General features: G+C 43.8%; 2 gene segments (V, D, J or C); both read right to left on the bottom strand.

The window, feature by feature from the left end:
• Positions 1-4954: 4954 nt before the first annotated feature.
• LOC136626697 (T cell receptor beta variable 19-like) lies at positions 4955-10048 on the bottom strand. The segment is given in 3 exon segments: positions 4955-5003; positions 8575-8938; positions 10000-10048. Coding segments are annotated over 3 exon segments (462 nt in total).
• A 19755-nt stretch (positions 10049-29803) lies between these two features.
• Positions 29804-30714, bottom strand: LOC136626699 (T cell receptor beta variable 19-like). The segment is given in 2 exon segments: positions 29804-30150; positions 30618-30714. Coding segments are annotated over 2 exon segments (444 nt in total).
• Between the last annotated feature and the right edge of the window lie 41375 nt (positions 30715-72089).

The raw sequence follows: 72089 nt of genomic DNA on the forward strand, positions 1-72089 counted from the left end.
TGTAGTTACCTCTGGCGCCACTTATCCAGCAGGGGGCAGTTTGGCCTCATAATAATTAAGCCCCTCGCTCTGTCATGGCAGATGCTGGGTTAGTTATTAACATGAGCTGAAGAGCGCAGCTGCCATGATGAGTTGGCCATGGAAGTTATCATATCACATGACCGCATGTTGGGACTGAGCCAAAAGCGGAAGTTTTAACACTTCAGCCCTCGGCAAAGGAAAAATGAAAGAGTTATGATTTTTGAAAGTGGGGAAGAAAAAACAAAAATGAAAAAAAAAGGGCAACATCATCAAGGGGTTAAGAGGCATAAGAGTACACCAGACTGGAATCTGGACCATCAACAAGCTGGCATAGGTTTCACCTAAATTATCGCCAATTTTTGGCATAAATTATAGTAAATCTGATTGCCCATGTGAAGCCACACCCCCTAACGCTCGCCCCTGACCACTTCTTAAAAAAAGTTGAAGACTGAAGTTTATGCTGCAGAAACTGCAACTTTTTGGCACCACAATTCTGCTGCAGGCCTAATGATATAATATGCTCCCCAAATCATCTGGATGCAAATGAGAATCCTCCCAATCATTGACAGCAAGCGGAGATCTTGATAACAGTGTAAGGAGGTAAAAATCAAGGTATATTAGGAGGTTGCAGACATTTTTATATGGCATTGATGAAGCTTCATAAGGACTGTACAGACCGGTTAGAATGACCTCGTAGGACGCAGTGGAACCCAAGCTGTGGAATTCCATATCAAAATCTGCAGGTCTAACTGTGGATTTTGATACAGAATTGCAGGCAGGTTTTACGCCATTTTCCATTCCGTATAAAAATTTGCAGATTTTGGTGCGGGATTTACCGCGGCTTGTGGTGCGTCGTGCAGCCTATTCCGTCCTGTGTGAAAGTTCACTCGTACAAAAAACTAGACTGGCCCTTTAAGAAAGTCCGTGGCCCCCAGTCAACTGCTATATAAAGAACTCTCCAAACTAATAAAGCAGCAAGTTATTAACCCTTACCTGCACTTACCTTGGAGAACCTCCAGTATCAGGATCAGGATAATCTGGGTATTCATAGTGTTGGACCTGTAAATGTTCTGTAAGAAGTTACTCCAGTTTCCTGACTCTCCTTTGAAGTCCGAGGACTTAGATGTGATGTCAGCTTTATATGCCCCTCGTTATCGTTACCAGCTGCTCACCCCTAATAGTTGTGGCTGCGGCTCTGTGTGTCGGATGAGTTATGAAACCACTTTATTTCCTGTTCCCTCCCACAAGAGTCATTCATCTAGGCAGCTGCTCACCGAGGTCGTGGAACAAACCGCCAAAATATCGGTACCGCATCACATGCCGCAACTTGGTGCAACTTAAAGCTCTTCAGTTCCAATAGAGTCTCCACATACCATGTGTCATATATAATACTGGGGTCTTCTTATGTGGCAGAGGAGTTTCGGACCCCCCTCAGGCACCAGGACTCGGCTATACTCCTGGATGCCATAACACTTATTCTCCCCTAGAAGCTTATGGTAGTCTATAGGAGAAAATGCCTCTGTAATACAGCTTGGACTGCAGAGAACCCTCATGCCACGTTATGTTCAGGCTCTGTGTACGCGGCTCTGCCATGTGAATGAATCCTCATACAGGGGTTATGATGCCATGGTAGCCCCCGCGATTTTTTTTTTAACAAGGAGCCCCCATTTCTAGCTGTTCTAAGCACATTAAGACCTGATTCTGCCGTGGATTTGCACATTAGCTGCAACACATCCGCACATGTCATGGAGTGTTATGGAGTGTTATGGAGTGTTATGGAGTGTTATGGCGCTTCTTTTTTACCTGCTATCATTTCAAGCTTTTTAATGCTGAATTTGCTACAAACTTGATGTTAAATCCACATGGAATCGGTGCTGATTCTGTGCGCATTCAAGGTCAAACCCACCGTGAAATCCATCAGATGAACAAGGACTAAGGTTGCTCTTTCTTCCTTCCTTCTTTCCTTCTTCTTTCTCTTTCTTCACTTATTTTTTTTTATTTCTCTCCCTCGTCCCACCTTGCTTCCATGCCTCCATCCCTGCTTCCCTTCCTTCTTTCTATCCTACATTGCTATCTTTATTTCCTTCCCTCCTTCCTTTCCACTGCTGCCTTCCTTTCTTGCTTCCTACTTTCCTTCCCAACTTTTTTATTTCCTTTCCTCACTTCTTTCTTCCCTGCTTTTCTCTCTGTCATTCCTTGTCTTCTTTCTTTCTTTCTTTTTCTTTCTTTCTTTCTCTTTCTTTCTTTCTTTCTTTCTTTCTTTCTTTCTTTCTTTCTCTTTCTTTCTTTCCCTCCTTCCTTCCTTCCTTCCTTCCTTCCTGTCTTTTTTTATTTCCTTTCCTCTCTCCTTCCTCCCCTCCCTTCCTGTCTTTCTTGCGTCCCTGCTTACCTTCTCTCTCCTTTCCTCCTCCCTCCATCCTCCGCTCTCTTCTTTCTTTGCCTTCCTTCCTTTGATTCTCCTTTTCTTCCTTATTTGCCTTCCTCTCTTCCTCTTTTGTTCCCTGAATTATGCAACCATAATAATAATAATAATTAACTAATAACTACTTCCCTTTGACATAAAAAGTATTACTTCCGCCATTTCTATCTTCCTCTTCCTTCCTTGTTTTTCACCTTTCTTTGCTTCCATATGATATTGAAAAAAGACCAACTAGATCCTCATAGGAATTTTTCCCAGAGCATCTGCTGAGCATAGCAGTAAATTGTGATGTGATTCTAGCCTTAGAGGGTGGGATAAGTAATGATCATGACATCCAATGGCTTATATGGGGCATTATCAATGATTGGGTGCCTGTGAGCAGCATTATTGAGTGGGGACCTATATGGAGCATTATTACCGAGTTGGGGCCTGTGAGCGGCATTACCGAGTGGAGGTCTATACAATGCATTATTACTGAGTGGGAGCCTATGTGGAGCCTTACTACTGAGTGCAGGCCTATTTTGGGCATTACTGAGTGAGGGCATAAGGGAAACATTAGTATTGAGTGGTGGCACTCTTACTGTGAGTAGGACATGAAAAGTGGCACTTACTATGTGGAGCTTACAGGGAACACAAAAAGTGGATACTATTACTTTGTGGCATTACTACTATCTGGGGCACTATGGATGGGGAGATTATGCAGAAGTTTAAAAATTGAAGCCAGGTCCATGGAAAATTGAGAAGTTAAAGATGTCTGTGTGTCAAGTTTTGCAGAGACAAGTTATGACTGGGAGAAGTCATCATGACGGTCTGGGTCGGGTGAAAAAAAAAGGAAAATGAATGACTCCAGAGGAGATGTCACATATGATCACTGGATAGAATGGTACAGTCATCATTTATACGGTCTGCAGGGTGCCTGTGTAGATGTAGTATGCACTGCTATATTATCACTGTATCGGGGGTAATATTGGTCTATGTATATTGTTTTTTCAGTAACACTATGGAGATATTTTGTGGTCACAGTCATCGGGTATTATCTGGCTCCCGTATAATGTTATTATTGGTAATATGTGATCATAGTGTGGCAGGATTATTTAAGCCTAATGCAATGTTACTATTGGTATTGTTGGTCTTGGCATAGTGATAGTTTGGCGCTAATAATACGGGGTGGTAATGATTACAGCGATACTGTGTGCAGGTTCTAAATCCACATGCAGACTTATGGCAGAGCAGGCACAACATTTTGCTGTGTTTCTCCAGGTAAATTCAGCGCAGACGTTTTCGCCGCAGAATCCACCGTGTGAACATGCCCCTGGGGTTCATCCACATATAGTGGATCTTGGTGTGGTTCCGCACCAAAAACTGCTTACAAATCTGCAACATTGGTGCAGATTCTGCTGCGGATCAACATTAAAATAAACATCAAATCTTAGGGACGATCATATTGGCATTATGAAGGTATTTTCAGAAACACAATGGGTTTGCGGCAAACATGGGGGGGCCCAAGTTGTGTGAACAACCCCAGGATGTTGGTCCCCTTAATCCACTACTGATGACATCTAAGGAGTAGAGATGAGCGAGCATTGTCATTAGTGAGTATCTCCCCGCTCGGGAGCAAAGGTTCGGCTGCCGGCACGGGTGACAGGTGAGTTTCGGCAGTGAGCAGGGGGGAGTGGGGGGAGAGAGAGAGATCTCCCCTCCGTTCCTCCCCGCTCTCCCCCGCCGGCAGCCGAATCTTTGTTCCCGAGCAGGCAGGTACTCGCTAAGGGCAATACTTGATCATGCGATTGCCCTTAGTGAGTATGCTCTTTCATCTCTACTAAGGAGTTAAAAACCTAGGTTTGGAGATTTCCTTTGATCTCAGCCATTACAGCCGGAGTGCTGCTGACATTCACCGCTCTTGTCCCCTCAGGTGATCCACTGACACAACTGCGGTGCTTGCAAAGTCACAATGATGTAACTGTACAGCATGGAGTGCTCAAACACTGCAGTAACATCATGGTGCACTAAAGGGTTAAGGAGCGATACTCCAATTCATGAAGTAGTATTATATGTTCTCTGTTATCATTTAGTTGGCTTTGTATGACCAAGAACCAAACTTGTATCCCATCATGTTCTGCATCTGGACCACGCACCATCTGAGATATTACTAGACTTTCACATGTGATTCTATAATGACATGGCGCCTCCTATGGGCACAATCTGGAATGCACTCTGCATGTATTATGTTCGCACCTGCATTGACTTATGTGACTGTGTTTGCTGGCTGCACAGAAGTACACAGCGGAGTGCTGGGCTGTAGACTGAGGCAGACTCAGGTTAGAGGAATTGGTTTCAGTTCTCTTGAAAGACCAAGTGTTGAATCCCGTTTCCATATTATCGACGCCGGCATCGGCACTGGGTGAGTAGACCATGAGCTTCAGGCCTTGCTGTGGCTTCTGTTGGTACCAACTCATAACATGGTAGGTGTTGTCATTATGCTGACAGTGAAGTTCTACAAGTTCTCTGGTCCTCCTAATTAACAGTTTTGGGCTCTGGGATATCTGGAATCCTTGGGATGAACCTGCAGAAAATCATAAAATATGTTTATTGTGTATTTCCCATATATTGAAAAGCAGCAACACAATGACTAGTAGATTATAGAATGGTAGGTGGCATCCGATAGCTGTAAAGGGGTGTTCATGGAAGGGAAGGTCCAATTAGGACCCTTCTGCCCCCCGGGTCAAAAGTCTTAGCTTCTAGCTATGAACAACAACTGGCGATGCGAGGGTGCTTCCACGGGGAACAGAAAATACTACCACAGAAAACCTGCACCAAAGTTCATGGATCCATGAATTTAATTCTGAGGAAAGCCACAGCAAAGCCATGTTAGACTTGCAGATCTTAGACTTAGGACTCTCAAATGGGTAAAGCCACATGCGGATTCCTCAGATGATTCCATGTCAGGTTGGCCCATCTCACCTCCCTTTTTCCCACCAGTGGGTTTTACATTCACACACCAAATATCAATATCATGCAGGATACGGCGGGTATTCTCATTCGAATGAAGAGGATAACGAGATGACAGACTTGGTGCGCAAATTCCATGTCAGATCGGCTGCAAACATCCTTAATCCTCATTGTCAGGAAACTTTGCATCTCCAATTTAGTTTCTTCTAAAGTTTAAGCTGTTCTGGCAGTCGTTCTCCCTGCGGCCGGCGTTACTACAGACAATCCTCAGAAGAAATATTCAAAAGAGGGGAAAAAGAAATCTTGTATGTTCCTCATCAGTCAAAACCAGCGTTATGGCTTATAATGATATAATAAGAACTGTAGCAACAAAACAATCAAATAGTGATAATAATGAGATAACGAATATAATACAAAGGGTTAATAAAAATAAATACCATTGAAATAAGATACAAAACAACAATAACATGGTCCATATAATAACAAATATAAAACAGAGTGAAACAAATAGTAACAAATAAAGAATAACAGCAACACAACCATAAACAGATACAATAATCCGCAGACACTGCAGACGGCATCACATCCATACATCGGCTCACCTGGCCTCACAGTCAGAGCCAGCAGGATCAGGATTCTGTACATTATCATGTTCTCGGTATTTTATAGATATTATATATAATTTAGTAATTATTGTAGTTGTGGGCAAAAAAAAAATTAAAAATGTGACAATCCTCCCCCCCGCCCCCGACCTCGGAGCGTGACTTCGCCTTTTGTTATAAGACTTTGCTCTTTAACTTGTTAGTTAGAGGATTGTATAATATTTCCTGTCTCCTCCCAGTGTAACCGTCTGCAGCTCCGCTGTGGCTCTCTGGTATCTGCCATTGTATCTCCAGCTGCAGATTTATTTTGTATCAGTCAAGAAGGTGAAAGGTTTGAGGGGGAAAATGTGAAACCCGCCATGTGTTATGGCACATATGACTTGTTTCTCCCCCCACTGCCCATTGCTTTCCCTTGTTTCTGTCCTTCCTCTGATGCTCTAGGTCAGTGATGGTGAACCTTTGAGAGTCTAAGTGCCCAAACTGCAACCCAAAACCCAATTATTTACCGCAAAGTGCCAACACGTTAGGGGCGGGGCTTATCACGATGTAAGATTTTACCCCTGTTGTTCTAAAAAAGACCATGCCACTTCAAAATAGACCGGGTGCAGATTCTGACTGCTTTTTGGATGCGGAAATACTGCAGAATGTTCTCAGTGGAAATTTCTGTGGAAAATTCTGCAGCATTTCCGCATCCAAAAAGCAGTCAGAATCTGCACCCGGTCTATTTTGAAACAGCCCTGTCCATTTCCACCACATGTAAACATACCCCAGCGGTAATAGTGACACCGCACAGCGGTAATAGTGACACCGCACAGCGGTAATAGTGACCCCTCCAGCAATAATAGTGACATCCCACAGCGGCCCCCAGTATATTAGTGACACCCCCCAGAGCGGCCCCCCAGCAGTAATATTAGTGACACCCTCCAGAGCAGCCCCCCAGCAGTAATATTAGTGACACCCCCCGGAGCGGCCCCCCAGCAGTAATATTAGTGACACCCTCCAGAGCAGCCCCCCAGCAGTAATATTAGTGACACCCTCCAGAGCGGCCCCCCAGCAGTAATATTAGTGACACCCTCCAGAGCAGCCCCCCAGCAGTAATATTAGTGACACCCTCCAGAGCGGCCCCCCAGTAGTAATATTAGTGATACCCCCAGAGCGGACCCCTAGCAGCAATAATAGTGACACCCCTCAGCAATAATAATAGTGACACCCCCCCAGCGGCCCCCAGTAGTAATAATAGTGACACCCCCCAGCAGTAATAAAAGTGACACCCCCCCAGCAGTAATAATAGTGACAGTTCCCCAGCAGTAATAATAATTACACCACCCCAAGCAGTAATAATAGTGACACTCCCCAGCGGCCCCCAGCAGTAATAATAGTGACACCCCCTAGCAGTAATAATAGTGACTCCCCCCCCCCCCAGCAGTAATAATAGTGACAGCCCCCAGCAATAATAATGCCCTCCCCAGCAGTAATAATGCCCCCCCAGCGATCCGCCCCAGCAGTGATAATGCCCCCCCCAGCGGTTCCCCAGCAGTGATAATGCCCCCCCCCCCAGCGGTCCCCCAGCAGTGATAATGACCGCCCCCCAGGACCCACACAATTACCTCTTCGGCATGTCACATACTGCAGTACTGGCTCTAGCCAGCAGGCAGCACCATTGTATAATGGCAGAAAGAGAAAGCCCCCTAGGAAACCCTGAATCCAAAATTGGATTGCAAAGGGTTAACAGGACTAAATCCACATGCAGATTCATGGCAGAGCAGTCACGGATTTCTGCTGTATTTCTCCAGCCAGATTCAGAAAAGTTCTGCAGCAGAATCCACCATGTGAAGGTGCCCTTAGGGTACATTGACATATAGCAGATTTTGAGCATTGAATGAGCATATGCGCCCCTCCCATAGACTTCTATAAGCATTTTTGGTGCACAAATGCACACAAAAGATAGAGCAGCTCGTTTTTGTCTGTGTGCGCATTTCTTGCACTCGCAAAATGAAGTACTGGAATTAATGGGTTTCCGCACAGATTTTGCACATGCAAATACGCGCGCAAATTCATCCATCTGAAGATGCCCTTGGGGTATTTTCACACCCACATTGGGTTTTCTATGGACATGAGGGGCCCAAGTTGTGTGAACAGCCCTGAGACTTTAGTCCACTGACGGCATCAAAAAGATTAAAAAGCCAAGTTTGGAGATTTCCTTTGATCTCAGCCATTACAGCCGGAGTGCTGCTGACATTCACCGCTCGTGTCCCCACAAGCGATCCACTGACACAACTGCGGTGCTTGCAAAGTCACAGTGATGTAACTGTACAGTAAGGAGTGCTCAAACACTGCAGTTACATCACGGTGCACTAAAGGGTTAAGGAGCGATACTCCAATTCATGAAGTAGTATTATATGTTCTCTGTTATCATTTAGTTTGCTTTGTATGACCAAGAACCAAACTTGCATCCCATCATGTTCTGTATCTGGACCGCGCACCATCTGAGATATTACTAGACTTTCACATGTGATTCTATAATGACATGGCGCCTCCTATGGGCACAATCTGGAATGCACACTGCATGTATTATGTTCGCACCTGCATTGACTTATGTGACTGTGTTTGCTGGCTGCACAGAAGTACACAGCGGAGTGCTGGGCTGTAGACTGAGGCAGACTCAGGTTAGAGGAAGTGGTTTCAGTTCTCTTGAGAGACCAAGTGCTGAAATCTGTTTCCATACTACCGGCACTGGCACCAGCACTGGCATCAGCACCAGCACTGGCATTGGCACTGGCACTGGGTGAGTAGACCATGAGCTTCAGGCCTTGCTGTGGCTTCTGTTGGTACCAATACATAGGAAAGTAGGTGTTGTCATTATGCTGACAGTGAAGTTCTACAAGTTCTCCGGTCCTCCTTATTAACAGTTTTGGGCTCTGGGATATCCGGAACCTTTGGGATGAACCTGCAGAAAATCATAAAATAAGTTTATTGTGTATTTCCCATATATTGAAAAACAGCAACATTATTAATAGTAGATTATAGAATGGTAGGTGGCATCCGATAGCTGAAAAGGGGTGTTGATGGAGGGTAAGGTCCGGTCAGGACCGCTCCTACCACATCAGGTTAAGAGTCTTAGCTCTCAGCTGCGGACAACAACTGGGGATGAAAGGGTGCTACCACGCAGAATGCAAAATTCAACCACAGAAGAATCTGCACCAAAATCCAACTGTCTACTGTGTGGATTTTTGTGTGATTTTGCAACAGAATTGCTGTGGATTTCATTCTTGCCAAATCCACAGCGATTCCGCAGCAAATCCACATTAGACATACAGATCTTGGACTAAGGCCGCTTACATGGGCAATGCCACATGCGGATCTCCCGACTGTGTTGAGAAGGGATGTATCACTTCTCTGTTTTCCCACAAGTGGATTTCAAATCCGCATGCGCCAAATATCAATATCATGGAGAGTACGCTGCGTATTCTCATTCATATGAATAGGACACTGAGATGACACAGATTTGGTGCAGGATTTGTGCAAATCTGTCAAATCTGCAGCAAAAATCCTTAATCTTCCTTGTCAGGAAAACTTTGCATCTCCAATTTAGTTTCTCCAAAAGTTAAAGCCGCTCCAGCAGCCGTTCTCCCTGCGGCCGGCGTTACTAGACGATCTTCAGAAGAAACATTCAAAAGAGGGGAAAGAGAAATCTTATATGTTCCTCATCAGTCAAAACCAGCTTTATGGTGTGTAATGATATAATAAGAACTGTAGCAACAAAACATGGAATACAAAACAATCAAATAGTGATAATAATGTGATAACAAATAAAATACAAAGGGTTAATAAAAATAAATACCATTGAAATAAGATACAAAACAACTATAAAATGGTACATATAATAACAAATATAAAACATAGAATGATCTACATAGTAACAAATAAAGAATAACAGCAACCAAACCATAAACAGATACAATAATCCGCAGACACTGCAGACGGCATCACATCCATACATCGGCTCACCTGGCCTCACGGTCAGAGCCAGCAGGATCAGGATTCTGTACATTATCATGTTCTTGGTATTTTATAGATATTATATATAATTTAGTAATTACTGTAGTTGTGTGCAAAAAAAATTTTAAAATGTGACCAGACCTCCCCCCCGCCCCCCGACCTCGGAGCGTGACTTCGCCTTTTGTTATAAGACTTTGCTCTTTAACTTGTTAGTTAGAGGATTGTATAATATTTCCTGTCTCCTCCCAGTGTAACCGTCTGCAGCTCCGCTGTGGCTCTCTGGTATCTGCCATTGTATCTCCAGCTGTAGATTTATTCTGTATCAGTCAAGAAGGTGAAAGATTTGAGGGGGGAAATGTGAAACCCTCCGTGTGTTATGGTACGCATGACTTGTTTAAGCTCTTTCCTCCACAATCCATTGCTTTCCCTTGTTTGTGTCCTTCCTCTGATGCTTTAGGTTATAGTTGTATCTTCCACAAAATCCTGTTGTGGGTCAGAATGTTTCTGGTTTTGGGTTATTTATGGCCCTATAGAGTGATGGACACTGTATACATGCATGGCCGACCTTAGCTACTTGTGACCTGAACGGTGTGAGCTGGGGGCAGAGCTTGGTTCTGGTGCTGTATTTGTTAAGTTTGTGAACCAAAGGTCACTGGAAAATTGAAGAGTTAAAGTTAAAGATGTCTGTGTGTCAAATTCTGCAAAGACTAGTTATGACCGAGAGAAGTCATCATGTCGGTCTGGGCCAGGTGAAGGAAAAGGGAAAGTGAATGACTCCAGTGGAGATATCACCCGTGATCATTATATATAATACTACTTTAATCATTTTTTTACAGTTTGCATGGTGCCTGGTGTAGATCTAGTATATACTGTTATATTGTCACTGTATGGGGGGGGGGGTAAAATTGGTCCTGGTATAGTCTTTTTATCAGTAGAATTGGTGGTATTATGTGGTCACAGTCTGGGGGTATTATGTGGTCACAGTCTAGGGGTATTATGTGGTCTGGGGGTATTATGTGGTCACAGTCTAGGTGTATTATGTGGTCACAGTCAGGGGGTATTATGTGGTCGCAGTCTGGGGGTATTATGTGGTCGCAGTCTGGGGGTATTATGTGGTCACAGTCTGGGGGTATTATGTGGTCACAGTCTGGTGGTATTATGTGGTCATAGTCTGGTGGTATTATGTGGTCCCAGTCTGGGGGTATTATGTGGCCACAGTCTAGGGGTATTATGTGGTCATAGTTTGGGGGTATTATGTGGTCACAGTCTGGGGATATTATGTGGTCCCAGTCTGGGGGTATTATGTGGTCACAGTCTGGGGGTATTATGTGGTCACAGTCTGGGGGTATTATGTGGTCACAGTCTGGTGGTATTATGTGGTCACAGTCTGGGAGTATTATGTGCTAACAGTCTGGGGGTATTATGTGGTCACAGTCTGGGTGTATTATCTGGTCACAGTCTGGGGGTATTATGTGGTCCCAGTCTGGGGGTATTATGTGGTCCCAGTCTGGGGGTATTATGTGGTCCCAGTCTGGGGGTATTATGTGGTCCCAGTCTGGGGGTATTATGTGGTCACAGTCTGGGGGTATTATGTGGTCATAGTCTGGGGGTATTATCTGGCTCTTATATAATGTTATTATTGGTAATATTGATCGTTGTAGTGTTTTTTACTCAGTGCCAGTCAGTTGGTATTAATCCCTATGTGGTGGTAATATGTTATCATGGTCAGGCGGTATTATTAGCCACGTATATAGCGTTACTATTGATAAAGCCAGCCTTTGCTAAGTGGGTTTTGTTGAGTGGCAGCATGAAGCTAATTATACGGCTCATGATTACACTGACACTGTGTGTGCTTTATTTTTAGCCCATTAACAGGGTAAACCCGCGTCTGTATCCATGGCAGAGCAGTCACGGATTTCTGCCGCGTTCCTCCAGGCAGATACAGGAAAGTTCAGCAGTAGAATCCACCATACGGATGTGCCCTTAGGGTACATTCACATTTAGCGGATTTTAATGGGGTTCACACCAAAAACTTCAGCAAAATCTGCCCTATTGGTACAAATTGTGATGCAGATCTGTTCTCCGTCAACATTTAGTTGGATTTGTATGACCAAGAACAAAACTTGCATCCCATCATGTTCTGTATCTGAACCGCTCACCATCTGAGATATTACTAGACTTTCACATGTGATTCTATAATGACATGGCGCCTCCTATGGGCACAATCTGGAATGCACACTGCATGTATTATGTTCGCGCCTGCATTGACTTATGTGACTGTGTTTGCTGGCTGCACAGAAGTACACAGCGGAGTGCTGGGCTGTAGACCGAGGCAGACTCAGGTTAGAGGAAGTGGTTTCAGTTCTCTTAAAAGACCAAGTGCTGAAATCCGTTTCCATACTACCGGCACTGGCACCAGCACTGGCATCAGCACTGGCACTGGGTGAATAGACCATGAGCTTCAGGCCTTGCTGCGGCTTCTGTTGGTACCAATACATAGGAAAGTAGGTGTTGTCATTATGCTGACAGTGAAGTTCTACAAGTTCTCCGGTCCTCCTTATTAACAGTTTTGGGCTCTGGATATCTGGAACCCTTGGGATGAACCTGCAGAAAATCATAAAATATGTTTATTGCGCAATTCCTCATATACTGAAAAACAGCAACACAATGACTAGTAGATTATAGAATAGTAGGTGACATCCGATAGCTGGAAAGGGGTATTCATGGAGGGTAAGGTCCATTTAGAACCCTTTCTGCCCCCCGGGTCAAGAGTCCTAGCTCTCAGCTGCGGACAACAACTGGCGATGAAAGGGTGCTTCCACGCAGAACGGAAAATTCCATCACAGAAAAACCTGCACCAAAATCCAAATATCTTAATCTTCCTTGTCAGCAAAACTTTGCATCTCTGATTTAGTTTCTCCAAAAGTTAAAAGCCGCTCCAGCAGCCGTTCTCCCTGCGGCCGGCGTTACCACAGGCTATCTATTGAAGAAACATTCAAAAGAGGGGAAAGAGAAGTCTTATATGTTCCTCATCAGTCAAAACCAGAGTTATGGCTTATAATGATATAATAACAACTATAGCAACAAAACATGGAATACAAAACAATCAAATAGTGATAATAATGAGATAACGAATAAAATACAAAGTATCAATAAAAATAGTAAATAACATCAAAATAAGAAACAAAACAATCATAAAATAGTAACAAAAAGAAGAAATGAAACAAAAATATTAACACAAATAGTAACAAATAATAATAACAGCAACACAACCATAAACAGATACAATAATCCGCAGACACTGCAGACGGCATCACATCCATACATCGGCTCACCTGGCCTCACAGTCAGAGCCAGCAGGATCAGGATTCTGTACATTATCATGTTCTTGGTATTGTTATAGATATTATGTATTATTTAGTAATTACTGTAGTTGTGGGCAAAAAAAAATTTTTAAATGTGACCAGACCTCCCCCCCGCCCCCGACCTCGGAGCGTGACTTCGCCTTTTGTTATAAGACTTTGCTCTTTAACTTGTTAGTTAGAGGATTGTATAATATTTCCTGTCTCCTCCCAGTGTAACCGTCTGCAGCTCCGCTGTGGCTCTCTGATATCTGCCATTGTATCTCCGGCTGCACATTTATTCTGTATCAGTCAAGAAGGGGAAAATGTGAAACCCTGCATGTGTTGTGGCACATATGACTTGTTTCACTTCTCCACCCCCCACCCCCACCCCCACCCTTCCCCCCTCCCCACTGCCCATTGCTCTCCCTTGTTTCTGTTCTTCCTCTGATGCTTTAGCTTATGGTTGCATCTACCAGAAAATCCTATCATGATTCAGTTTCTGGTTTTGGGTTAGTTATGACCCCGAAGAGAGATGGATACTGTATACATGCATGGCCGGCCTTAGCTACATGCGATCTGTGCAATCACACCGGGCACCAGCTTGTGGGGCAAAGGGGGTTACCAGGCAGATGTTGGTTGGGTGTCATTGCCTCCTTAGGCCCACCCAGGCATATGATCTTCTTTCTCTGTGTAGCAGTGTCTATATGGAAGTACATGAATCATCCTCCTTCTGTCTCTGTATCATCTCTTCTAGGAGCTTGGTTCTGGTGCTGTATTTATGTACTGAGCCATGTTCTGGTGCTGTGTTAATTTCCTGAGCTTTTCTGGTGTGTGTATGCTGCTATCTTGCTGCTTTCTGCCCAAGCAGAATACATACAGATTGTCTGTTAATGCAGTATATATGATTGGGAGTGCCAAAGTAATTCTGCATAGGGTGCCATCTAACTCATGAGCAGCACTACTTACCACACCGAGTGAGTCTGATGCATAGAGGGACAGACTTTTGGATTTGTGCTGCCCCATTAACAATATGGTTGTATTTAGATGGTACCTAGGGTTAAAGCTTAGGCCTAGGGACATCTACTTAGTTCCAATGCTGGGGAAGGACTGTGCATCTGGTCTTGTGGGTTATGCTGCTCCTACAGGTAGGTCTGAGTAAGTGCACACATTTTTGCAGTACATCCTGCAGCTTTTGGTTGGGTTGTGCCGTAGTTCTTTCTTACTGTGATACTGGATGCACAGTAATACACCGCCGAGTCCTGAAGCTCCGCTCTGTCTTTTCTCAGTGATGAGTTCTTGGCTTCTTGTTTGGACATAATCCAATTCTTCTCAAAGTCCTTCTCCATCGTTGGGCTGTTTAACCCTATCGCCATGGCTATAAGATTCAAGCCTAGTCCTGCTCTCCACTGATACCAATACATATAGTATGTGCCGCTGGTGTCATCGTGTTCACAGGAGAGCTCCACCGGGCTCCCGGCATGGGTTACCAAGATCTTCTGCCCTTGAGTGACCTCCACCGCCCGGCACCGACCTGCCGGAGGTAAAAGCAAGTAAGGTCTATGGCTTTCTAGGTTGCATCCTTTACATGCTTCCTTTGTTAGACATTGTAATATTGTAACATTTTTGTAACTAGTAGTATAATGTGGTTATTATTACACTAAATGTAACCAATAGGATTAGAGATAAACTTACAGATTATAAACTGCAGAGTCAGCAGAATAATCATTGATCTCATTATATCATTAGCGACGTTCACACAACTAAGTCATCTGGTTGGTTGGTAAAGGAAAACTACACATAAAATACACTAAGAAAAAGAAATCCACCCAGCTCCTCCCTCCGTTTTTTTCTCCGCCTCCTCTGTGAAAAATACAGGGCGAGGCAAAAGTCTGGACACACCTCCCTTAACATCCCAGAGTATACATTTATGCCTTGGGTATGCTGGGTTTATATGGAGTGGGATCACTAGCTGGTCCAGCTCCATTACTGACAGATTACGCAGGAACCCCGATCTCACAATCGATGTCTCAGCAATGAGATTCCCACCAATCAGCAAGTTATACCCTATTCTGTGGACAGGGGATAACTTGTAAACTTGATACAACTTATACAACTTGATACTTTCAAAGGGGTTGTGCCAAGAAGTACTGTGGATTGGTGCTAAAAGTCTAATCAGTTGGGGTTTTCACAGCTGACACCCCCACTGATCCCAAGAATGGGAGTTCTGAGTCCCCCTCTCCCCACTGCAGGGTCACTGCATCCCCCGGCTCGAAGAGCAGATTGAATGGAGGAGTAGTTGTGCATGCTTAGTGCTGCTCCAGTCATTGTCAGTGGCATTGCCAGAGTTAGTTGAGGGCTTACATGTGGCTTTTTCTGTCAGCCCATTGAAATGAATGGAGTAGCACTACGCATGTGCAGCGCCGCTCCATTCAATCCAACGTCACTGCGTGTGGGTGCAAGAAGCCCGCAGTAAGAGAAGAGGAGGACACAGGACCCATTGTCTCCCGGTCAGTGGGGGTCTCACCAATCAGATTTTTATCATCTATCCTGTGGATAGGTGATAAAAGTTGTTCTTGCAACAACCCCTTTAAATTACAAAACCCTATAACAAAGTTACACTGAAGTGATATCATTGTAGTGGAACGTAGGAACCTAAAGGGCTGAGTTTAGGAAACATATCAGAAACAAGTGTTTCCACTTAATTACGTAAACACAGCGCCCCCTAGAGGTCCTCGCTCCCTGCTCTTTCCTACAGTATAGTATAGTGCAGGTTTTATGTTGGCTGCAACTCAACTTTTTGTGGCTGTGTTCTCTTGAGGCACAGAAATACACGGCCGAGTCCCCAGAGGTTGCTTTATCACGCTTGAGGACAGATGCTTTAACCTCAGAGCGCTCCAGACTCCACTTGAAGTCACTGAACTTCTTTTCCATGTTACTGTCTTTCACGGCAGTAGACATGGCCATGAGCTCCAGACCCTTCCCCGATATTTGTTGGTACCAGAGCATTGTGAAGGTTCCAGTTTCATCACTGTGTTTACAGTTGAGATTTATGGATTCTCCCACTTTCAGTACTAGGAGCTTTTCATCTTGGGTCACCGTCACCTGCTGTCCTAGACCTGTGAGGAGAAACAAAGAAGATACCCATGAAAGAGATCAAGACATACCATAAGAGTAAGTCTTCCAGCTGTGTTACAATGTATCTCAACTGCCTTGAGCTCTACAATAACATTCTTGTCCGTCCTCTGTAGACATTTTCTGTCTTTTTCATAAAAATGTTAAATAAAAGTTCTCACATGTAAGAAAGTTCAAGACGAGGAGAAGGAGGATTTGTCTCATTGTTGAGTCTTCACAATGTGTCTTCCTTGGGTGATGGAAGCAGAAGTATCACATCTCTGTCTGAACTCTATCGGAGGGTTTTCTCATCTTTGTACTTTCAAAAAGTTGCTTAACTTTTCAGAACTTCTTTCTGAAGCCCATCGTAGTCATTTCCTCCTGAGAAATTCCACCCCTATAGATGTTTTGTTGTCCTTCAGACGTGATCATAGAAGATGTGGGCATGGCTGGAGGTGGGAAGTCTGTGGTTTTAAAACACAACCTTATACTATCAGTAAGGGTCCTTTAACATGGAGCAATTAATTAATTTTTGGAACGAGCAAACAAACAGGTTTACAAGTTATTTGATTTAAATGATGTCTGTTTACATGCGCAGATAATTGTTTACATTTTTTCTCCATTTTTCAGCATATCTCGTTCAGTCCATTGCTGGTCTGTCAAGGAAGTCTTGAAATGCCCAGGAAGGGTTTGCGAACAACTGGCACACAACAGACAATGTGTTATATGCCTGTATAAAATGAATGATGAATGATAATCAAATGACTTATCGTTCATCATTCAGTTGTTGGTCGTGTTTATGTAATAGGGAAATTAAGGGGTGAAATCCCTTCTTGATATGACTATACATGGGTGATTGGACATTCAGAGACAGCGGTCACATGATTGTGAATCACTAATCCTAAAAGTCACTAGGACAAGCTCTGCATGCTGGGGTTGTGCATGAGGACTAAATTCCGTCCCCAGGTGATGTCACGGTGGGCATCTTGGCCCATAGATTTGAGTGGTGTGTGTAGCCGCAGCAGGAGCTGCTTCACAGAGACAGAGACAGACTCCAGACCAGTGTGTTGGCAGCAGCAGTGCGAGAGCTGCATGTAGTGCTGTGAAGGACATGTTGAATTCTCATTCAGATAATCTGAATGATTTATTGGCCCGTGTAAAAGGGCCCTTAGACTGGGCAGTCTAAGTAAACTGTGCACCCAGCTGCCAGCATCAAATGTACTGTCTAGTGTACAGAAGTAGCAAAGTTTACTTGTTACGGGCTTGTTCAGACGAGCATGGTTTTACATGCTGGCACAGCGGCGTGTAAACCACGCTTCCATAGCAACCAATAGGTTGCTATGGAAGCGCTCGTACAGACAATTTTTAGAAGCACAGAATCTGCACTTCTAAAAAAAACAGACAGCGACTGATGACTCACCTGTCAGCTTAGTGGTGTGCGCTGTCCAGGGTGCTTACCATAGGGTCCTATGGGAGCCATGGAAGCAGGCTGCCCGCAACATGAACGTGTGAATGGGCTGCTCTGCAAAGCTAGGGGCAGCCCGTTCATGCACAGAATTTCCGGTATGTCAGCAGCGTGGTTTGCATGTTGCTTAGCAGCGTGTAAACCACGCTCATCTGAACGAGCTCTAAATAAGCTTGAAGCACAGAACATTTTTGATACCATGTTGCAGTAAACTATCAGAGTTGGGTTAAATTTTGCCACATCTATTACTTTACAGTGTTAACTATTAGGCTCATTCACACAACAGGGATTTCAGTGCGTATTACGGCCACGATGCACAGCTACATTACACGTAGTGAATGGATTCAATGAAAGTAATGATCCGTTCACATGAGAGTGTAGACACTGCGTGTAGATACGTGCGATAAATAGATCCCAGCATGCTCTATCTCTCTGCGTTCCACACAGCATGACCCCTATACTTTTCTATGGACAGCGTATGCAATGCTGTCCATATGTAATACATTGCGTATGGGCAGCGATTTATACGCAACCCCACTATGAGACAGAGTGGAAAATTTAGAGAAAAAAAGAAAGTCAAACTGCGCCTGTCCGTGTGCGTGTGATACACAGTCATGTGCAGTGCATTCGCTGCCACACATGATCTCTGCTCTCTGCCGGCTCTGCTGGCATCACACAGGCTGATAAAACCGTGTTGGACTCCCACAGCGTTTTACGGATATGGTCATGTGAATGAGCCCTAAGACAGTGTGGCAGGCACAACCGCAGGGGAATAGATAACAGTCTGAACAGTGGCGGTGACTCCACTGCTCCCCACACAGACGGCACTACCGACAGTAATATATATGTGGCACTTTGGACTACCCAGAGGTTGAGTAGGACAGGATGGTATTAAGGTTTTTTCAAGTTTGTGATACCAGTCTATATACAGGCCAAGAAAATAATAATAAAAATGGGAAAAAATTTAAGGGAAATTGTCCTTTTCCCTGGAGTTTAGTGCGGTACCTCAGTACAGATGGTGGTGAGAAGGGACTCCAGGAGGCAGGATTTAAACTTTAAATCAGTGAAACAATTTATTCAGGAGAAGAGTTTTCAGTAAGTCCATACATTTTGCATTACTTCTTTGCTTGAGATAGATACACATTTCTATTCATATGCAGGCATTAAAAGGGTTCTGTCATTAAAAAAAAAAATTCTATACTTACCTATTCCTCCTCCATCAGTCTACTTACCTGATCTTCACCTCCCCTATCTTCTCCTGTCTCCTGCAGTCTGGGGAGGTCACCTCACCCCCAGCTGCCGTATTTTTCTCCTTCCTGTGAGGTTACGTACATTGGTTGGCAGTCTTCTGCCTGCCACTCAATGTACATTATGTCACAGCTCACAGGCCAGCAGGGGGATTGCTGATCTTCAGAGATTGCTCATGCAAGCTGACTCTGAAATAGATTACAATTCCTTCCTAGGCAGTGAACACTACAGCAGAGGGATGTGACCTTCACTGACCCAGCAGGAAGGAAGGTGAGGAATGCCAGCTTCACAACAAGATGTTTATTGTGCAGTGAGGTGACCCGGGACACTGGAGAAGTTCAGTCATGAAAAGATGTGTAGAAGAAGTAATAGGTGAGTTTAGAATTTTTTTTTTATGACAAAACCCCTTTAAGTACAGAGACTCATGCATACACTCATCTGTATATTAGGGCACTCTACTAAGTGAAAAGAACAGGAATCTTTTTCTATCCTCTATGCTTTGCCCTCCTGGTTCTCTTTCTTTCTATTATGTTTCTCTTCTGTTTCTTTAGGCATAAATCTCTTCTTCTCTGCAATTACAGTTTTCTGAATCTGTTCCAGTCTTCTGCTCTAACACTCTTCTCCTAATCCTGCTTAAACACATTACTTTGGTTTGTACTCACACTTTCCTCCTTCCCACCGTCTCCCCTTTTTTGCTCTTGCCTCTTCTGGACTATAGGCCCAACTCCAACTATTACTCTGCCACTCCCCTCTCCTTCTTATACCAACTACTCTCAACCAATTACAGGATGCCTATCTCCTGGCTACCTGACCCATAGGTAGAACATAGGTCTTAAGCATAGAATGCGTGCCAAACACATATCTTAGGAAGTAACCACACTGCTTTTATGGCGTGTACAAATCTAGTACACTACAACAGGATCAGCAACTCTTTCTCAATATTTTTTCTGTAGGATTACGTGGAACGATTATCTTATATTATCAAGCCTACATTCTGTTTCTTGCACCACACTTTAACCCCTTTGCTTTAACTTTGGTGGATGATTTTGGTGTCATTAGCTGAGGTACATGCTCACCACCACCATAAAATCATTAAACTTGAGTTTAATAGATTCAGTGAGCAGTCAGGCAAGTTTAAAGTTACAAAGTTATGTCTATGGTGGCGCTGCTGTGTCAGCGCCGCTTAAGAGAATGAAGCGTTGCATTGCTAAGCAATGTTCATAGGAAGCCATAGAAAGGCAAACAGTGAGGCTGAATGTGAGGGGAGAAACACGGCAACACAGCAAGCAGTGAGGCTTAATGCTCACTAAGAGAAACGGCAAGCAGTGAGGCACTGCAAACAGTGAAGAGAGAGGAAGGGGGAGGGAAGGACTCAGCTCTGCTACACACATTCAGCTCTGCTACACACACTCAGCTCTGCTACACACACTCAGCACTGCTACACGCAGCTACACACTCAGCTCTGTAACATGCAGCTACACACTCAGCTCTGTAACATGCAGCTACACACACTCTACTCTCCTACATACTACTATCCACACTCAGTTCTGCTACATGCAGCTACATATACTCAGCTTTGTTACAGGCAGGTATACACACTCAGGACTGCTACACAAAGGTATACACACTCAGCTCTGCTACACACAGCTATACACACTCAGCTCTGCTACACGCAGGTAAACACACTCAGCTCTGCTTTATTTTTTAGATATTAGAATAAACATTCTGACAGTGAGGGTGATCAATGAGTGGAACAGGTTACCATGGGAAATGGTGAGTTCTCCTTCAATAGAAGTCTTCAAACAAAGGCTGGACAAATATCTGTCTGGGATGATTCAGTGAATCCTGCACTGAGCAGGGGGTGGGACTCGATGACCCTGGAGGTCCCTTCCAACTCTACCATTCTATGATTTTTATGATTTGATACATGCAGCTATACACACTGCTCTTATAGTAAAGAACCCCCTTCTGTACTGGCGATGAAACCTGCTTTCCTCTAGACGTAGAGGATTCCCTCTTGTTACCGTCACAGTCCTGGGTATAAACAGATTATGGGAGAGATCCTTGTATTGTCCCCTCATGTATTTATACATAGTTATTTGGTCGCCCCTTAGCCGTCTTTTCTCTATGGTGAATAATCCCAATTTTGATGCCTCTCTGGGTATTCCAGTCCCTTCATTCCATGTATTAGTTTAGTTGCCCTTCTTTGAACCCCCTCCAGCACTGTAACATCTTTCCTGAGCACCGGTGACCAGAACTGTACGCAGTATTCCATGTAGGGCCTGACAAGTGCCTTGTATAGTGGAAGAATCATGTTCTCGTCCCTCACCCCCTGTACCTCTTTTAATGCACCCTAAAACTTTATTAGCTTTTGCAGCAGCTGACTGGCATTGATTGCTCCAGTTAAATCTACAATCCACTAGTACCCCCAGTTCTCTTTCCATCTCACTTTTCCCTAGCAGTACCCCATTTAGTGTATATTGGTGACATCCGTTTCTCTTACCCATGTGCAGAACCTTACATTTATCAATGCAGTACTTCATTTGCCATTTTTCTACACAAGCCCCCGGCTTATCTAGGTCCGTTTGTAGCCGCACATTGGCCTCCGTTGTATTAATTATCTCGTATAATTTTGTATCATCTGCAAATATTGATATTTTACTGTGCAGTCCCTCTATCAGGTCACTGATAAATATATTGAACAGAATGAGGCCTAATACTGCCCCCTGTGGCCCCCCACTAGCAATGGTGGCCCAATCAGAGTACGAACCATTTATTATCACGCTTTGCTTTCTATCTTTGAGCCAATTGTTTACCCAGATACACAAGTTTTCACGCAGACCGAGCTGTCTCATTTTATATATCAGCCTATTATGTGGCACAGTGTCAAATGCTTTAGAAAAAAAACAGATATACGAGATCAATAGACTCTCCCAGGTCCAGCTTAGAACTTACTTTATCGTAGAAGCTGATCAAATTAGTCTGACATGATTGACCCCTCTCGAACCCATGCTGATGAGGAGTTGTTTTCCTTGAGTTATTCTAGGATGGCATCTCTCAGAAACCCCTTAAATATTTTTCCAATTATTGAAGTGAGACTTACTGGCCTGTAGTTACCAGGCTCCATTCTTGACCCCTTTTTGTACATTGGAACCACATTGGCAATGCATCAATTCAGTGGCACAACCTCAGTCTCAATAGAGTCTCTAGATATAAGAAATAGCGGCCTGTCTATCAAGTCACTTAGTTCCCTTAGAACTTGGGTGTATTCTATCTGGAGCCAGCGATTTGTCAATTTTAATCTTTTATAACTGGCTCTGCACTTCCTCTTAAGTTGGGCAGGTGATATTTGGGGGTAGGGGGTCATTTCATCCCTTTGCATCTTGTGTGATATTTCTTTTTCTCTCATTAATATATTTGAGAAAAAACTATTTAATAGATTTGCCTTCCTCACCATCATTTTCCATGGTTTCTCCTGTCTTATTTGTTAAAGAGCCAGTGCCTTCAGTGCAAAACCTTTTATCATTATATAATTGAAAAATAGTTTAGGATTAGTTTTGCTCTCTTTGGCGATCAGTCTTTCTGCCTCATCCTTGGCAGTTTTTATCATTTTCTTGCATAAACCCTTCTTCACTGCCTCCTTGTTTTAATAATTTAAACGCTTTCTTTTTTTCACTTATTGCCCCCCTTACAGTTTTGTTGAGCCACATTGGTTTCTTTTGACTTGTAGTTCTTTTATTTTTGAAGGGTAGGAACTGCTCACATGAGGTATTTAGGATGTTTTTAAACTTCTCAAACCATCTGTCGCTTGTACTGCTATTTTTGAGGGCATTTTCCCAATTATTGTTGCCAATAGTAGTTCTGAGCTGATCAAAGTATGCTTTACTAAAGTTTAGTTTCACTCCCTGATAAAGCTGCCTATTGAATGACAGCTGGAAATTAATTATATTGTGGTCACTATTTCCCAAGTGTCCCTGCACCTGCACCCCCGTGATTCTGTCCGGTCTGTTGGTTAATAATAGGTTCAGAGTGGCCCTCCCTCTAGCTGCCTCCTGCACAAGTTGGGTAAGGTAGTTATCTTTAATTGTTCTCAAGAACTTATTGCCCTTGTGAGATCCACAGGTTTCATCTTCCCATATTATATCCCTCTTACAAAAGAAAAGAAAATAGTTGCTGGGTTAATGTAGTATGTCATTTCCGTACTAGATATCAACTATGAACCAGAAACTAGAAAGTTTCTTGAAGGTACAGTGAGTATTTTGCCCGCTGCTGCAAGTTTTTGTGATTGCAAATACAGTGTGTATTTGCACGTGCAAAAAAGTGCACAAAAGGACACGTGTATTTTCTGTGCAAATATGCATATTTGCACCGGCCTATTCACTTCAATGACTTATTGCTGTGTGATATGCACTAAAATAAGACATGCTACATATTTTTTCATGCGAATGCTCATTATTTGAAAAAATATGCTCATGTGAACGAACCCATTGAAATCAGCTGGTTCTATTCACTGTACATTACACATACAAAGATTGCGCGTGTAATATGTGGCACAAAAATGCTTAAGTGAACGAGCTGTAATAGTTAAACTCTGTGTATGTGTAACTGTGAACTGACAGCGCCCCCTAGAGGTCCTCTCTCTAATGTGCGATGCTGGTTTTATGTTGGTGTCAGCTCAGCTTTTTGTGGCTGTGAGTACTCACTCCACAGAAATACACGGCCGACTCCTCTGAGGTCGGTTTTTTGCAGTTGATAGAGGACTTTGTAGCTGCAGATCTTGTGATGTTCCAGGAGTCAATAAACTTCGTTTCCACTGTTCGGTCATCCTCAGAATAAGAGTACGCCATCAGCTCCAGCCGCTTCCCAGCTTTGTGCTGATACCAGAAAACATTATAGGTCGATGATGTTCCTCTCCATTCACAATGAAGTTGTATGGGATTCCCCACAGAGATTACAAGCAACTTTTTGTCTTGAGTGACGGTCACCTCCTGTCCCAGACCTGTGCGGAGAAGCAAAAGAGAAACCCATGAGGGTGGTTAACGTGATACAAGACTGAGGCTCCCTAGTGTGTTATGAGCTCCCTTAATGTCTTTCAGCCTCCACATGAAAGGTCAGATGGAAGATCTCTGACGCTGATTCTTACTGCAAGTTCTTACATGGAAGAACGTTCAAGATGAAAATCAAGAAGAGTTGCCTCATTGCATCGTCTGACTCTGATCTACATAAATATAGGAAGCTCGACCACGGCTGACTTGGACGGTTCTTCTCATTTATTCACTCTGTTCCTCTCACTTCCTGTTGAGAAATTCCACCCACGTTGGATCTCAGTCAAGAAGGTAACTAACGATAATCACCTAAACATGCTATAAGAAATATTGTATCCTTGGCTTTCAAAACAAACCTTGTGAAGTTTACTTACCGACTGCCTCCTCTTTATCTGCTCTCTTGCTTTTTTGAAGATCAAACATCAATGAATCAATGCCCCTTGGCTTAAAGGGATGGACTGATGTATTAAAGGGGTATTCCCATCCAGGGCAAGTTATCCCCTGTCCACAGAATATGGGGTGGAGGTCCTCTATTTATCCCGAAATTTTGAAATTGGTAGTCATGCATGTGCGTCACCTTACCATTCACTTCAATGGGACTAGTGGCGTCCTGTATTTCCTGTATGTACCACAAAATTCCATGATATAGTGAAAAACTCTGTGAAAACAGAATTATTTATGGTCTATCTAAAATACGCGATGCACTGAAGCTGCAATCATTGAACCGCGATATAACCGGGGATCACTGTATTCCAGTGATATCAAGTTACACCCTCTCCAAAATATAAGAGATAACTCCCTGATCCGTGGGGGTTTGACTGCTTGGACTCCAAATGCCCCCAAGAATGTGGGTCTCTTGTCCCCCCGTGTGACTGGCAATACATGGGCTGCTAATGGGCATGCTTGGTCACCCCTTCATTCATTTCAATGGGACATTTGGAATAGTTCCGTTGAATTGCTTGGCTATCTCCAGCAGTTCCACTGAAATGAATGGAGCCATAGCTAAGCTTGCCCACTTCTCGCTACCAGGTACACAGGAGAACACAGGACCCTTGTTTTGGTGGTAGGAGGGGATTCTAACAGTAAGCCTACCATCTATTCAGTGTATGGTTGATAACTTGCTATTATGTGAGGGTCTACCTGCTGAGACCCCCGCCAATCTCAAGAACTGAGGTCCGTATCCTGCTCTGCCTGTTATAAAGAGTTGCTTCTCCCATTGTGGTTACATCAATGTGAATGGAGTGCTGGCTGAGCATGCATGATCAGCGCTCCATTCATTTCAAAGGGGCTGACGGAAATAACTGAGCGGGTGCCGCTTGACTATATCCACGGTCCCATTGAAAGTGATTGGAGTCCTAGTGTGCTTGCGTGATCAGCACTCCATTTAGTCTCCTAATCCCTTCGAGGGGTAGAGTAGCCCCACAGTGAGGAGGTCGGATCCCAGTTCTCCAGATCAGTAGGGTTCTTAGCAGTGAGACCCCCGCTGATCTGCAAGTTATCCCCTATCTGGTGGATATCTTGTCAATAGGGACTACTTGCAATTTTGTTACAACTCCTTTAAATGCTTGTCACATATTAGTAGGATCATCTGATACACAACACCCAAGCCACGGGTTCTCAGAATGGTTACTACTATACATTGGTTAGCAGGTGCTTCCTCTGCAAAAAAAATAAATAAAAGCGTGGCGCCCTCTAGGGGTTCCTTTCTCTTAACTTCCCCAATAAGCTGCTATCTGATGCAGGTTTTATGTTGGCCGCAGCTCAACCTTTTATGGCTGTGGTAACTCGCTGCACAGAAATACACGGCCGAGTCATTAGAAGAGGGTTTATTACACTCAAGAAAGGACTTTGTATCTTCAGGGCGCTTCATTGTCCACGAGGCTTTAAAAGTATCCTCTGCTGTGAAATCTTTTGCTTCCGTAGACCAAGCCATGAGCTGGAGCGCCTTCCCTGACTTCTGTTGATACCAGGACATCGTATACGTCCCTGATGCACCTTTGTATTCACAAGGAAGACTAATGGCGTCCCCTTCACGGACGACTACAAATGTTTTGTCTTGAGTGACCGTCACCTTCTGGCAAAGACCTGTCAATGGAAGCAAAGAAAGTCCCTATAAAGGAGGTCGGGACACAACAGGGGTTTTACAAGTATCTCAACTGCCTTCAAGCACAATGGATGAGATCACTTGTCTTGTCTTTAGACTTTACTGCCTCCTTCAAAAGTTTCTTAGTACAAGTTCTTACATGTAAGAAAGTTCAAGGTGAAGATCAGGATCCTCAGTCCCATCATTTAGTCTCTTCTGATGTATCCACAGTAAATGCAGATACCTCATCTCCATCCTTCTTGGTTTTTAGGTTTCGCTTCTCATTGATGTTCCTTTTATGTCATTTCCTGTAAAGAAGTTCCACCCATAGGCCAAAGCAATGAACGGTCAGATTCCGGCTGCGAGATCTCAAAGTGGAATCCAACCCTGTTCACCGGCGGTGACCCCCGGGTACCTGTCCGGTGTCTTAGTGTGCTGACGCGAATCCCATGACACTTCTGCAGTGCTCACTGCAGAAGGGCTGCGGGACAGACGGCTTCCATTGACTGCAATGGTAGTCGTCCGTGCGAGGATCGCACTAGAATAGAGCCTGCTGCGATTTCCCCCCCGCAAGCGGAAAATGGCAGTTGATTTCTGCTTGTGGGCAATGAAAAGCGTTTTGCAAAGCATGCCTATGGGCAGTATTTGCTGTGGGATCCGGAGGTGAACACCCATGTGCATTGGGCCATAAAGTCAGACACAGACAAGCAAGTGACATCACATGTGGATGCTTATTAACTAATACTGGGACTTATTAACTAATACTGTCTAGGGCTCGTTCACACTGGCATATGCATATTTCAGTCCGTGACTTGCATAGTGTCTTTACGACATGTATATTTTGCATATGGTTCTTTTTGCGTGCGTATTCACTGCGTTTTTCTTCACACATGCAAAAAAAAAAAAAAAAGTTCCATTTACTTTCACTATTTTTGTAACCACTTATTCCTGCCCTCATGTGTAAAACTGCAGTGACTGTACATGCAACTGTGTAATTATTGCGTTTTTCACAATGCGATAGACATTAATGGGTAATTTTGGTCTGTAATAATGGACAATAATTGGACAGGCTGCGACTTTCTTTCACGAGATGTCGCTTTAAAAAATGTACTCATTTAAATAGATCAGTACAAATCAAGGGGGTTTACTGGATGATGAATCTGTTGAACTGTAAGGCTGTCTAGTCCACCTATGAGTTAGATTAGTTTACACAAAAAATTGTTCCGAAATTTTAGCACTGTGTGATGCGATTTTTGGCGCAATTTAGGCCACGCCCTTTTTTTGCAGGCAAGTTGAAAAAACTGTCCAAAAGTATTTAAAATTACATAGTAGATGTGGTGCAAAGTATCGATTCTGAAAAATAGAAAAACTCCGTTGTAGTTTGTGATCGCAGTATTTTAGGCTACATTGCATTAACTTTTATTATTTTGGGGGGGGGGGGAGAGGAGGAATGGAAAAAACTACAATTTGTCGGCTGCTTTTTATGCGTGTTTGTTTTTTCTCTTTATTGTGCGGTACAAAATAAAGTATTAATGTTAATCTGTAGAACGTTACGATTCTGATGACACCAAATATGTATATATTGTAGCAATAGTTATATAATAACATGTTACTTTTCATGTAATCCAATATATTGTAATATTATGTGCCCCCAAAACGTTAGTGCACCCCAAAAATAGGTGCTTCCTGAAGAGTATATGTAAGCCTGCGAGGTATATGCCACCTCTAAACAGTATGGACCCCCATTAAGAAAAGTATGCCACCCCCCAAAAAAGTCTGTTTCTCTTTTCCTGAAAAGTATTTGCCCTCATAAAAATATATGCGATCCTCAAGAAAGGAATGTGCCCCTGGAAAAGAAGTAGAAATCCCCCAAAAAAACTGAGCTTCCAAAAATTGTGTACCCAAAAAGTATCTGTGTCCCCTCAAAAGTATGTGCCCCTGATGAAAAATACATATGACCCCCCAAAAATATGAGCTCCATAAAAAGTGTGTGCTGCCAAAAATGGAAATGCCCCCCAAAATATGTGCTGCCCTGAAAACCTGAAAAATACAACCACTTTAAATGTATGTGCCCCTCCAAAAAGATGGGTGACCCAAAAAGTATGTGCCACTAATAAATATATGCCCCCCCAAAAAAGTAATGCCGCCAAAAGCATGTGTCCCCTAAAAGTATGTCTCCCTTAGAAAACTATAAGTTTCCTCAAAGGATGTTAAATGTAAGATTGTCCCTAGCCCAGAGCGGGACAAATTACTTCTCGATTCTGAAAAAATCTTTACAAAAAACATTCTATACAAAGAAATCTCTCCCTTGAAGTAAAGGGATTTTAACCCATGTGGCCGTTTAACTGTCCTATTTTTTTTCCTTCAGCTACCAAAATTATTTTTGCTGCATTTTTTTCTGTGACAAATAGGGCTATTGTTTTAATATCTTTTTCACTGACTTTTTTTTACAGTTTTTTAGTTTTATTGGGGGTAAAAAGCTAAAAAAATTAATTTTTTTAAACATTTATAGTTATTTTTGTTAATTAGTATATTTACACTAAAATACGGGTTCCTCATTTTGTTTCAGCGTTTTGATATATAATATGTATGGTTTGGGATTACAGGGCGCATACGGCGACGATTTGGTTGGCTTGAGAAAGACTTTCTGCAGTTGAAACGTTGCCTGTATTTTATACTATGGAAGAATAAAAGCTGATTTTATTTTAAATTCACCATCTGATGCTGCTACTATCTTTAATCTTCGGGATGATTTGGTGGGCGTCAGCTTTGGGTTATTTTCTTTTTTATGTATGTATTTTTATTTTATTCTGTATTTTTTTTTTTACTTATTTATGTAATTGTTTTTTACCATCTATGTCCCCCAAGACGTCATATAAGACCCCTGAGGGACGATCACATGTTTTTGGCTTTTTTTTTTTAATTTGACACTTTCCCACTGTAGCTGGGGCATCCATAGGAGCCCCAGTTACAAGGAAAACATTCCATGTAGGGACATTAGTCACTGGCAGAGATGATCAGGGTCTGCTACAACCCTGCAGCTCTGCTGTAGCAGGGGATCCCAGCTGTCAAGTGACTGCTGACTCTTGTAGTGGAAGTTACACTTCCACTTTCACTTTTTAGTACATAGCGCTCATTGAGAGCTGTGTACTAAAGAAAGGAGGAGGCAGAAAGGGTTGAAAACCGCTCCTACCTTTTCTTTCGGGTTATCAGCTGTGACAACCCGACATGCTTCTGATTTATTACAGAAGCACGGGCTTTAAACCCCCGCTATTTTTTTTTACTATCGTCTAGGTTTAAAGCCCAGGACCAAGCGCAGTAAATTTACAGTGCTTGGTCCTTAATGGGTTAATCATTGTTTCATGAAAAATCGAAGAAACAACCAACAGCAGTTTTCTAAAGACCGCAGGATTTGCTTTGCAGAAAAGGCTTTAGCGCTCCTCAAAATAGAATATTTCAGAAATTGTCATCAGTAGAAGGAGAGAGCTCCCCCTGTGGGTGAAAATTGGACGCTCTCTCAGAAATCTTGGTTTTTGTCCGACTCTCCACCTGTTGTGTGTAACTGTGCACTAGATGCACAGAAGTACACAGCCGAGTCCTGAACTGCAGCTTTGGTTATTGTCAAGCTGGATTTCAAAATATCTGGTCGTTGCAAAACCAATTTCTTTGCATTATCTTCGATATTAGAATCATCTTTCCCACTGGAGTAAGCGATGAGCTTCATCCCTCTTCCCTTCTTCTGTTGGTACCAAAGCATAGTTACGTAGTTCTGATCATTGTGACTGCAGGACATGGTCACGTTTTCTCCAACCAGGGAACTTAGGAACTTCTCCTTCTGCAATACTTCAATTCCCAGACATAGACCTGTGAAGTAACCAAAACCAGAGAGGTTCAGTGTGTCATCACTTCATTGTTGGTCTTCTGTTCCTTATACCTTAACCTTCTCAGAAGGCTTCATGAAGCCTCTTTAGATCTGTAAAGTGACCTTCTCTATAGCATGCCTAGCACAAAATGTTAATGCAACACAACACAAAACGTGCTAATACTATTAGACCTTCACTATCCTTCAATAAGCCAAGGGCTTCCAGATCATATAAGATCCCAGTAGACCGAATCCACTGCATGACCTATAAGTCAAAGATTAGACCGCTACTGTCCATTATAGGGACGTTCAGTGACATATAAATACCCAGGACATCGGGATCACTGAGGTGGTGGTCAACCGGCTGGCCCAATCATTGTAGTGAAGCTATGATTCCCTTTGTTTAGAGTCTCGCATCTCCTGGGGAGGCTCTGGCTGTAGACCACTGACCACCAATTGTGTTGCTTACAGAGGAAAAGGTTTCCGACCAAAAGGAACTCCAGCTTTGTCTTCATTGCATCCATGTGTTCGGAGGTCTGTGTACTTGCATGTGTTTCCTGCCCCATGTGTCTCTCTCGCTTGTTCTGCTCCACTTGATCATGTGTTGGCTCCTGGTTTCCTGCTCCCACCTTCCACAGGAAGCATCTTCTCTATTTCTCACCTTCATCTTTCAACGTGCGTTGATGTATGACCTCGGTTCACAAACCCAAATCTCCGTACACCGGTTTATTTTGCACCTTAATGATCAGGCAATTTTTTTTCGTTTTTACATCTTTATGTTCCAAGAGCCATAACATTTAAGTTTGTAGTCGACATACGAGGCCTTGTTTTTTGCGGGACGAGTTGTTACTTCTGATGACACCACTTTGGGGTACATATCATGTTTTGTTTAGCTTTTTTTCCTTTTTTTGGAGGGAGGGGGGAAAAAAAGAAATTCCGACATTCCCAACCCTTTTAAGGTTTTCTTTTACGCGGTTTGCCGTACGGTATAAATGAAATGTTACTTTTATTCTGCAGGCTAGTACGATTACAGCAACACCAAATTTGTATAGTTTTTTTATGTGTTACTGTTAGAGATGAGCGAGCGAACTCTTTAAGGCAAGTTACTCGAGCCACTATCGCCATTTTCGAATAAATTTTTTTAATGCTAAATGGGGCTCATAGCACAAAACGTTTTTTTTTTATAAACTTTATTCAACATATTGTTTGTACATCAAAGGGACTAGAACATTTGATCGCTGGTACACTACACTACTTGTGTATTGCAGTGTAGTGTACTTTTCACCAATGAGCAATCAGACTGTGCTGGGGTAAGGGTCTGGTAGGATAGCATGCTTTGCAGATCTGGAGGCTTTATTGAGGTCTCTGGCTGCTGTGGGATTCCATCAGCACCCTGTGATTGTATTATAAAGGGAAGGGGGGAGATGATGGATGACAGGAGGAACTACCTCCCCCTGTCACCCACTTACATGTCGTGATCGCTATTGATTGTGGCATGTAAGGGGTTAAACAGTTGGAAACTGAGGTTTCTGCGCTCCTGTCACCCAACAGCCGGGACCCAGCTCTTCCCGGAACAGGATACCAGTGCCGACCTTAGATTAGGCTGCCATCAAATTCAGCGGGCTAGCCTAGGTCCCTTTAGTGACTGCCGTAAAAACCCATATGGCCGGTCATTAAGAGCGTCAATCACAATATGATCTTATTTAGCAGAGCTGACTTTGTCATTGACATGATAAATTATTAGACACTTAGCTGAAGGGCTTTTCCCAACTAGACCGCTCCGTCTATGAACCCTACTGGGACATATGGACATTATGTAAAGGTGATCCCCAACTACGAATTCCCCCTATTGGTCAAAGAAGAGAATTCATACAAAACCACTCTTGCTTTGCTATGTTTTCCATGGTTGCTCACTTCTTTAGTCATCCACAGCTTTCCTTGCCGTTATTAGCTCACAATCAGGAGTTTGAGCAACATGACCCAATTATGTACTTTTAAGAATATTTTATCACCTATGAATAGGTGCTGAATAGAGATGAGCGAGCGTACTCGGTAAGGACAGATACTTGAGCGAGTATTGTCCTTAGCGAGTACTTGCCTGCTCGCCCGCAAAGATGCCGGTGTGGGTGAGCGCTTTGTTGCGGGAGTGAGCAGGAGGGAGCGGGGGGAAGAGAGAGAGATCTTCCTTCCATTACCCCCCCCCCCCCCCCCCGCTCTCCCCCGCCAGCACCCAAATCTTTGCGGGCGAGCAGGCAGGTACTCGGTAAGGACGATACTTGTACGCTCACTCATCTCTAGTGCTAAAAGTTGTTCTTGCCACAACCTCTTTAAATTATAAAAGCCCTATAAAGAAGTTACATTGATGTGATATCATTACAGTAGAACGTAGGAACCTAAAGGGCTGAGTGTAGGAAACATATTAGAGACAAGTTTCTCCACTTAATTACGTAAACACAGCGCCCCCTAGAGGTCTCCACTCCCCGCTCTTTCCTTTGCCATAAATACAGTATAGTGAGGGTTTTATGTTGGCTGCGACTCAACTTTTTGTGGCTGTGATCCCTTGAGGCACAGAAATACACGGCCGAGTCCCCAGAGGTTGCTTTATCACGCTTGAGGACAGATGCTTTAACCTCAGAGCGCTCCAGACTCCACTTCAATTCATTGAACTTATTTTCCATGTTACTGTCTTTCACGGCAGTAGACATGGCCATGAGCTCCAGACCCTTCCCTGATTTTTGTTGGTACCAGAACATTGTGAAGGTTCCAGTTTTATCACTGTGTTCACAGTTGAGATTTATGGATTCTCCCACTTTCAGTACCAGGAGCTTTTCATCTTGGGTCACCGTCACCTGCTGTCCTAGACCTGTGAGGAGAAACAAAGAAGATACCCATGAAAGAGATCAAGACATACCATAAGAGTAAGTCTTCCAGCTGTGTTACAATGTATCTCAACTGCCTTAACCTCTAAAGTATCATTCTTGTCCGTCCTCTGTAGATGTTTTCTGTCTTCTTCAGGAAAATGTTAAGTAAAAGTTCTTACATGTAAGAAAGTTCAAGAGGAGGAGAAGGAGGATTTGTCTCATTGTTGAGTCTTCCCAATATGTCTTCTTTGGGTGATGGCAGCAGAAGTATCACATCTCTGACTGAACTCTATCAGAGGTTCTTCTTGTCTTTGCACTTTGCAAGTTGTTGAACTTTTCAAAAGTCCCTCATGATCCAAAGTAGTCATTTCCTCTTTAAAAATTCAACCCCTATAGACGTTTTGTCATCCTTCAGAAGTGATCATAGAAGATGTGGGCATGGCTGGAGGTGGGAGGTCTGTGGCTTCAAAACACAACCTCATACTATAAGTAAGGGCTCTTTCCCACGAGCGTATATCGGCCACCATGTTAATGTCCGATATATGCTACGATCTGATACCTTGGATTCCAATGCATCAGATCACATGGCAGTATTCCTACGGCGTGAAAGTGCCCGGCCAGGCCAATATAGCGTCGGGCACTTTCACGCCGGCCCAGAAAAATAGTCCTGGAACTATCTTTTGGGCCGGAATACATCGGCCGCTGCATAGGCTTCTATGGGAGACAATGACAGGGGCCGGAGAGGAGAGGGGGGAGGGAGTTTAGCAGCGTGACTGCAAAACTCCCTTCCTCTTCTTTCCTCCTCTCTCCTCCCCTCTAGCTGTTTGCAATGTGAGGGGGAGGGGTGGAGCTTAGATCTGCACCCATCCTGCGCCCTCCCATTGCTCGCTGTGGAAAAGGGGCGGGTGCTTAGCCCCACCTTGCCCCCTTCCATTGCAAATAGCCGGACTGGCGGAGAGAGAAGGTGAGCCAGCGAGGGGGAGGGATGGGAGGTCCAACGGCATTGCGGCCTCAGCGTATATGCGCCGGAGCTGTGCTTACTGAATGGGTTAGATTTGAGCGCCCATTCACACGTTTTTACGGTGCCGGCGGGCGCACCTAAAAACGTCTATGGCCATGTGAAAGAGGCCTAAGGGTCCTTTTACATGTAGCAATTAATAAATTGTTGTAATGAGCAAATTAATTGTTTACATTTTTCTTCATTTTTTACCATAGCTCGTTCAGTCCATTGATGATCTGCCAGGGAAGTCTGGAAATGCCCAGAAATGGTTTGTGAACAACTTGCACACAACAAACAATGATTTATATGTCTGTGTAAAAGGAATGTCGAACAATAAGCAAGTGACTTATCGTTCATTGTTCAGTCGTTGGCCGTGTTTATGTAAGGGGGGAATGTAGGAGCTAAAATCCCTTTTTGATATGCCTAACTATACATGGATAGAAGGATCTTTACAGACAAAGGTCACATCATCATGAATCATTAAGATCCTGAAAGTCACTAGGACAAGCTCTGTGTGCTGGGGCTGTGAATGAGGACTAATCTCTACCCCGAGGTGATGTCATGGTGGCCATCATAGCCCATAGATTTGAGTGGTGTGTGTAGCCGCAGCAGGAGCTGCTTCACAGAGGCAGAGACAGACTCCAGACCAGTGTGTGGGCAGCAGCAGTGCAGAGCTGCATGTAGAGCTGTGAAGGACGTGGTGAATTCTCATTTGTCGTTCAGTCGGGGTGTGCATTTACAGGGAACCAGCTGAACAACTTATCGCTTCATATAAAACTGTGCCGCAGTGCAGGAAAAAAGACAATTACGTAATTCAGCTCTGCTACATCAGCGCTAGACTAGGTTTTGTACAAACTGGGGCTCCTTTTACAAACAGGCTGCACGAAGAAACAAGCCAACAAGCCATCATTAACTCATGCAAAAAAAAGCGTTCACAAACGTGTTCGCAATTGCGATTGCATATCGTTCAGTCGTTTAGGGCAGCTTCAGACGAGTGTTAGCGCAAATACGCTCGTCGCAGTGCAGCTTATTTGTACATGAATAATATTTAAAGGGCCAGGAGATCAGGATGTTGCACGCGTGTCAGTAATTACCACTGCGCTTTTTGAGCAAGCAGGGACAGTTGACACACGCGTGTGACACTGACTTCCATGGAATTAATTGGCTATTTTCCGGAGTTTTGCGCTGTGGCACACCCTTGCTCTTGCGTAATTTCATCCCTGCTATAGATTTCCATGGCAGTTTCGCTGCTTAAATGCTGGAAAATAGAGGAGGTCCTCTTTTTTGGTGCCCGCGCACATTTGTGTCACATGTGGGTATCGGCACATTTTACTGTAGTTTTTTTTGCACACAGGGCATGCTCACGTTGGCGCAGGGCAACAAGGTTTTCGGTATAATCTACACAGTTTCTGGCGCAGACTGTAGTAAATGCGGCGGTCTGCGTTCTGATCAGCCCCCTGAAGTCGGACCCTGCCCACTTTTTATAGAAGTGGCAAGGTGTAGCATAAATACCAAAAAAACTCTCAGTTTTGGAGCGCGTGCCAAAACTGCGAATTTTGGATGGCAGAATTTTGGCATCTAAGTCATAATAAATAAGCCCCGTTGCCACCAACAGAAACCGAAAACGTAAAGACAACATTTCTGTAAAAAGGCATTAGAAACAACCCTAAATGTCATGAAGAAAATGCCACAAAAATTATTTTGGTGACCCAACCAATAGAAAAAAAATGTGGGCACCTAAACCAGCATGTGCGCAAAATATCTAAGAAGTATCTGGTCACTAAAGGCCAACACATTCTAGTTGTTAAGCCTTACCAAACCACTGTCTGACGTCTGAAGACAATGTGATTTAAGGCTGTACAGCTCCGATGTCGGAAGACGTCCGTCGGGGTTCTCTTACTGTATATTGCCAGCCTCCCTGCTGTCGGAGCCTATCCAACGTGTCACCTCATGCAGTACTGGCTTTAGTCAGCAGATAGCGCCGTTGTATAACAGCAGAAAGCCCCCTAGGAAACCAGAATACAAATTGGATTGGAAAGGATTAAAGGGTTAAGGGTACTTGCAACTTTCATCATACTGTATTAGGCCTAGCTCTCACGAGGGTATTTGAACTGTGTATTACGTGCTTATATGTACATGCTTATAATACGCAAGACATTGCGCAAATTCAAAAACATAAATTTTTTTCTGTTCCACTCGCACTAGCGTGTATTCATTACGTATAATACGCGGGTATAAAAGAACGCAGCATGTCCTATTTTATCGCGCATTACTCCCGATAGAGCCCTATTGTTCTCTTTAGCTGCGTATATAAAACTCCGTACGTATGCAATTATATTGCGTAGGTGTGGTAATTGTACGCAGCGTCACTGAGCGGCAAAGTGGGGGGGGGGAAAATGAAACCAGGAAGCCCGTGCATGACAGCGTGCAAAAGATATGCTGCCATGCGCAGATAAAAATCACTGCCATACACTGTCCACACCGGTTATATACGCAGCGGTTCACCACACGCTCGTGTGAGCCCGGCCCAAGGAATCAGGTTCAGTTCATCATGTGAGCATTTACAATGATCTGTAAGGGCGCCCACCCACTGGCGATTTTTTTTCCCTGCGAAATTCGCAGCATTTTTTTCTCTGCAGGGGTCTATGGGACTTGTAATGTTAAAATCGCGATCGCGCAAAATCGCGATTTCGCGGTAAATTGCGATTTTGCGCGATCGCGATTTTAACATTGCAAGTCCCATAGACCCCAGCAGAGAAAAAAATGCTGCGAATTTCGGAGGGAAAAAAAATCGCCAGTGGGTGGGCGCCCTAAGGGACATTTTACGCCGCAGGGCGCTGCCAATTCTGCAGCTGGGGAATTCCACATCAAAATCTGTAGGGTGGCGTATTCCGTCCCGTGTGAAAATTCGCTAAGGGCTCATTCACACGGGCATAAATGCATTTCGGTCTCTTAGATACAGCGTGTATTTGCACGTGCAAAAAAGTACCCAGAAGGGCTCATGTATTTCCTGCACCAAAAGGCTGTGAATTTACAGGTTTCTTGCATATTTGCGCCAGCGTATTCACTTCAATGGCTTATTGATGCCCGTAATATGCACTATAATAGGACGCATATTTTTTCGCGTAAACGAACATTCCATGAAAAAATACGCTCATGTGAACGGATCCATTAAAATCAGCTGGTTCTATTCACTGCATATTACACGTACAAAAATTGCGTGCGTTATATGTGGCACAAATATGCCTAAGTGAACGAGCTGTAATAGTTGAACTCTGTCTAAGTGTAACTGTGAACTGACAGCGCCCCCTAGAGGTCCTCTATCTAATGTGCGGTGCTGGTTTTATGTTGGTGTCAGCTCAGCTTTTTGTGGCTGTGAGAACTCGCTGCACAGAAATACACGGCCGACTCCTTCGAGGTCGGTTTTGTGCAGTTGATAGAGGACTTTGTAGCTGCAGATCTTGTGATGTTCCAGGAGTTAATAAACTTCGTTTCCACTGTTCGGTCATTCTCAGAAAAAGAGTATGCCATGAGCTCCAGCCCCTTCCCGGCTTTGTGCTGGTACCAGAAGACTCTATAGGTTGCTGTTGTTCCTCTCCATTCACAATGAAGTTGTATGGGATTCCCCGCATGGATTACCACCAACTTTTTGTCTTGAGTGACGGTCACCTCCTGTCCCAGACCTGTGCGGAAGGCAAAAGAGAAACCCATGAGGGTGGTCAACGTGATACAAGACTGAGGCTTCCTAGTGTGTTATGAGGTCCCTCAACGTCTTTCAGCCTCCACATGAGAGGTCAGATGGAAGATCTCTGCAAGGTCTTACATGGTAGAACGTTCATGATGAAAATCAAGAAGAGTTGCCTCATTGCGTCGTCTGACTCTGATCTACATAAATATAGGAAGCTCGACCACGGCTGACTTGGACGGTTCTTCTTGTCTCTTTGCTGCAAGGTCTTCACATTCTGCCCTCTTCTCATTTATTCACTCTGTTCCTCTCACTTCCTGTTGAGAAATTCCACCCACGTTGGATCTCAGTCAAGAAGGTAACTAACGATAATCACCTAAACATGCTATAAGAAATATTGTATCCTTGACTTTCAAAACAAACCTTGTGAAGTTTACTTACCGACTGCCTCCTCTTTATCTGCTCTCTTGCTTTTCTGAAGATCAAACATCAGTGAATCAATGCCCCTTCTCTTAAAGGGACTGACTGATGTATTAAAGGTATGTTTCTACGTCAGCAAGTTAAGTCCTGTCCAAAGAATATTGGAAACGCTTTCCAATCAGTGGGGTTCCAACCGCTGGGATCCCCGCCTATTGAGAGAAATCGTCAGGGTGTGTCCCAAAATTTTGACAGTGGTGGTTGCACATGTGCGCAGCTGAACCATTCATTTGAATAGGACTGAGAGAGCCGAGTTCATGCACTTGTCGATGTCTGGTCCCATTGAAATGAATGGGGCTACCAGAGATTCCTGAGCACTTGAACTCAATTATCTCCAGTAGTTCCCACTGAAGTAAATGGTGGGGTGATGCGCATGCACAGCCACTACTGTCAAATTTCTGGGATGCGGCGAGGGGTGATATCTCTGAATTAGTGGGGTTCCCAGTGTAGTGGCCCGGAGTTAATGGGGTCCCCTCCAGAATGTTCTTTATCTTGTCAGTGTCTTGTTTGTGGAGTGCATTAGATTTATGTGTATATTGGAAGTTTTGCAGTACTGAAAGGGTTAATGTCTGGTATGTTTTGCCCTGTCTGGAAAATGTTTCCTTTTGTATGTATCATTTCTGAGCACATGATGATGCTTGATATATGTGTTTGCAGAAAGGAAAGATGGTTAGTTGGAGTTGAGGAGAGAGGCTCTCAGCTTGGCCTGTGTGTGTGGAGGATGGAGGAGGATTGCCTGCTGCTTCGCGTGGGCCAGTTCAACTCAGGAATCCTCTGTACTACTGCTGAGTACTGAGAGAAAGAAACCGCTTATTAGCAAGGAGAGAAGAAAGCAAGTGTGAGTGTTTTTGCCAGTGGAGAAAGTGACTGCCGGGAGTGAAAGAACCTGCAGATAACTTGGCCTGTGGATTGTTCCAATCCCCCGTGAGCTCCACCAAGAAATAATTCTGGTATGCTGTGATCTCTGCAACTGTTATTGACTTTATTAAGAAGTTTAAGCAAATGGACAAGATCGACCGTTCCTGGTTTTGTTCCAAAATATACTCTTCTGGTATTGGACTATTTTATTCATCTACAAGATCTGCTGCAGGAGAAGGAACGATGGCGTCACGAGTGACAACTGGACTTAAGGTAACCTTCGGTTACTATGTGCAAGCATCCCCAGCTAGTGAGGTAGCATGCCTTAGCTTCCCTACGGGAAGGAAATGGTAGAGCCCCGTGACAAGGTTAACATCTCTACCCCGCTGTCTCCTTGGCTGAGAGCCTGTTCCTTGGACACTGCATCAGCAGTTGAGCCCATACTGATCAGCAAGTTATTTTCTTTCCTGTGGACTAAAAACAATATTTATCCCTATTGACAGGATAAGTGCTAAAAGTCTGATTGGTGAGAGTCCCACTAATGAGACCCCTAGCAATCCTGAGAATGAGGGTCCACTTCTGCTCCTCGTTGCACACACTCACAGTGATGTCAGACTGAATGGAGTGGTGGTCGCACATGTGCAGTGCCTCACCATTCATTTCAATGGGGCTAAATGAAAAGGCTGAGTACAAGCACTAAGCTATTTCCACTAGTTTATTTGAAACTTAATGGAGCTGCACATGCAAGACTGCCTCTCCATTCAATCTCCTCATTGCAGGGTTTGCAGTGGGGAGGAGGTGGGACACGGGACCCTCATTCTCATTCTCATTCTCAGTGAGGCTTTTAGTTGTAAGACTTCCACCAGTCTGACTTATCCATGGGATAGGTGATGAGTTGTTTTTTGTACATCCCCTTTAACCCCTTCCCACTCCAGGGTATAAGATTATGTCCTGGGGATAGCGCAAGATCATAAGTGATCTCGCGCTATCCCGCAGCGGGAGTCGGCTGTCAGTCACAGCCGGCCTCCCGCTGCAACAGCAGGGGTGCATCAGAGATGCACCCCCCGCTGTTAACCCCTTCCCTGCCACGATGTATGTAGTTGCGGGCTCTCGCTATATAATCGCAGGGAGCCCGGTTAGTTGCCATGACAACAGGACGCCAGATACTGGCATCCTGTATTGCCATAGCCTGTGATGCTGTATAAGTGATAAGGCACGGCAGGGCAAGTCCTCCAGAGGGACACAAATTGTGTAAAAAAAGATAATAAAAATGAACAAAAAAGAAAAAAATGTAAAAAAAAAGTTTAAACTATTTTTTTGTGCATTTTCTCATATTAGCATAAAAAAAGGTTAAAAAAATTAAAATCCCACATATTTGGTATTCTCGCGTCCGTAACAATGCATACTACAAGTTGCACATACTTTTGACTGTGCACAGAAAAATGAATTTTAAAAAACACTAAAAAACTGAGGCAAAATGCTAATTTTTAGCTTTTTGCCTCCCTAAAAATGCAATAAAAGTGATCAAAAAAGCCGTAGTACAGCTCGTCTCACAAAAGATAAGCCCTCACAGAGCTCCGTCCATGGAAAAATAAAAACGTTACAGAACTTTGAATGCAGCAATTTAGAAAAAAAAAGGATTTCCAAAAAAAGGTTTTTTTATTGCAGTAAAGTGGAAAAAACCTTTAAAAAATGTAAGAATTTTGGTATCGTTGTAACCGTACCGACCCGCAGGAAAAATGAATTGCGTCATTTATGCTGCATGACGCATAACGCTGTAAAAAAAAAAAATCCATGGCAGAATTGATGCGTTTTCTCTCCCTGCTATCATAAAAAAATAATAAAAGTTTTACAATATAGTCTATGTACCCAAAAGTGGCACCGATAAAAACTACAGTTCGCCACGCAAAAAACAAGCCCTTACACGGCCGCGCCGACGGAAAAGTAAAAAAGTTATGGCTTTTAAAAAATGGAGATGAAAATCCGCCAAAAATCGTTGCGTCCTTAAGCCCAAAATAGGCCATGTCATTAAGGGGTTAAAGGACTTACTTATTAATGGCCCATCCTCAGGATGGCGGTTTGATTGCTGGGCCTCCAATTGACCCAAAGATTGTGGGTCTCTTGCCCCCCTATGTGACTGGCAATAAATGGGCAGGTAATGGGCATGCTCGGTCCCTCTCCATTCATTACAATTGGACATTTGGAAATAGCTCAGTTGGCACACTTGGCTCCAACAGTCCCACTTAAATGCATGGAGCCATAGCCAAGCATGCCCACTTCCACACTTCTCTGCCCTTCACGGACGACTGGAAAATGTTTTGTCTTGGGTGACCATCACCTTCTGCCAAAGTCGGGACACAATGGCCAAAAATAGAGCACGTTGTGTATTTTTGCCGCCTGCAGAACATTGCACAAAAAATTGGCCAATGTGAGCATACCCATTAAAACCTACGGGTTTTAATGGTTGCGGTTCCCACAGCCGAATTTCTGCATGCAAATTTGCATACAAAAGCGCTCATGAAGGAGGCCAACTAGGCCATTATGGTCCGTAATTATGGACAATAATAGGACATGTTGTGCTTTGTTTTTTTCATGCGACTGAAAGTTGCGTGAAAAAGAAACTCCTCTGAATACATCGATACAAATCAATTGGGTTAAAGGGGTTGTCCCGCGCCGAAACGGGTTTTTTTTTTTTTCAACCCCCCCCCCGTTCGGCGCGAGACAACCCCGATGCAGGGAAGTAAAGAAAGTTTACCGGAGCGCTTACCTTAATCCCCGCGCTCCGGTGACTTCAATACTTACCGCTGAAGATGGCCGCCGGGATCCTCTGTCTTCGTGGACCGCAGCTCTTCTGTGCGGTCCACTGCCGATTCCAGCCTCCTGATTGGCTGGAATCGGCACGTGACGGGGCGGAGCTACACGGAGCCGCTCTCTGGCACGAGCGGCTCCATAGAAGACTGCTGAAGACCCGGACTGCGCAAGCGCGGCTAATTTGGCCATCGGAGGCCAAAAATTAGTCGGCACCATGGAGACGAGGACGCCAGCAACGGAGCAGGTAAGTAAAAAACTTTTTATAACTTCTGTATGGCTCATAATTAATGCACAATGTACATTACAAAGTGCATTATTATGGCCATACAGAAGTGTATAGACCCACTTGCTGCCTCGGGACAACCCCTTTAATGAATGATAAATCTGTTGAATTGTAAGACTGTCCGGCCCACCTATGAGTTAGCTTAGTTTACACAAAAAATTGCCCCGAAATAGTAGCACATTTTTGGCGCAATTTGGACCACGCCCAAAACATGGATTTTAAGTAAAAAATAAGCCCCATCCTTTTTTTTGGCTTCCATGGTTGTGATTTGTGATTGCAGTATTTTAGGGTACATTGTATTAACTTTTTGTATTTTTGAGGAGGAATGGAAAAAAGTACAATGTTTTTCATGGTTTTTTTAAACTCTTTAGGGTTGTCAGATGAGCGTTTTTTTGCGCACAGCTATGTGCACAAAAAACCCCGCGCCTGATAGAACAATTGGTTCCCAATGATGTGTTCACATGTCCGTTTTTACAGGCTCAAAATCTTTGCACCTGTAAAAGATAGGACATTCGTGCACCGGCGAGGTCTGTGCTGCGCATAAAGATTCCCCGCGAGGAGTCCCCTCACCACTGAACACTGTGACAGCACAGTCATAGTGTCCAGTGATGATAGGACTCCCCGCAGGGACGAAAGAATCACCTGCCACAGCTGTAGCAGAGGATCGCGGTGTTCTCCCGTTGCTTTTAATGGGGCCGGCGCTACAGCCGGCCCCATTGAAAGCAATAGGATGCAGGAAATCCACTCAGTGATTTTTGGGGAAGGGCTTGAAACATAAGCCCTTCCCTGAAAATCATCCCTAACTGCTGTAAAAAAAAATAAAATATATATATATATATATATATATATATACATCACCTTCCGCTGCTGTGCAGCTCCAGCCCATCTTCTCACTGGCTTCCCCGGCACTGTTCTGAAGCTCTTTCTCCTGCCAGGGATTTAAAAATCCCCACCACCTGAAAGAGCTGGGTCTGATTGGTTGAGCCCTCAGCCAATCACAGGCAGCGCTCAGCCATTCATTGAATTCATTTCAAGTCCTTCCCCGAAAATCACTGCGGGGGTTGCCTGCATCCCATTACTTTTCAATGGAGTCAGCTGCAGTAGTGTCGGCCCCATTGAAAGCAATGGGCACGGAGCTTCAGTCACGCGCATTTTAACATGCATGGAGCGCATTCTTTTTTTGCTCTCATCTGATGTATATATGTATATATTGTAGTAATAATGTTTTATATACTAACATGTTAATATTATAATATATTGGATTACATAAAAATTATGTGCCCCCAAATAAGTAAGTGCACCCCAAAAATATGTGCCTCCTGAAAAGTATGTGTAATTCTGTGTATATGCCACAGAGGTATATGCCACCTCTAAAGAGTATGGACCCCTATCAGAAAAGTATGCCATCCCTCAAAAAGTATGTTATTCTTCTCATGAAAGGTATTTGCCCCTATATAAAAGGATGCCATTGCACCACCCCAGAAGGGCACCCCAGACACTTGACATACGTGGGGAGCTGGGAGGGTTAAGTGATGGCTTGTCATGGCGGCACTTACCAGGCTCCTTTCCTGGAGGGTTGACACACACCCAAGGCCAGAGTATGTCTGCAGGCCACCAAAGACACCCCTAGGATAGGGAATGCCAATAAACAGGATGATGGTGGTAGTAGTTGTCACGGGTGATGCCACTGTTCCTACACACCGGTATGCTACACAATGGAGAATAATCACAGACACAGGTTTTCTAGTACCTCGGGTCCCTAGGAACGGTTAGGGCCCGGTATGAACTTTACTTGAAATAACAATTATTATACGGCCAATTAGGTACAATCTTCACAGTGCAGATAGGAAGAAAGATCAGAGGTCAGGAAGGATACACAGGATGAAACAAGTCGTGCAGTCCACGTTATCTGCTAGGCACTGCTTCTGGACAGGAAGCACTCCGGAGGAGGAAGGGGGTAGCGTCACTACACAGACACTCTGGCAGCAGTTATTTGACTCCTAGTATTTGCACCCCACACTGGAGACGCGTGGGTGTGACAATTAAGGAGAGTACTTCTAGGCGGGGATCCTGTCTCTGAACAGCCGCGTAGGAAAACTTGTAAACTTGAATTAGTACCTCTGCACTGTCCCGTCTTACAGAATTACTTACAAAGGCTCTCTCTGATAGTTGGGGCTCACTCAACTCACATCCAAAATACAGTCGCTACGGGATATCTCTCCTCTTCTTCCATCTTCACCACAAGGAAGCTGAAGGTGCTTCCATGTGGTTCTGAGTTAAGTGGCAGGCAAGATGGAAGGCACTCCCGAACATTTGATGGAACGCGGACTAGAACTCCTTTCCTGCTCTCAGGCACTCCTATTTATACTCTTCACTGATACCACATGACAGACTGATACATTTACATGCAGGCAATGATTTTATTGAAAGTTAACCTTTCAAGCGCTGCAGCTGTGCAACACACACACTGGAGATGACAAGACCGGCTTCGCACAGTGCATCTACATGAGAAAACATGTATGACATTTATGGAGGGCGCCAGGATGATGTACTGGGCCACTACACCATCACCCTGAAAAGTATGTGCCCCTGATGAAAAATGCATGTAAACCCCAAAAAGTATGTGCCGCCAAAAAAGGAAGTGCCCCAAAAAGTATGTGTTGCCCTGAAAAGTACATTCCACCTTAAACGTATGTACCTCCCAAAAAGATGTGTGTGGCAAAAAGTATGTGTCCCCAATACGTTTTTGCTCCTCACTAAAGTTCGTGCCGCCAGAAATAAGACCCCCTAAAAAGTATGTCTCCTCCTGAAAAGTAGAAGCCCCCAGAAAAGGATGCTTGATTATATAAAATGTGAAATTGCCCGTAGACCAGAGCAGGACAAATTACCTCCCAGTTGGAAAAATCCTTAAAGGGGTTGTCCCGCGCCGAAACGTTTTTTTTTTTTTTTCAACAGCCCCCCCCGTTCGGCGCGAGACAACCCCGATGCAGGGGTTAAACAAGAACACCGGACAGCGCTTACCTGAATCCCTGCGCTCCGGTGACTTCTTACTTACCTGCTGAAGATGGCCGCCGGGATCTTCTCCCTCGGTGGACCACAGGGCTTCTATGCGGTCCATTGCCGATTCCAGCCTCCTGATTGGCTGGAATCGGCACGTGACGGGGCGGAGCTACACGGAGCCCCATTGAGAAAAGAAGAAGACCCGGACTGCGCAAGCGCGTCTAATTTGGCGATTAGACGCTGAAAATTAGACGGCACCATGGAGACGAGGACGCTAGCAACGGAACAGGTAAGTGAAAAATTTCTTATAACTTCTGTATGGCTCATAATTAATGCACAATGTACATTACAAAGTGCATTAATATGGCCATACAGAAGTGTATACCCCCACTTTGTTTCGCGGGACAACCCCTTTAACAAAAACATTGTATACAAAGAAATATTTTACCCTCTTTGTAAATCATTTCTGTATAATGGATGATAACAAACAATAAAATAAAAAATGTTTAAAAAAAAACAAAAAAAAAAAAACTGTGATCTGCATACAGAAGGGGCCGCACACCTCCTGCTCTGAGAGGACAATCATCCCGCGGACGCTTCTGCATGTTGCATCTTCTTAATGTTTCATGAAAAATCGAAGAAACAACCAACAGCAGTTTTCTAAAGACCGCAGGATGTGCTTTGCAGAAAAGGCTTTAGCGCTCCTCAAAATAGAATATTTCCAAAGTTCTCATCAGTAGAAGGAGAGAGCTCCCCCTGTGGGTGGAAATTGGAGGTTCTCTCTGAAATCTAAGTTTTTGGTCGACTTTCCACCTGTTGTGTGTAACTGTGCACTAGACGCACAGAAGTACACAGCCGAGTCCTGAACTGCAGCTCTGGTTATTGTCAAGCTGGATTTCAAAATATCTGGTCGTTGCAAAACCCATTTCTTTTCATTTCCCTGATCTTCGATATTAGAATCATCTTTCCCATTGGAGTAAGCAATGAGCTTCATCCCTCTTCCCTTCTTCTGTTGGTACCAAAGCATATTTAGGTAGGTCTGATCATTGTGACTGCAGGACATGGTCACGTTTTCTCCAACCAGGGAACTTAGGAACTTCTCCTTCTGCAATACTTCAATTCCCAGACATAGACCTGTGAAGTAACCAAAACCAGAGAGGTTCAGTGTGTCATCACTTCATTGTTGGTCTTTTGTTCCTCATGCCTCAACCTTCTCAGGAGGCTTTATGAAGCCTCTTTAGATCTGTAAAGTGACCTTCTCTAGGGCATGCCTAGCTCAAAATGTTAATGCAACACAAAAAGTGCTAATAGTATTATACCTTCACTATCCTTCAATAAGCCAAGGGCTTCCAGATCATACGAGATCCCAGTAGAGCAAGTCAACTGCATGACCTATAAGTCAAAGATTAGACCCATACATTCCACTATAGGGACGTTGAGTAACATATAAATACCCAGGACATCGGGATCACTAAGGTGGTGGTCACCCGACTGGCTCAATCATTGTAGTGAAGCTATGATTCCCTTTGTTTAGAGTCTCGCATCTCCTAGAGAGCCTCTGGCTGTAGACCACTGACCACCAATTGTATTGCTTACAGAGGAAAAGGTTTCCGACCAAAAGGAGCTCCAGCCTTCTCTTCATTGCATCCATGTGTTGGGGGTTCGGAGGTCTGTGTGCTTGCATGTGTTTCCTGCCTCGTGTGTCTCTCTCGCTTGCTCTGCTCTTCTTGATCATGCGTTGGCTCCTGGTTTCCTGCTCCCACCTTCCACAGGAAGCATCTTCACTATTTCTTACCCTCATCTTTCAGAGTGCACTGGTGTATGACCTTGATTCATGGAGCCAAATTTCTATTTGTGGTCTTATCTACTGGAAAAGTACAGTAACTGTGCTGCATCTGGTGTGCTGGGAACATCAGCCTGAGCCCAGAAGATATGAAACTACCATTAACCCCATAGCGACCGGTCTGTTTTGCACCTCAATGACCAGGCATTTTTTTTTGTTTCTTTTTTACATCTTTACGTTCCATAATATTTAAATTTCTAGTCAAAATGCAAGGCCTTGTTTTTTGCAGGACGAATTGTATCTTCTGATGGCGCCACTTTGTTAACCTTTAATAAGTTTTTTTTTTGAGAGAGATGGAAAAAAAACTGAAATTTACCCATTTTAGAGGTTTTCTTTTCCAGGGTTTGCCATACAGTATAAATGCTATGTTACTTTCATTCTGCGGGCTCATACAATTACAGGAATAGCAGATTTATACAGGTTTTTTTGTGTTACTATTTTTCCACGATAAAAACACTTTAGCAAAATAAAATAATTGTATTTGCATCGCCGCAGTCCATGACCCATAACATTTTAAATTGTTCCCCAGTGGAGGGATGGGAGGTATTGATTTTTGCTGGATGAGTTGTAGTTTATAATGGTACCATTTTGGGGTAACTATGACTTTTTGATCAGTTTTTATTGTATTTAATTTACGAAAAACTGTATTTTTCCTTTGAGTTACCGCCACTGATCATCATCGTCTCTTCTGGCCAGGGATTCAAAAATCCCCACCTCCTGGAAGTGCTGGCTGTGATTGGCTGACAGCTAGCCAATCGCAGCCAGTGCTCAATGACTGGCTGTGATTAAACCAATCACAGCCATTCACCGAGTGCTGTTAGTATGTTATTTTTCTCCTGAAAGGTATTTGCCCTTATATAAAATGATGCCATTGCAACACCACAGAGGGGTACCCCAGACACTTGACATACGTGGGGAGCTAGGAGGGTTAACTGATGGCTTGTCATGACGGCATTTACCAGGCTCCTTTCCTGGAGGGTTGACACACAGCCAAGACCAGAGTATGTCTGCAGGCCACCAAATACACTCCTAGGATAGGGAATGCCATTAAACAAGATGATAGTGGTAGTAGTTGTCAAGGATGACGCCACTGTTCCTCCACTCCGGTATGCTACACAATGGAGAATAATCACAGACACAGGTTTTCTAGTACCTCGGGTCCCTTGGAACGGTTAGGGCCCGGTATGAACTTTACTTAAAATAACTTATAGCAAACAATTATTATTCGGCAAATTAGGTACAATCTTCACAGTGCAGGAAAGAAGAGAGATCAGAAGTCAGGGAAGATACACAGGATGAAACCAGTCCTGCAGTCCACGTTATCTGCTAGGCACCGCTCCTGAACAGGGAGCACTCCAGAGGAGGAAGGGAGTAGTGTCATTCCACAGACACTCTGGCAGCAATTCATTGATTTCTAGTATTTGCACCCCACACTGGAGACGCGTGGGTGTGACAATTAAGGAGAGTACTTATACGCGGGGATCCTGGCTCTGCACAGCCGCGTAGGAAAACTTGTAAACTTGAATTAGTACCTCTGCACTGGTCTCGCCATACAGAATTACTCACAAAGGCTCTCTCTGATACTTGGGGCTCACTCAACTCACATCCAAAATACAGTCGCTACGGGATATCTCTCCTCTTTTTCCATCTTCACCGCAAGGAAGCTGAAGGTGCTTCCATGTGGTTATGAGTTAGGTGGCAGGCAAGATGGAAGGCACTCCCGAATATTTGATGGAACTAGGACTAGAACTCCTTTCCTGCTCTCAGGCACTCCTATTTATACCTTTCACTGATACCACATGACAGACTGATACATTTACATGCAGGCAATGATTTTATTGAAAGTTAACCTTTCAAGCGTTGTAGCTGTGCAACACACACACTGGAAATGACAAGACCGGCTTCGCACAGTGCATCTACATGAGAAAATATGTATGACATTTCTGGAGGGGGCCAGGATGATGTACTGGGCCACTACACCATCACCCTGAAAAGTATGTGCCCCTGATGAAAAATGCATGTGACACCCCAAAAAGTATGTGCCGCCAAAAAAAGAAGTGCCCCAAAAAGTATGTGTTGCCCAGAAAAGTACATTCGCCTTAAACGTATGTACCTCCCAAAAAGATGTGTGCGGCAAAAAGTATGTGTCCCCAATAAGTTTTTGCTCCCCACTAAAGTTCATGCCGCCAGAAGTAAGACCCCCTAAAAAGTATGTCTTCTCCTGAAAAGTATAAGCCCCCAGAAAAGGATGCTTGATTATATAAAATGTGAAATTGTCCTTAGAGCAGAGCAGAACAAATTACTTCCCAGTTGGAAAAATCTTTAACAAGAACATTGTATACAAAGAAATATTTCCCCCTCTTTGTAAATCATTTCTGTAGAATTGATGATAACAAACAATAAAATAAAAAATGTTAAAAAAAAAAAAAAAGAACTGTGATCTGCATACAGAAGGGGCCGCACACCTCCTGCTCTGAGAGGACAATCATCCCGCGGACGCTTCTGCATGTTGCATCTTAATGTTTCATGAAAAACTGAAGAAACAACCAGCATCAGTTTTCTGGAGACCGCAGGATTTGCTTGGCAGAAAAGGCTTTAGCGCTCTTAAAATGGAATATTTCCGAAGTTCTCATCAGTAGAAGGAGAGAGCTCCCCCTGTGGGTGGAAATTGGAGGTTCTCTCTGAAATCTAAGTTTTTGGCCGACTTTCCACCTGTTGTGTGTAACTGTGCTCTAGACGCACAGAAGTACACAGCCGAGTCCTGAACTGCAGCTTTGGTTATTGTCAAGCTGGATTTCAAAATATCTGGTCGTTGCAAAACCCATTTCTTTTCATTATCTTCGATATTAGAATCATCTTTCCCACTGGAGTAAGCAATGAGCTTCATCCCTCTTCCCTTCTTCTGTTGGTACCAAAGCATAGTTAGGTAGGTCTGATCATTGTGACTGCAGGACATGGTCACGTTTTCTCCAACCAGGGAACTTAGGAACTTCTCCTTCTGCAATACTTCAATTCCCAGACATAGACCTGTAAAGTAACCAAAACCAGAGAGGTTCAGTGTGTCATCACTTCATTGTTGGTCTTCTGTTTCTAATGCCTCAACCTTCTCAGGAGGCTTCATGAAGCTTTTTTAGATCTGTAAAGTGACCTTCTCTATAGCATGCCTAGCTCAAAATGTTAATGCAACACAAAAAGTGCTAATAGTATTATACCTTCACTGTCCTTCAATAAACCAAGGGCTTCCAGATCATACGAGATCCCAGTAGACCAAGTCAACTGCATGACCTGTATATCAAAGATTAGACCCATACAATCCACTATAAGGACGTTCAAAAATACCCAGGACATCGGGATCACTAAGGTGGTGGTCAACCAGCTGGACCAATCATTGTAGTGAAGCTATAATTCCCTTTGTTTGGAGTCTCACATCTCCAGGAGAGCCTCTGGCTGTAGACCACTGACCACCAATTGTATTGCTTACAGAGGAAAAGGTTTCCGACCAAAAGGAGCTCCAGCCTTCTCTTCATTGCATCCATGTGTTGGGGGTTCGGAGGTGTGTGTGCTTGCATGTGTTTCCTGCCCCGTGTGTCTCTCTCGCTTGCTTTGCTCCTCTTGATCATGCGTTGGCTCCTGGTTTCCGGCTCCCGCCTTCCACAGGAAGCATCTTCACTATTTCTTACCCTCATCCTTCAGCGTGCACTGATGTATGACCTTGATTCATGAAGCCAAATTTCTATTTGTGGTCTTATCTACTGGAAAAGTACAGTAACTGTGCTGCATCTGGTGTGCTGGGAACATCAGCCTGAGCCCAGAAGATATGAAACTACCATTAACCCCTTAGCGACTGGTCTGTTTTGCACCTCAATGACCAGGCTTTTTTTTTTTGTTTTTTTTACATCTTTATGTTCCATAATATTTAAATTTCTAGTCAAAATACAAGGCCTTGTTTTTTGCGGGACGAATTGTATCTTCTGATGGCGCCACTTTGGGGTACATATCATGTTTTATTAACCTTTAATAAGTTTTTTTTTGTGAGATGGGAAAAAAACTGAAATTTAGCCATTTTAGAGGTTTTCTTTTCCAGGGTTTGCCATACAGTATAAATGTTATGTTACTTTCATTCTGCAGGTTAATACAATTACAGCAGATTTATAGAGGTTTTTTTGTGTTACTATTTTTCCACGATAAAAACACTTTAGCAAAATTAAATAATTGTATTTGCATTGCCGCATTCCATGACCCATAACATATTAAATTGTTCCCCAGTGGAGGGATGGGAGGTATTGATTTTTGCTGGATGAGTTGTAGTTTATAATGGTACCATTTTGGGGTAACTATGACTTTTTGATCAGTTTTTATTGTATTTCATTTGCGAAAAACTGTATTTTTCCTTTGAGTCACCGCCACTGATCATCATCTTCTCTTCTGGCCAGGGATTCAAAAATCCCCACCTCCTGGAAGCGCTGGCTGTGATTGGCTGACACTTAGCCAATCGCAGCCAGTGCTCAATGACTGGCTGTGATTAAACCAATCACAGCCATTCACCGAGTGCTGCCTGTGATTGGCTAAACGTCAGCCAATCACAGCCAGTGTTTCCAGGAGGCAGAAATGTGCTTATGCCTGGCCTAAGGCTAAGTAGTTAGTGAGGTGTGGACTACGTTTTGTGCTCCAGTGAGTGTGCCACAAAAGCGCCCAGAGAGAGAATCCAAGTGTCACATTAAAGTTATGTTGAAACGTTTACCATGGATGTGTGCTCTGGTACTTCTCGCAGGAATGAAAACTAGACAGAATACTGGTTGTAGAGAGCGGGAGAAAAGATGGTGGCAGAGAAACTATTGACTCCCACAGTGGCCTCGGTACTAATAGCGACCCCCCCCCCCAGTGGCCCCAGTAGTAATAATGACCCCCACAGTGGTCACAGTAGTAATAGTGTCCCCAATATTGTCCTCAGTAGTAATAGAGACCGCCACAGTGGCCTCAATCATAATAGTGTCCCCTATATTAGCCTCAGTAGTAATAGTGTCCCCTACAGTTGCCTTGGTAATAGTAGTGATCCCCACAGTGGCCCCAGTAGTAATAGTGTCCCCCACAGTTGCCCCAATAGCTATAGTGACCCCCACAGTGGCCTCAATAGTTATTGCGGCCCCCACAGAGGCCAGAGTAGTAATACTGACCCCCACAGTGGCCTCAGTAGTGATAGTGACACCCTGAGACTGATATACTTACCTCCTCCTTTTCCTCCTTCTCTACTCAGCGCTGCTGCGGGATGCACATACTGATGGCAGTGTGTGCACCTGGACTCCTCCTTCCTTCTGCTCTTCTTCTGCGGAACCAAGGAGGAGAGGTCAAGGGAGGATGAACCCGGGTGCACACACTGCTGTCAGTATGTGCATACCACAGCAGCATCGCAGCGTGATTACCAGCCGGGAAGCTGCAACTCTCCGGCTGGTAATCACTTTAATGTTGACCCGGTGTCTTGGGACAAAAGCAGAACAGACATCCCGAAGGTGAGACAAAAGGCTGTCTGGCTTAGGGACCCTGAGGAAAGTGAGCCACAGGGTCCGAAAGCGGGACTGTCCCATCTAAATCGGGATGTCTGGTCACCTTAACTGAGTGGATAATGTAGATGCCAGGTTCCTTGTGAAGGATTCCGCATCACCTGACATCCTCAAGGACTACAACACGAGTTGAGAACTGGGCAGTATTGACCCCCTTACACTTGTCACACTTATCTGTCTGGTTATATATGTGGATGGAATTTACTGAATCACTGAAGGATGAAGCTGACGGATTGTGCAGAGCATGGCCAGAAAAATCAAAAAAAGGGGTGGAGCTCTGCGCTGTCAGGGAGGAGGGGCAGTGAGGGCAGTTGGTGTGAAAGCCCTAGTGTTGCCAAGGAGTGAGATGTTGGCCGAAATAGAAGAAGTATCCCCCAAGAGAGGGACTGTGAGACTCCGGGGAACCATCACTGATGTGGGCTGCAGACGCACCGACCTTGTAGTAGAGGGTCCAGCAGATAAAAGAGACTGCTGTCTGGAGGCATAGCGAGAGGCCGGAAATCCAGTGGAGGGAGTGGACTGACCGCGTTGGGCTGATTGCACACTGCTTTATTTGTACTGCGTGTTACGATGGGCTCATTTACAGAAGTGCATTCTTTTATGCGAACGTGTGAAAAAATATGCAACATGTTCAATCTTCTGCGCACTTGCGCAGCGCAAAGCCCGTTGAAATCAATAGACATTTGCATGAATGTGCGCGACCTACGCGGTGCATATGTGCACAAAATCAATGTGATTTTGCGCAAACACAAATACATACCGGAGCGGGTAAAATACGCTCACGTAAGCACCTCTCAGCCATACATGTGCCTCATTTCCGTGGCAGAAATGCGCCTACGTCTGTGGGAATGAGCCATTAGGAGACACAATTAGGGCTCATGCACACGGCTGTACGTTGAATGCATATGAGGATGGTATCAGCTAGCTGTATGTGTAACTAAGCTCACCGCTACGGGGCGTAGTTGCGCATGAACAGGGATTTTTTTTCCTCTGGCCGTTCAAACTCCCCACCATAACACAGGAGCTTGAAAAAATGCAAGAAGACAGGTCCTGCCCGATCTTTCCCAGATTAAGTTAATATAGCGTTTTTAACACACCCCATTCATTTAAATGGGGGATGCAGGGCATCAAAAGCGCACTGCAATATCAAAGTACCCACAGCCTTCGTTTTTGCGCATATAATAAACGCTGCACTTAAACGCTCGTCTGAATCCCCATTGAAATGCATGGAGGTTTAGTGCAGCGTTTTTAATGGGCACTGTAAAAAATGTCCTGAATCCCAATTGCATTGTTGAAGAGTAATATGTGAGAAGCAGAAATCCACTTCCCACGTCTATCTACAAATGATGGGACCGCCGCTATGACTGAAGTGAGGAAAGCGCACTGGAAGAGGCCTCCTGCTATGTTACATGCATGGAGCCGTTCTACGGAGCAGTCCAGGACTGACGCTATCATTGCAGGACCGTGTTAGTGAGCGGCGAAGCGCCAATTCAGTGCAGATACAATCTAAATTACTAGTAAGAGTGCGACCAATCAGAAGACAATGCAAATTTCAGCGTGAACATCTGGGTTGGAATTTGGCACTATGACCTCCTTGTAATTTCCTTCCTTCCACGGACTCCCATCACGGATCGGTACCTGAATCTGCTGCAAATGCCAGTGGATGACTTCCTGGGCGATCTACCCCAATCACAGCAGATGGAGTCTTCTTCTAGTACTCTTTCCTTACTTCAGTTATAGGACGTAGAGTAACGTGGGAAGTAGAATTCTGCCCCTCATATGTTACTCTTCAACTTTGCAATTGAGTTTGTAGTAAAAAGGCTGGCCGGCTCCGAAATGCGTTGATAGTTCATCCTACATAAAACATTGTGTCTTGTATGACAAGTCCTGTTCCTGACTGTGCTGTCTAAGGGGACGCCCCTCCAGTTCTGCACAGGCTCGCCCCCTCCTTGTGTCACTGTGGCTGCTGCTGGCACAGTAATACACAGCGCTGTCGGCAGCAGAGACCTGGGAGATACGCAGTGTATTATTCTGGGCACTGTCAGGCCTTATAGATATCCTCTTCTCAGTGACCTCCATGGTGGCATTGTTCGTGCTGTATGTGTGCCCGAGGAGCTGCAGAGCCCGTCCCTTCTGCCAGCGGTACCAATACTTGTACTGGTGATTGGAGTCTGCATAAGAGCAACTCAGTGACACCTGATTCCCGGGAGACGTCAGGATCAGCGGCGGCGTCTGAATGACATCTATAGCCAAACACCCTGCAAACACAAAAACAGTGTCAGTTATATCTATCTATCTATCTATCTATCTCATATCTATCTCCTATCTATCTCATATCTATCTATCTCATATCTATCTATCTATCTATCTATCTATCTATCTATCTATCTCATATCTATCTATCTATCTATCTCATATCTATCTATCTCCTATCTATCTATCTATCTATCTATCTATCTATCTATCTATCTCCTATCTATCTATCTATCTATCTATCTATCTATCTATCTATCTATCTATCTCATATCTATCTATCTATCTATCTCATATCTATCTATCTCCTATCTATCTATCTATCTATCTATCTATCTATCTATCTATCTATCTATCTATCTATCTATCTATCTCCTATCTATCTATCTATCTATCTATCCCATATCTATCTATCTCATATCTATCTATCTATCTATCTATCCCATATCTATCTGTCCCATATCCATCTATCTATCCCATATCCATCTATCTATCTATCTCATATCTTTCTATCTATCTATCTCATATCTTTCTATCTATCTATCTCATATCTTTCTATCTATCTATCTCATATCTTTCTATCTATCTATCTATCTATCTATCTCATATCTTTCTATCTATCTATCTATCTATCTCATATCTATCTATCTATCTCATATCTATCTATCTATCTATCTCATATCTATCTATCCATCTATCTATCTCATATCTATCTATCTATCTATCTATCTCATATCCATCTATCTATTTTTCATAACTAGAGAAAGAGCAGATGACTTCAGATATATACGAGATGGGTGGATAGATAGATATGAGAGAGATAGATAGATATTAGATAGATAGATATGAGATGGATAGATAGATATGAGATAGATAGATAGATAGATATTAGATAGATAGATATGAGATAGATATGAGATAGATAGATAGATAGATATGAGATAGATTGATATGAGATGGATAGATAGATAGATAGATAGATAGATATGAGATGGATAGATAAATAGATAGATATTAGATAGATAGTTGGATAGATAGATAGATATTAGATAGATAGATAGATAGATAGATAGATAGATAGATATGAGAATAGATAAATATGAGATGGATAGATAGACAGATAGATATGAGATAGATAGATGGATATGAGATAGATAGATAGATAGATAGATAGATAGATAGATAGATAGATAGATAGATAGATATGAGATAGATAGATGGATATGAGATAGATAGATATGAGATAGATAGATAGATATGAGATGGATGGATATATAGATAGATATTAGATAGATAGATAGATAGATAGATAGATAGATATGAGAATAGATAGATATGAGATGGATAGATAGATAGATAGATAGATAGATAGATAGATAGATAGATAGATAGATATGAGATAGATAGATAGATAGATAGATAGATATGAGATAGATAGATGGATATGAGATAGATAGATAGATAGATAGATAGATAGGAGATAGATAGATAGATAGATAGATAGATAGATAGATAGGTAGATAGATAGATATGAGATAGATAGATATGAGATAGATAGATAGATAGATATGAGATGGATAGATCGATAGATATGAGATAGATAGATAGATAAATATGAGATGGATAGATAGATAGATATTAGATAGATAGATATGAGATGGATAGATAGATATGAGATGGATACATAGATAGATAGATAGATAGATATGAGATAGATAGATATGAGATGGATAGATAGATATGAGATAGATAGATAGATAGATAGATAGATATGGGATAGATAGATAGATAGATATGAGATAGATAGATAGATATGAGATAGATAGATAGATAGATAGATAGGTAGATTCTGTGTTGAGTCCTCTGGGGTTAACCTAACATCCTTCCTGAGCTCTTATAGGCCTTTGGATCTTGCAGCTTCCCTTCAAGGTGGAACTAATTAAACTACAACTAAGAATGAGCAAGTATACTTGCTAAGGCACTACTCGCTCGAGTAATGTGCCTTAGCCGAGTATCTCCCTGCTCGTCCCTGAAGATTCGGGGGCCGCCGCGGAGCGAGGAGTGGCGGGGGAGAGCAGGGAGGAACGGAGGGGAGATCTCTCTCTCCCGCCCGCTCTCCCCTGCTCCCCGCCGCAACTCACCTGTCAGCTGCGGCGGCCCCCGAATCTTTATGGATGAGCGGGGAGATACTCGGCTAAGGCACATTACTCGAGCGAGTAGTGCCTTAGCGAGTATACTCGCTCATCCCTAACTACAACTCTTCCCACAAAAATAAACAAGCCCCCGCAGAGCTCCGCTACCAGAAAAATAAAAATGTTCTGGGCTTTAGAATGCAGCGATGCAGATTCAATTATTTTTCTTTAAAATATGTTTTCATTTATATATTTGAAAATAAAATATAAACTAATAAAGTTTTTGTGTTATTTTTACCAAATGGTAAACGCCATAAAAACAAGACCTCAAAACAATGGCGGATTTGATGTGTTTTTCCTCCCTCTCCCCAAAAAATGTAATAAAAGTTATACACCACATTATATGGACCCCAGAGTGGGACCGTTAAGAAAGACAAGTTGGCCCACAAAAAACTAGCTCTTATACGGCTGTGGCTGCTTTCGCATCTGTTTTCCTGTTCCGCTTCAGGAGAAGGATGGGGGATCCCCCAGCCGAACCGATCCAACTTATGACGTGACTGAACCGCGCCGAATGCACCACATTGACCATAATGGGGTCAGTTTGTTTTCCTCTCAGCTGCCAGCCAAAAAAAAGGCCTGCATGCAGTATTTTGTGCCGGATCTGCGACGGAACGTACAAATGGAGGTTTCTGCGCCGATGTGAAGGCAGCCTAAGTCAGTTATGGATCTTGCAATGCAGCGATGAAAACTGCTTGGTCCCTAAGACAAAAAATAAGCCGGTCACTAAAGGTCCTTAAAGGGGTTTCCCACTACTTAAAACTACTCCACAACAATTCTGTCTTTCCTCTTGCTGCTGACCTTCTATAGCCAGTGATTGACTGCAACGGTCACAAGTCAGAGTGGCTGCGGAGCAACACTGACACCTGCTGGTGAAATAGTGGTATTGAACCCTATAAGGAAATGCAGTCACAGCAATTAGCTGACACATGTATATAGACCAAAAAGAACAACTTTTGGCCCCTAAAGGTCCACAGTGCATTCAATTCTGTATGGCAGGTACCTCTAAGTAGTTTTTGCTTCCTCTGCATTTATACGACAGAAGGGCTCACAGATATTCTAAGCAGCTCGGTTACTTTCCCTGGTCGCTCAGTCTCCAGGTGTAACACCGGAGCCATCCCTCATCTGACTGCTGTCCACCATACACCACATACTCAGTGTGATCTCAACTACTTGACTTTTGGCCGACTACAGTCACATTTATACCACAGCACCACAAACCTTCCTAATACCAACCACTGGACTGGTTGGCTGTGTTTCTGTATCACCATCTCTATGTGTTACCCTTCTCTGTATGGTTTGAATGACTTTTCCTTTTTTCATTGTTAAACGTTATGAAATACAATACCCAAAAAATGGTTCAGATAAAACTATAGTCCACAAAAACAAAGCCCTCGTGTGGCCATGGAAAAAGTGGAGCTGAAAACCTACAAAAAATCATTGGGTCGTTAGGTCAAAAGTAGGCAGTGTTACTAAAGGGTTAAAGTTTGGGAGAATAACTTGGTCTACCAGTTCCCTGTCATTGAATGGATGATACATGGATGACATCCCTCATGTCAGGAACAAAGAAGAGCTCTCACACAGCTGTGGTGTATATCCGTTACATATCGCACATTGTGGGGGGGGTCTCAGTTCTACACACTCTCTCTACAGGAGTATCTCGCTGTGGATGCTGCTGGCACAGTAATAAACTGCACTGTCTTGGGCAATAATGTTAGAGATATTCAAGTGACTTATGTTGGTCCCATTGGGCTGGATGGTCATTCTTCCATCTTTGAAGCCGTCCTCCATGGTTATTTGACTGTACACAGTGTATCCGATAAGAACAAGTCCCTTCCCCTTCTGATGTTGGTACCAATACTTTGTGTTGTAGCTGGACTGGTTGTGGGTACAGGTCAGTATCACATTGTCCGTAGGATGAACAGGATGGAATTTTGGCTTCTGGACAACCTCTTCTGCCAGGCATACTGTTGGATAAGTTATATGAAGGGCATGAATGTCGTCTATATAGCGTCCCACAGTGACGTAGTTTATGTTACAATTTTCATTCATAAGACATCAATAGGAACTTTTACTGAACTCCTCCACTATTGTGAAGATGGTTAATTGTACAGATTAGGTTTTGTTCACACTGTAGATCCCTTAAAAGAAAGACAAAGGGTGCAGTGCCGAGCGCTTCAGGAAACCATTGCTTCAAGCACGCGGAAGGGGATCCGCATGGACAACTACACCTAGGACTCTGTGTCTAGTACAGGTAAGCTGGTCCAAGCTAGAACCTAATCAATATTGATGGATCATAAAGAATCCATGGATCTTGATGGAAGCCATGATGCCATTGTGTACACCAATCTGGGTACTGCTGAGCCAGCTATAGGTTATATATTAAACCCTTAGCACAATACTATGGAGAGCTTATCAATAGTCTATCGGCCGGGATCATCCACTCAAGAAACCGGTCGATTAGCTGAGAAGACGCATGCTGTTAGCGCCAAAATACACAGGGTCAGAGGAGAAACCATACATATATGGTGGGCAGTTGTGGGTGGTATATGGTATCAGGGTTAGTAGTTAGAGTCAACTTGCTATAGATGGTACTTTAAAACTGGGCCATCTGACTCTAATACATCCCCGTTATTGTGGGTGACTAATATTCCCCTTTTCCCTGTGAAAAGAAAAAGGGGGGGGCAAGCACACATGAGACCCTGTCAATAATCAAAAGGAGTCTCTGTATGTGCTAGTACTGGTCTACCCCTTGTGCTTAGAAGACAAACAAGTGGTGTTGGTTGACTTGAACTACTAATATACAATATACATTGGTTCTGTCAGTCAACTTCACCTCAATAAGCACAATAGAATGAGTGGTTACGGTGCCTGTGCTCACTGCTAAAAAAGAGCAGTTAAGGCGCCAGTTTTTTTGCCATTAAAATTGAGGACAGTCAGTATATCATAACTAGACTGACTGTTCTCTTCGGTTTTATAATTATTCTAATTGGTTCACACTACAGAACCAGACAATACACTGGCTGTAAATTAGCCATGTGTATTTATGCTGGGCTCTATAGGTAGAGTGTTGCCTGAACACGAGAAAAATCCCCTATCCTCTCTGTAGACCTGGCATGTATTATTAATACCACCCGTATTACCAACAGTGGATGGTATAGGTGACCCCTTTATAAAACATAGGGGTCACAAAATACGTGTTTATTTCTGAGGTACGGTGCACACTACCTAGCGCTGAAACTAAATCTGAGGGTATCAGAAATTACAAACGCCATAGAGCACTATCATTGGCTAAAGCTGGGATAGAGTTAAACAGTGATAGATACACTCAGAAATTATAGCAGTGATAACAAGAACCAATTTTGACTGATAAACAATTTAATAGAGGTTTTACCAAAAACGAAATAACAAGGCCTTCACGCATTTTAATTTATTGAATAATAAAGGTTATATCTTAGTTTATTGTTCCCACGGTGATAGGGTCACATTTTTCTTAGGGAATTATTCTGTCTCGGTGATCAATTATATTAGTATTATGGCAGGCTTCCTTTCAGGGAGCATCAATACGGCCTCTTGGCTGATGGAGGCTAAAACGGTCTTCTCTGATAAAGACATGAGCACTCAACTGCACAGCACATCTATAAATCATGCGTTTCGTAATATCACAAAAGCGTACAAGGAATTCGTGAAGACCTGGTGGGAGGTACAGGCACTCTCTACATATTTGGATAATAAGATTGTACCCCGCGGACTGAGGGTCCATCTCATGCCACCCCCGAAATTAAGAACAACAGAATTCATGGGTAAATGGGAGAAGGAGTCGACTGATAGCTCCCTAAGGCTCATGAATTTGTTATTAGAGGAAGAGCGTGTTAACCTAGAAAAGTCGAGTAGGACACTGGAGGAACTTATTAAGGAAGGGAAAAAATTTGCCGATGAATCTGATTATGAGAAAAGGGAGAATACACTAAAATTAACCATTGAAAAATACACAGTGTATTTGAAGGAGCGGAAACATCACCAGTATCAGAGAGACCTGAGGGACTTCTCTGAAAATAGGGTGTATGAAACGAGACAACATACTGAAACGGAAATAAGTTCGTCCGAAAGTGACTACTCTACAAATGAATCCACTCGAAGACCCGGTTATACAGGAAAAGGGAGAGGAAGAGGGGGTTATAAGAACAAATCCAAAGGTAGAGGTAGAGGCAGGGGTAGCTCCAATGAGGACCATTTTTTAGGCCAGCCAATCACACATTATATGACAAGGAATCGAGCAATGATCGATACGCCACAAATATATCAGGCTCAGGTACACCATCATTAGGCCTAGAAAAGGATGCTGCCGGGAATGATGGCGAGAATCAATTACAGATAATTAATTTATCATCGAGAACTCTTACAAAACATGAAGAGACAGTAATTAAAAAGGGACTGTCATTTATTCCGACGAATAAATTCGATCCTTTTGAATGGACCAAAGATGTGGCGCTGTTTCTACGTAAGTTAAGGTGGAAAAAACACTTTGCCATTGCTGAAAGGAAAAAATGCAATGACTTTGGTATAGATAGAAGTGACCTAGAAGCCATTGAGATACTAGAATCTCTTGAAAGTGAGAATAATAAAGATCCATATAAAGGCCCGTTTACCAACTTGAAACCTAAGAGTACTAGCTGGCCAACTTCAGGGGAGTCACCATACATCGAAATATTCGAAAGTATGGTGAATGAAGAACTAGATCAACTATCTAAGAAAAAGAAATTTGGCCACCAAAACTTAACGCCAGAAGAAATAAAAGCACTAGTAGCGATTGAAAAAGAAACTGACCTCATCATCAAGCCCTCCGATAAGGGGGGCAACATAGTGCTAATGAATCGGGATATGTATAGGAAAATGTGCCTCAGAATTTTGGAGGATAAAGGAAACTATGAAGTCCTAGCCTATGACCCGACTGACTCCGCTCTACAGGAATTGAAACTAATCCTGTTAGAGGCTAAAGAAAATGGTCTAATAGATGACAAAGAGTTCTCTTATCTGTACTCGCCCACTCCTCAGGTAGCGACCTTTTACAGCCTACCCAAAATCCATAAGGGTCTAAATCCACTGAAAGGTCGTCCGATTGTTGCCGGAAATGATAGCCTGACCCAAGGTATTAGCACCTACGTTGATATGCTCCTCAGGCCATTTGTGGAAGCGCTTCCAGCGTATATTAAGGATACTACGGATGTCTTGAAGCGTTTAGATGGGATAATTCTAGCACCTAATACGAAGCTTGCATCATTAGACGTAGAAGCGCTTTACAGCTCCATTCCACACGCAGGGGGCATTAAGGCAGTGGAGTTTTACCTCAACCAGAGGGATATACACCTGAAGGAACACAACGATATGCTCCTTAGGTTCCTCTCGTTTGTTCTCACCAAGAACCACTTCCTCTTTGAGGGGAAGCACTTCCACCAGCTCAGGGGTACAGCTATGGGGAGCCCGTGTGCCCCCAGTTATGCCAACCTGTACCTGGGCTGGTGGGAGGAAACCTCTGTGTTCATTGAGACAAACGAGAGATGGACTACATCGGTAGAACTCTGGGTGCGTTTTATCGATGACGTGTTGATACTATGGACCGGTGAGGTTGAAGACTTTCACAAGTTCATCTCCCACTTGAACAACAACGAGTTGGGATTATTCTTTACGGCAGAAATTGACTCCCAAAATATAACATTTCTGGATCTCCTCATAACTAAATGTGACGACGGTTCCTTACAGACATCTATTTACCGCAAATCAACAGCCACTAACACCCTGTTACACTGGGGAAGTCATCATCCCAGATCCCTCAAAAAGGGGATCCCCAAGGGGCAATTCATTCGAACTAGGCGCAATTGCACTTCGGATACGGACTATGAAGTCAAATCCAAAGAGATGAGTCGCAGATTTGCGGATAGGGGTTACCCACAAGAGGTGATAGCTGTGGCGGATCAATTTGCCAAGGAACATAGTAGGCAAGAATTTCTTATTCCAAAAAAACGTACCGATGGAGATTCGAAAATCCGTCTAATTGGCACATATGACAACCGATCACATGAAATAAGGCAGATCTTGAATAAATATTGGGACATATTGAGGAGAGATAAAGACCTTGTGGAATACCTTCCAACTAAGCCATTGATAACCTACAGACGTGGACGCAACCTGAGAGACAGACTGGTCCATAGTCTATTTTCTCCCAGAACTAATTCTATATCTTGGCTTGGATCTGATCTACCCAAAGGCTCTTATCGTTGTGCGGGGTGTAAAGCCTGCAAGTACATCCAACGTGGGGCTAATTTTACAAGTTCATCAACAGGTAGACAATACCGAATACTGGACTTCATTAATTGCAGATCCACGGGTGTTGTGTATAAGGCTACGTGTACGTGCCCGTTTGACTATATCGGCAAGACCGTCCGCCAATTAAGAAGACGTGTATTGGAACATGTCGGGAATATAAACCGTGGTGAAAAGACGAGTCTTGCAATTCACGTACGTGATAAACATAACAACGACCCAGAATCTGTTACGTTCCAAGGTATTGAGACTATCAGAGAAAATGGTAGAAGGGGCAACTTGGATAGGAAATTAATGCAAAAAGAAACAAAATGGATTCACCGACTTCAATCATGCGCACCTAAAGGCCTGAACGAGAGTTTATCATTTGCGGCATTTGTCTAAATTCCATAGTCTCGATTGTACACAGGTCACGTGTCACATGCAATAAAATCTCAGCATAAATATGTACCAACACTCAGTGACAAGGAGTATAAAGGACAAGGAGTATAAATGATAAATAACATCAAAACATGAGATATGCTGTAATAAGCAACCCTCTAATACATATACATATATATGTATAGTGTATGTCAGTGATATCTATCAATAACAATTCTCCAATTAGAGCCTATTATGTGAGGAATTTGTCTAAGTCCTTTATCTCGAAGTCTTTACAGTACCTAGGTCACATGTTACATGCAAGGATAAATTGCCAGCTTAAGCATGTACCAACACCAACACTGAGTGATAATGAGTATAAATGATAAATGATACTGATAAAACTTGAGATATGCTGTAATAAGCAATCTTGAAATATCTACAATAACTGCATATGACCAGATAAACACTTATATATGCAGTGTGAGGTATCTTTATATAGTATTGTTGATAACTAAACATGTATTTACTCAAACATAGTCTATGAAAATAATGCTATTAGCATGTGTTGTTTGTACCTATATACATATATACCAAAACTGCATTTAGAGATGTGCTAAAACGCTGCTTACTTTGGTCTTGTGAAGACCGTCTTTTAATATGCCCATCCAGGAAGAATGAATGTCCGGCACGTACCCTGCATCATCACGCAGCGCTTGGTTGCTAGGCAGCGCGGCGTCCGCCGTGTCAGTGGTTGGCAATGGTTGGCGCCGCTCTGCTGACTCCAATGCGCATGCGCATAGACGCCGTAACAACGCGTCTACCTGGATGACAGCGGGGGACTAACAGCATGCCCATTGGCTGGCCGGTACGTGCCCCCTGGGAAGGGAGGCGGAGCCTTGGATATATAAGCCTCACTCCGAGGCAAACTTACCAATGCTGCTCATTTGAACACAGCCGTCAGGCTGTCTGCATGTATACCTATACAAACCATCCTGATGATACAGTTATGCATATTTAACTGTTGAAACGCGTTGATGGGGCTAATAGAGTAGTATCAGGGTTAGTAGTTAGAGTCAACTTGCTATAGATGGTACTTTAAAACTGGGCCATCTGACTCTAATACATCCCCGTTATTGTGGGTGACTAATATTCCCCTTTTCCCTGTGAAAAGAAAAAGGGGGGGGCAAGCACACATGAGACCCTGTCAATAATCAAAAGGAGTCTCTGTATGTGCTAGTACTGGTCTACCCCTTGTGCTTAGAAGACAAACAAGTGGTGTTGGTTGACTTGAACTACTAATATACAATATACATTGGTTCTGTCAGTCAACTTCACCTCAATAAGCACAATAGAATGAGTGGTTACGGTGCCTGTGCTCACTGCTAAAAAAGAGCAGTTAAGGCGCCAGTTTTTTTGCCATTAAAATTGAGGACAGTCAGTATATCATAACTAGACTGACTGTTCTCTTCGGTTTTATAATTATTCTAATTGGTTCACACTACAGAACCAGACAATACACTGGCTGTAAATTAGCCATGTGTATTTATGCTGGGCTCTATAGGTAGAGTGTTGCCTGAACACGAGAAAAATCCCCTATCCTCTCTGTAGACCTGGCATGTATTATTAATACCACCCGTATTACCAACAGTGGATGGTATAGGTGACCCCTTTATAAAACATAGGGGTCACAAAATACGTGTTTATTTCTGAGGTACGGTGCACACTACCTAGCGCTGAAACTAAATCTGAGGGTATCAGAAATTACAAACGCCATAGAGCACTATCATTGGCTAAAGCTGGGATAGAGTTAAACAGTGATAGATACACTCAGAAATTATAGCAGTGATAACAAGAACCAATTTTGACTGATAAACAATTTAATAGAGGTTTTACCAAAAACGAAATAACAAGGCCTTCACGCATTTTAATTTATTGAATAATAAAGGTTATATCTTAGTTTATTGTTCCCACGGTGATTGGGTGGTATATGGAGCAGGTTCAGAAGGCAAACCCACTGCATACTCGGTGAGTGCCGGCTATTTCTGACAGTAAACACCTACCTGTTCCAATCATTGCTGTTAGCTGTTTAGATGCCACTGTCAAGTTGAGAGTCCATATAAGTAGCCAGCTGCAGGGGCGTCCTTTGGCACTCCATCTTCCCCCCGTAGAGTACCAATGGATTCACATGGCAGCTCAGAGCCTAGTAAAGACTCCCAGGGCTGCCATGTGTTGAAGTCAATTAAGGTCTGTGGCAGGGCTTGAGAGACTAGGGCTAAAAATACAATATAGTACAATACTGAAGTCACAGCCACCTCCCTCTGCGAATAGTGCGGGCTCAGCTTCTGACCCTGCGCCATCCATAGAACATAAGTTTACGTCCACTGGTGGGAAGCCCTTGTGAGAAGAGGTTAAGCAAAAAAAGTACATTCCCTGCTATGCCACACACTGGTTTGACATTGGGCCAAATCCAAAGGTGACACCTGAGGAACCTTGATCTCCACCCTTTCACCCCACCAGTCTAGATCTGGGATTCTCTGATGGGATCCTCAAACTGCTGCACTGGAAGTGGTCCCAGTTATGTGGCAGCTGCCACTACAATAGACCAAGACACGCTACCAGAATGTGTGTACAGAGGCGTAGTCAGAGAAATCTAGGTCAAGGCTGGTGCATAACTTCAGAAACAGGGACAAGCCAGAGGTCAGGGCACACGGAGCAGGTTCAGGAAGGTACAACAGGCCAGGAGTCAGGGTAGGCGGTAGACAGGAGAATAGTCAATGCAAACAGCTGAGGTCAGAAATGAAGAACACAGGTCAGAATCAGAAATCAGGAAGCCAGTACAAAGTAAAAACACCTTCAGCTGGGCCCAGAATGACCAAAAGCTTAGGCACCTTCCTTTGGGGGAAGGTGCTTGATATAACCAGAGGTGCTCTATGATGCACAGTCAATGAATTAGGAAGGTGCACATTGACCATTTATTAGTGCGAGCGTGGACATGTGCGCACCCTCCAGGCAGAGAGAGAGACAGGAAAGACACATTATGGCGGATGAAACCATGGATTGTAACACATTTATCCTCTATCCCCAGAATAGGGGATAAATGTATGATCACTGAGGGGTCGGAGTAGTGGTCACCATTCACTGTCACTTCACTCATTCAATGTCTATGGAACTGACAGAGGTAACCGAGAGCTGTACTCAGCTGACTCCATCCCAGAGATTTCAGGTCGGTTCATAGAATATCATAAGATTAAAGGGGTTGTCCCGCGCCGAAACAGGTTTGTTTTTTTTTCAATAGCCCCCCCGTTCGGCGCGAGACAAACCCGATGCAGGGGTTAAAAAAGAAAACCGGATAGTGCTTACCTGAATCCCCGCGCTCCGGTGACTTCTTACTTACCTTGTGAAGCTTGCCGCCAGGATCTTCACCCTCGGTGGACCGCAGGTCTTCTGTGCGGTCCATTGCCGATTCCAGCCTCCTGATTGGCTGGAATCGGCACGTGACGGGGCGGAGCTACGAGGAGCCGCTCTCCGGCACGAGCGGCCCCATTCAGAAAAGAAGAAGACCGGACTGCGCAAGCGCGTCTAATCCGGCGATTAGACGCTGAAAATTAGACGGCACCATGGAGACGGGGACGCTAGCAACGGAACAGGTAAGTGGAATAACTTCTGTATGGCTCATATTTAATGCACGATGTATATTACAAAGTGCATTAATATGGCCATACAGAAGTGCTTACCCCCACTTTGTTTCGCGGGACAACCCCTTTAATGCATCTAATAGGTTCTGAAGGGAGTTGTTACTGGGCAGATATAACATCATGAACTCCAGAAGTAAAGACGTGCCCTCACTCACAGCTGTACTTTATAACTATCTCCTTTGATGTCTGTCTCATGTTGCTGGGTGCTGTCTCTTGGCTTCTTGCTTCTACACACTCTCTCTATAGGATTACCTCACTGTGGATGCTGCTGGCACAGTAGTAAACTGCGCTGTCATTAGTAGAGGCATTAAAGATAATTAGACCAGTCCTGGTGCCATTGGGTTGAATTTTTAATTTTCCGTCAGTGAACCCGGCCTCCATTGTTAGTGTATCACTGATCGTGTATCCAATGAGAACGAGTTCTTTCCCCTTCTTTTGTCGGTACCAGTATTTGTTGTAGTAGCTGCTGTCATCATGTTTACAGCTTATTGTGACGCTGTCCGTAGGAAGAGCAAGGTGGAGCGGTGGCTTCTGGATAACATCTGCTGCCAGACATACTGCCGGAATAGATGACCATGTTATACGGGGGGTTTGTACGTCATCTATATAGCGTTCCACAAATTGGCTATTTCTGTTTAATACATGTCTGGACCCTGTTGTCTACAGGTAGATATATACTTGTGATACAAGTACATCATCTATATAACCTTTATGACCCTTAAATGTTTTTTTCCTGCAATATTAAGTACTTTTGCACTTTGATATAAAATCCCTCTCGTCTATCATTAATATTGTGATTTGTATGGAATTGTATTAAAAAAATATACAGATTTCATGAGTTTACCCCTTTCGGCAGCATAAGTATTGACATCGGGATCGTGAGCCAAGCCTGCTGCATCCCAAGTGGCTATCAGCTGTTTTTGACAGCCACCAGCATCTGCCACGATGGAAGCTGGCTCCGATTGTGGCAGTTAACTATTTAGATACCAAGTTGACTGCATATCTAAACAGTCGGTCGTAGGAGGGCCGTCTTGACACACTGTCAGCCCCCCTCATGATGCAATTGCGAGGTTCCAGTAGTTCTCCCATGCATAGATGCCTATCAAGGCCTCCCTAGGGAAGGGCTTCAAAGAGAACATTAAAAATCACTATATACTGCAATACTGAAGTATTGCAGTATGTAGTACATGCAATCAAATAATTGCTAGTTCAAGTCCTCTGTGGGGACTAAATACCTTTTTCACCCCACTGAAAAATGTTTAAAAGTCTTACATTACGTTATCCGGTACATTCAATTATACCATTAAAAAATACAACTTGTCCCACAAAAACAAGCCCTCATACAGGCATGTCGATGAGAAAACAAAAAAGTTATTGCTCTTGGAAGACGGAGACAAAAAAATGAAAAACATGGCCATGAAAGGATGAACCATCTTATCTACATCCTTCCAGCCTACAATAGTCACGTCACTCCACAGAGGACACGAAGAATTCTTTGACTTATGAAGGGAAATGGATCTTTTCTACTCACAGTGAGCCCAGCAGAGCAGGAGAAGGAGTTGTGCTACTTGTGTCATCGCTTGGGGATGTAGTCTACAGTATAAGACCGGTCGGGCGCGTGTGGTGCTACAAGTGAAAGCAGGAAGAAGGAACCCAGCATGTCACTGTCACCTCTGTCACTATTATCCCCCACCCCCTCCTGTACTGCCTGCCAATGACTCTACGGGGAGGATGTCTAAAGTTTTATCATGACCCCTTCATCAATGACAGAGGATACTGTAAGTGCTCTCATATTCCCACATTAAGGCCGGGCTCAGGGGTGTAACTATAGAGGATGCAGGGGATGCGGTTGCACCCGGGCCCTGGTGCCTTAAGGGGCCCATACGGCCTCTCTTCTCCATATAGGGAGGCCAGCACCATGAATAAAGCATTATAGTTGGGGGCCCTGTTACAGGTTTTGCATTGGGGCCCAGGAGCTTCAAGTTACGCCTCTGACCGTGCTCATACATTTACTATGGGTTTTCCAGAAAGAAAGTCCATAGCATTTACAGTAGTATCAGTATTACAAGATCTCATCCACAGACTGCGGGAAACATCTGCACTAAATCAGTGTGAACGAGGATCTGTGGTGCAACATTTAACCCTTTCCAATCCACTGTCTGACCTCTGAAGACATTATGATTTAAGGCTGTACAGCTCCGATGTTGGAAGACGTCTGTCGGGGTTCTCTTACTGTATATTACCAGCCTCTCTGCTGTTGGAGCCTATCCAATGTGTCACCTAATGCAGTACTGGCTTTAGCCAGCATATAGCGCTGTTGTATAACGGCAGTAAAAGAGTAAGCCCCCTAGGAAAACCAGGATACAGATTGGATTGGAAGTGGTTAATGTCTTCAGAGGTCAAACAGTGGATTGGAAAGGGTTAAAGGGTACGATAACACATATTCCACAGCAAAATCCACAGCGTTTCCGTAAAAGACACAGAGTCAAAATCCCCACTATCAGACTAGAAATCAGCTTGTTTCAGAAGATACCCTCACTTCCAAAGTCGTCGCACTCTCAGCACTTCCTTCACTCGGCGGCCTCTAGTGAGCACAGCGTCGCTGGTCAGGTGACCCGGAAGTGGTATCACCTGACCCGCGGCGCTGCGCTCACTAGAGGCCGCCGGGTGTCTGGTGAAGGAAGCGCTGACGGTCATACATGTGAGCAATTTTATCCTGCATCGCACTGTGATGCACTGCGGGAAACAAATCACGGCACATCCTATCTTTCGGGTTGGCTTCGCTTTGCATCACCCATTGTCTTCAATAGGGTCAGCAGCAGCATCACACTGTGGGCTAGGTGCCCGTGGTGCAATGCGATGCAGGATCACTACTTACCCCTGTGACATAAAACCACCTCGCATCCGCAGCCAAATTGCATTTTGGTGAGTGCAATATTGGGCCGTGATTCAAGGGGCGATATCGCACTTGTTATGTGAAGTTCGCCTAAAGCAGATTTTCCACACAGAGGCACCTGGCACATGGTATGGAACTCACCCCCAAGAGGCTTACCTAAAGAGTTAAGTTGCTATGAAAATGGGGTTGTCATGACCTCTAGTGGACATTTTGAAAAACTGTGCCCAGATATTGCCTCCTATATGCTGTTCTCTGATTGGCTTTCAAGAGGCCACATGTGTGGAAGGTCCTAGAACTTTATAGTAGATTAATGTCAACACTGTAAAGTGACAATTTCCTGCTACATCACAGGAGAGAGCTCGTTACTGCGTAGAGCAGAGGTGCTGCTGCTGAAAGGGTGTAACTGTCTGCAGACAGACTGCTGCTACGAGAGAGGAAGAGGTAGTGGGAGCATGAACCCATGTATGAGAGGCTACGAGTATTTGGAGAAGGCAGAGAGCACTATGCAGAGAAAATTGGAACTTCCTGCTGCCAGCAAAAGAGAGTGCAGGGCTGTGCTACATTGCACATGAATTGAGACCTAAAAAGGGCATTGAGGAATTTTTGGCATCAGGTCGTAAGTGAGGGCGACCTCAGTAGAATCCATAGGTATGCACACAACTAAACACAAAACAGTAAATGGTCTGCTGTGAATCACCCTACGGACTTCAGCGAATACTTAAACATGAGTTATTCAGACAGTAGTGATGAATTCTGGCCTCATGTAGTCAGGACTGTGTAGTCGCCCAGAGTTTGGAGTCCCCTCCAGCATCTCATCTGTTTTATGTCTGTCTCGTGTTATCGTCTTGTTTGTGGAATGCATCCGATATGTGTATTAGCACCTATAGGCATGGAAGGGTTAATGTCTCGTCAATGTGTGCACGTGATGCAGAGAGATATATGTCTGTAAGGCTGGGTTCACACAGGGCGGAATTGCAACAGAATTTCCGTGCAGACTTTCTGTATGGAAATTCCGCCGGCAATTTTTATCCCGGGATAAAGCAGCAACGTGGATGAGATGTGCAAAAATCTCATCCGCACGCTGCGGAGAAGACATAGCAGCCAGGCCGTGCTGAAACTGACATGCCGTGCAGAATTCAAAGCCACGGCATGTCAATTTTATTATGGTCTCCGCTGCGGACATATCTCCACTCTATGGGGAGAGATGGCCGCAGCGGAATGCAGGCAGCCATGCCGCTTCAAAACCCGCGCCGAATGGCGTACGTTTTGAAGCTGCATTTCTGCCGCATAAATCTTGCTGTATTTCCATGCAGTCTCGCTGCCGTCATTCCGCAAGATTTCTGAGGCATTTATGCCCCGTGTGAACCCAGCCTAAAAGAGTCAGTAGGAGGAAGTCGGTAGTAGTGAGTAGGAGCGAGTAGAAGTCAGAGAGAGTCTGTTAATTGGAGTCAAGTGAGCAAGAGTCAGGAGTCAGTTAAGGAGTGGAGAGATGGAAGAAGCCGAGTGATGGTCCGCTACTAAATGTTTGGGCCCAGCCATTCTAGGGACCCTCCATGAGGCCACTGACTAGAAAGAGAGTGAAAGCACGGACATGGTGGAAACGCGTGGGTGTACAGCGCAGGTACCGCATGTATCCGGAGAAATGGAAACCGCTTCTTAGTAACGGAAAAAGTGAGTGTATGACAGTGGAGAGAGAGTTTTGCCCGGAGAAAGATCCAACAGATAACTTAGACTGTAGATTATACAAATGCCCTGAGAATCCTCACTGCTTCAACACCACAAATAGTTTCTATACAAAGACTGTTTGATTGACCTTAATTTCAAGAGTTTAAGTAAATAGATAGGACC

The sequence above is a fragment of the Eleutherodactylus coqui genome, chromosome 4 (genome assembly GCF_035609145.1).
Source record: "Eleutherodactylus coqui strain aEleCoq1 chromosome 4, aEleCoq1.hap1, whole genome shotgun sequence".
NCBI classification, from domain to species: domain Eukaryota; kingdom Metazoa; phylum Chordata; class Amphibia; order Anura; family Eleutherodactylidae; genus Eleutherodactylus; species Eleutherodactylus coqui.